The following is a 72,089-nucleotide window of genomic DNA, read 5'->3' as shown; positions in this document are numbered from 1 at the left end:
ATACTGACACCCTCTTCTCTTGGGGACGGTGGGAAACCACAAATGGGAGTTCCCAATTCAATCCAAGGAATATTATTAATGAGCAGTAACCGCACTTCGGATGAACATCTCAGCTTCTGATATTGTCACAACGTAAGGACATCAGTGAGTAAGGGGTCAACCTCTCTCTTCATTGGACAGTTGACACAGCTTGTGGTCCATTCCAGTTATCATGGTCTGTACTTTTACAGGTCTTGTTTTACCCTATGAGATAGTCATCAATTGAAAGTTTATTAAGCATTTTAAATAACATTGTGAGGTAAACCGAACTGCTTCCATTACTTTTAGAACACGTTTCAGGACATTTCTTTCAGAACTGTGGCCTCAGAGTCACCCTGTTTTCTGAAACAAATCTAGTTAAATATTCACTCCACAGAAACACGTCTACTGAAATGTTCTCCCGATCTCTCTTGATTGTCAAATAGACTACAAATGTCAGTCTTTATCCACATTTGCCACCCTGGACCTCCTCACAGACCTATGTACTTCCTCAGCTTGCGTGATGTTATTGAGTTCTACTTCTTAACGTCTTTCAATGCCGCTTCTCAGCCTCCTCCTTGGGCTCCTCTCCTCTGTCACCTGTCACTTCTAGAAGGTTCTATCATTCACCACTCTATGGGCTCCATCGATCCATCCTTTCTCTCCTGGATTTACTCACCTCCCATATTCTGATGCCTTATGTAGCAGATCCAGTAATATTCACCACAAATAATCCTTGCACCTCTATATTTCCCAGGCCCCCGCTGTCGGGTGGGCCCATAAAGCCAAATCTGGCAACGAAATGTGAGCAGATGGGAGGTATGTCATTTCCAGATAGGGGGATAAAAAGGCCCACATACGATTCTTTAGTCTCTCTCTTCTCTTGCCCAGATGACTGAGGAGGACTCGTGTTCTAGATGCCGAAGTTACAGGATGCTGCAGCCTTATCAACCTGGGTCCCCGGATGGCAATATGGGCCCTCAGAGCCCCTGAACAAGACATACTTGATGTGTAGTATGACTGAGAAATAAACTTTTGGTTTTGTCTTAAGATTTGGGGATTGTCCGTCATCACCTGCCATAACCTGACTTCTGAGTGTAGCACCTAAATTAATGTTGACACATAGTAGTTAATAAACTTAACAAACCAAATGGCTGTTTGTAGCCCTGATTGCTTCCCAGAGTTTCGCATTTATCTTTTCTAATCTACTGCTGGACAAACCCAGCTCTCAGAATCGCTCCTCTTCAGCCCTCCAAACCTTCGTGAGCGGGTGGTTCCACATCTCTCCAGCCATTGAGTCAAGACACAGGTGTCAACAGAGCTCTCTGATGTACACCTCCAGCCAGTCGCTAAATGCCTCACCAAACACTTCCTAAATATCACTTTGGTCTCTTTGTAGCTCTATTATGACTTCCCTAGCTATTGGGCTCAAATCCTCTTGCCTGGAGTAGTGACCCGACCTAGTCTCCCTCTAGCCTTCCACCTGACCTCTTCCGCATTGCCTCATGCTTATAATCCTACCTACGTACCTGTAGCTCTACCCACGCTCTGTGGTTTCAGGCCTCCTTCCCCAACTCTGTGGCTGGATCCTCTAAGTCTCAAAGACTCACCGGGACATCAGCTCTGCCAGGAGGCCTTCCCAGCCTTCACTGTCACCCTTCCTCTGTGTCTCCATAGCACCCAGTTTATCTTTTCCTCGCAGTGATAGTGGCTCCGTCGCAGGCCGCAGATGTAAAGATGGACGTACTGTGCCTTACAACAAGGAGAGGCCCCTCGATCTTTCTTTGATTCCCTGAGGACATGTTTCATTTGGAAATTATTTGGTTCTGGATCTCTGTCTAGTTGCCTCCCCCAGGTCCCAGAATGATTTATTCAAGGAATACTCAGTATTCAGATGTTTTTCTTTCCTTTTCTTTTTCTCCCTCCCTCCTTCTATCTGGGGTCAGAACGACCGAGTTCAAACCCAAGCTCCACCATTTACTAGCTATGTGACCCCAGAAAAGCTGCGTAACTTCTCTGAGCATTATTTCTCCCATCCGGAAAATGTGGATAGTCCTGTTTCCCACAGAGCTATTAATCTCACCGGATTGTTTTAAGAATTAAATATATGTACATATAAAATACTTAGAGGGGCACCTGGGCGGCTCAGTCGGTTGGGCATCCGACTTTGGCTCAGGTCATGATCTCACGGCTCATGAGTTCGAGCCCCGCATTCAGGCTCTGTGCTGACGGCTCAGACCCTGGAGCCTGCTTCAGATTCTGTGTCTCCTGCTCTCTGCCCCTCTCTCACTGGCTCTGTCTCTCTAAAAAAAAAAAAAAGAAAAGAAAAGAAAAGAAAAGAAAAGAAAAGAAAAGAAAAGAAAAAAAAGAAAGGAAAAGAAAAGAAAAGAAAAAAGAAAAGAAAAGAAAAGAAAAGAAAAGAAAAGAAAAGAAAAGAAAAGAAAAACACATTAAAATACTCAGAGCAATGCCTGATATGAGGGAAGCACTCAAATAAACATTTGCTGATATTTTTACTTTCTTTGACCTCTCCAATGAATAACTAAATAATAATCAACATATAATAGCAATTCCTAACCCTGGAATCTAAGTTCGGCTTTAACTTAGAGACTTAGCTTCAGCTTAACTTAAGAGTGGTATTTTTGGATTTGGGCCCAAACCCTCCCCCCACTCACTTGCCCAAATCCCTCCGTCTAGGGCGCTGCAACCAGCATTCCATACCAGAGTTTTAGTCATTTGACTTAAGACTTGTTCCCCCTTAAAGCACAAATACCACATAAAGTCTTATCAATCATTTATAATGCCCGCATTGAAGTAGTCCCAGACAACCCCAGCTGGAAATAATAATAACTCATATTTGTATGGCACTTCACAATTTACAAAGCACTCTCACGTATTCTCGTTCTTTTGATCCTCAGAACAGGGCTGTCTGTTGGGAGGAGCAGGGCAGGACCGGCTTTGTCAACCGTTTCGGGGAGGAGAACACTGAGACCCACTGAGCTTAGGAGCCCGGGTTCCCACAGCCGGCGTGACATCGAGCTGAGGCTCATGTTCGAGTTCCGCGGTTTCTGGGTCCAAGTCCCTCCCACTCTACCCTGGTGATGTCACCTCTGAAACCCTCTTGCAGCAAAACAGGACCTAAACGCTCTAAGTGCCTAAGACGGGGCTGTGGAGGCTGGCGCCTATACTTCCACGTTAAGGAGTTTAGAGACCCGGGGATGTCCAGGTGAAATGAAACTTTAGAGATGATTTGTGAAAGAGCCCAGGATTGCAACCAGATTCACCGCGTTCACGCCCAGCTCTGTCACCCGCTGAGTAATCGAGAAAGGCATTCGACTTTTATGTGCTTTAACTTTATCACTTATACAGCACTTAGTTAATGACTGTTAGCCATCATCACAATATGTTCGAGTCACAGCTGGTAAGATTATAAGTTCCTTGTCCTTTAAAGATGGCAGGAAGAAGACTAGGAGATCACCTGGACCCATCTCCATGCTTTTTAGGCAAGGACACTAAGATGCGGTGCACCATAGTAATTTACACAGCTTGGAAAAGCAGAGACTGGAACCCAGACCCCGGAATCCCTAAATGAGTCCTTCCACCATCTGCTGTGAATTGCATCCTCTACTAGGTCTGTGGGAAGATATTTCAGTCTTTCAACAAATATTTATGCCTAGCCCCAAAATAGCCACGGTGGAGGATTACAGACATTTATAATCTATTTGGATTGGCAAGTGGCAAGTAATAACAGCATTTAAATCAGTGTTTAGTTGGTAGAACAATTTGTATGAGGCCATCGGTGGAATGCATGAAGCATGTGGGAAAGGAATGAGCTCCACTAATTACATAATTTAGTGATTAACCAGCATTTTATTCAGCTCCTGATTATGTCAAGACTTTACTAGCATCAGAGATCTGTGGTTTCTACTCTTAAGGACTCCACAGTTTACACGGAATGATAAATGTGTAAATAAGTAATTTATACATGCTATTTTCTTAAAAAAATTTTTTTAAATGTTTATTTTTGAGAGAGAGAGAGACAGAGCGTGAGCAGGAGATGGGCGGAGAGAGAGCGAGACACAGAATCTGAAGCAGGCTCCAGGCTCTGAGCTGTCAGCAGAGAGCCCGACATGGGACTTGAACTCATGAGTTGCAAGATCGTGACCTGAGCCCAAGTTGGACACTCAATGGACTGAGCCACCCCAACACATTCTTTTTGAGAAATCCACAAGAAAGGTATTTACAAGAACTGTGAAAGCATAGATGACTATAGGACCACTAAGGAGATTATTTCTAAGACTGCCTTGAGAAGCATAGGTCCAGGAAGTAACATTGGAACTGGGTTCTCAAGTACAAATAGGAGTTTGTTACTGTAGAGAAGCCAGTTAAGGAAGAAGAAAACAAAGGCTTTGCAAAGGCCTGGACAAAGAGCATGGCTCCTTACCTAGGGAACTGGAAGACTGTTGTATGACTCGAGTTTGGGGTACGAGCCAGACTGTGTCAGGCAGAGTCAGGAGAAGCAGGTGAGGCCAGATCACAGGGCTCTGGACTATTCAGTCTTGGAGGTTGGGTCCTACTGTGTAGAAAATGAGAAACTGGCATGAACTTTGAATGGAAAAATAACCAGGGAAGGTTGGAATGTTTTTCTTTGTTCCTATGGGGTTTTCTGATATTTCTACAATGAACGTGGATTACTATGATCATCAGAGGAAACGTGGTATTTTGAAAGAACGCAGGGACCACTCTGGTATCAGTGTGGTGTGTGTGTGGGGGGGGGCATTCAGAATCAAGAATGGAAACAGGAAGCCAAGTTAGGAAGTTGTTGCCATCCCTCAGACACAAATGGTTGAGAAAATGGACCAGAGTTGGAGATGGAGGGAAGTAAATGTACCAGAGAGAATGAGAAAGGGTGAGACCAGTGGGGAGGGGAAGGAGTGGATGTAAGACCACTGGTGAGGAAGAGGTCCAGCATGATTTGCTGGTTTGAGACTCAAGACAAGTGTCTCACAGCTGCCTTTTGAGATTTCTCTATTTTCGACTGGGCTGAGAATACCCCCAGGACAAAAACTTCTGTGTTCTGGGGTCTCTTCCCATGTCTTATCCAGTGCCCTGCTCTTCCCTGTGCTGATGGACTTGAAGGCTGGGGAGCACTGGGATATTGGTGGGTTCTGGTTAGATATGACTTGTCAGATAAAATAAAGGACACCCAACTAAATTTGAATTTCCCATAAACAACAAGTAATCTTTAAATATTAGTATGTCCTAGCAACATATGGGACATACTTATATTTTAAAATAATCATTGTTTATATGGAATTCAAATTTAACTGGACATCCTGTATTTGTATTTGGTAAATCTGGCAACCCTAGCTCTGGTGTGTGGGGTGTGTGTGGGTATGTACAATACAGTGGGAACAGAGAGTTATAGGGAAGTAATGGGATATACAAGAGATTAAAATGACCGTAAGGAGCCTTCATTCTCACAGACGGGGCAGGAAAGGCACAAGAGAAAAAAATTGGAGAGTCACACTAATGGTGATAATAGAGCAGAGTGACATATAAGCAAGACCTTCCTGGGGCACAGTCGGTTGAGCAGCTGACTCTTGGTTTCAGCTCTGGTCATGATTTCACACTTCGTGGGTTTGAGTCCGCATCAGACTCCACACTGCCAGTATGGAACCTGCTTGGGATTCTCTTTCTCCCTGTCAACCCCTCCCTTGCTTGTTCACTCTCTAAATAAATAAATAAGTAAATAGATTAATGAATGAATGAATGAATTAATTAATTAATTAAAAAAAGCGCAAGACCTTCTTAAGGCTTCTTAATGTCTTCATTCCATCTCTCAAAAGTCACGGTCCAATCATCTGGCTTCCTGTATAAATTGCTCATGGATGGAGAATGTGCTGATCTGAGGACAAGCTGTTTCTGATCCACATAAACAGGAAGTAGAGGGCATTATTGAATGCATGAGCTTTGTGTGTTCAGTCTGGGTTCAAATTCTAGCTACATGGCCTTGGGCAAATCACTTATCCTTTTAATGTGTTTTCTTCACGTGTGAAGTGAAAAGAATAAAACCTACCTCAAGAATCCTTTTAGAATTAAATGGATGTCCATGCAATGCCTAGAAGCTATTAATAAGGAAATACTATCATTATTTCCTCATAATAATAATAGTACCTCACCTTCAGAGACTTCTTCTGTATTTTCACATCCATTTTCTAAAATCATGTCTACACAATAGCTCTGCAACACATAGTATAAGACATGGTGATCCCATAATACAGATTTTATTAAAAAATTAACCAGCGGGCCAAAGTCACAGTGGGGTTCTCAGTTAGTACCTGAACCAGGACCCCTAAACTGATACAATAGTAGGGCTAGAAGGGAAATGGGATCATCCAGTGATTCTCAGCTCAGAGTGCCTGCAAATGTGAGGGCATTTGTAATAGTCCCATGCCTGGGGGCTCTGCTGTTATCTAATGTCCTGGGTGCAGGTGCTAAGCATTGTCCAGGACTGTCCTGGCCCCTGAGCCAGTACCTCCCTGTTGAAAAACACTGGTATTGCCGCCCCCTCAATTTGCACTGAAAAAAAAAAAAAAAAAAACCTGAGGCCCAGTGTAGTTAATGAAGCTTCTTGGTGGCTTTCATATGGAAGATGATGAAAAACTGTTGAGTGAGAGATTAAACAGGGAAATTAAAGAGGGCTCATTAAGGGAACTTGCCGCTTTCAGCGCTCTGCACGGGGCACGTGGTACCTGAGCAGGTCAGCATGGCCCTGGAAAGGCCTCTGGGGGCTAGTCTGTGATGCACAGCTGGCCATGTGGCTCAGAGCAGTTCCCTCGGTAACCCCCAACACTCAGGCCCTCAGTGAGGGGCCTGTGGTCTCCCATCCAGCACCCTGTGGTGCCTCTCACACAGATGTGATGAGGACACAGGAGATTTCCAAATGCCTCTGAACTAAGGCACCCGTCCAAAGCAGTCCGACTTCCCAGACCTGCCTCAGCCCGCGGATCCTTATGGTAAATGTGAGCAGGGGAAGCAGGGGGCGGGGAGCAGGTGCCAGAGCAAGGAGGGCCCCGTTGCTCGAGCTGCACCCGGGGCACAGCTAACAGCTAGAAGTGGCCTTAGAGTGCGTCTAGTCCAAAACCAACATTCTATACTTGACGAAATAATAAAAATGCAACACCTTTTCATGATTTTACTACGTGTGGTACCGCGCGAAGCCGTTTGCACTCACTGCCTCATTTATAACCCCAACCCCGGCGCCGCGAGGCAGGTGTTTGTGTTGCCGCGGACACGCGAGGAAAGCGGCAGTGCCGAATAGAAGTAAACGCGCTCCAGTCCAAGAGAGGCAAGCGGCCGAGGTCCATCAGATTCCACCAGCAGGACCTCTCTGTTGCCTTCTGGAAGAAACGGAACGCGGGAAAGGGCGTGTTACCCAAAAGGGCCCCCGGCCCAGAGGGACTGGCCCCCAAGTCCCGCACTCCAGCTTCAGGGAGTTTTTGGTCACGCACGGATGTCAACACAGGGCGGCGTGGTGCGGAATCCCCCATTCCCCCCTCGCCGGGTGCGATGGGAGGCCGTCCAGAAACCTCCTTTCTAGCTTTCATTCCTCTCGGAAAAGCTGCCATGAGGACGTGATGTGAATAGTAACCCGCCCCGCTGCGGAGCCGGGCGCCTCGCCGCCCCACCCGGATCGGATCCCCACCAGCCCGACTTCAAAGAGGCGGGCAGCGCGTGCGGGAGGGGGGAGGGGCCGCTGCGCCCGCTGCCCCTCGGAGCAGCGAACATTCGCCGAGCCACTCCCCCCCTCCCCCCCCCCAGCCACCCCGCCGGGGGCGCCCCGGCCGCGCCTCCTGCAGGTGGCGGCGCTCCCGGCGCGCCCCGCCCCGCGCTCCGCCCCGCTCGCTGGCGGCTTTCATGTGGATCAAGGCCGCGAAGATGACAAGGCTCCTGACGGAGAGATACACGGAGACTTCCCTGGTGATTTATTGGCTTTCTGCACCTGCCGAGAACCACTAGGCCTATCCGAGGAGGGAAATATATGGGCTTTCCTGACTCCAAGTGGCAGCCGCGGGGCGAGCATGTGATCTCAAGCTGGGCAGGGAACGCGGAGCCGTGCACCGGCCTGTGTGTTGTAAGCGGGCCCAGGTCATAAAAGTGTCAGCACGCGATATATTTCTTGTGGGGGATCCTCTCTGGGCTCTTGCCAGCGCCTTCTCTCCGCGGCTGGCAGCCTGAGCCGGGTGAGGGTGTCCCGGCCGCCTTCCCCGCCCCCACCCCCGGGCCTTGTTTAGCCCCGGGGTCGCAGTCCCTCCGCACTGCCCCCCAGCGCGAAGCTGGCCACCTGGCACTCTGGCTTTTACACCAGTGTGAGGTCTCTCACGATCACATCTGGCGCTGGGGACGTCAGAGCTGGGAGTCAGACCTGCATGGGAATTCTGGCGCTATCCACTCGTTAGATGGCATCTCCAGCAAGTTACCTAATTCCCCTCTATCCGTCTGTTCCCTCTCTGTGATAATAGCGCACACTGAATATGACATATTTAGGAAGTAAAGTGCCAACCCTGCTCTGAAGGATGATGTTAGTGGGAAGCAGCTAGGAAAAGGCCAGTAAGGACCGTGTGGCTGGGCCACAGAAAGTGAGCAGGAAGGGTCTGGAGATTTATTGGGAGCACAGAAAGTGAGCAGGAAGGGGCTGGGAGCCCATGGTAAGGGTTTTTCTGTTCACTAATTGCTCTGTCACCCAATTGGCCATAGTATCGCATTAGTGTATGTGCCAGGGCTTCTGTTCAGGCAGAGATAAAAATCTACCTTTTCTTATGTCTAGAAGTAGAGACTCCCCATCATCTAGAGGATTTAATTTTTCTGGGGGGGGGGGGGGGGAAGTAATATAAAGGTCATTCTTGGTTATGTAAACACAGAGGCCTGTCATCTTCTGACCTTAGGAGATGAGAGAACTTTCTGTTACTAGGGTGAGGTTGCAAGTCTATAAACCTTCTGGTATGCAAAACCTTGAAGAGGAGGTGTATCCAATGGACAGATGTATCCACTGGTGTGTCCAGTGGGTACATTGGCCAATCCAGTGCAATTGGAACATTACAGAATGTTCCAATTTGTAAGGAAAAAAGCATGAGAATCTTCTGGGAGAGAAGATGATAAGGCTACCAACTCCTGCTTCCCAACATTTGAAAATAGGAAGATCTGAGAGGGTAGACTGGGGTGCTCCCCACCAAGGTCATGGATAGAGAGGGACATTTGAGCCACAGAAATAAAATTAACTTAGGGAAAAGGGAAGCCTGGGTTCGTAACCCCAGCTCAGTGTAAGAACCAAAAGTATTGCAGAGGAGGGTCTGGTGATGATAACCCTGACAGGGCGTGGCTGATGCTAGAAGATTTTCCAGAACTGCCTGCTTGGCAGAGTGTTTGGGGGGAAGGTAGCTGAACACAAGACTTGAACCTAAAATTTCTATAACCAGGATGGGCGTTTGGGGCAACACCACCAGGCATATTCCACCAGCCTGACCCAAGTTAACAACTACTTCTCCTTCTCCTTCTCCTTCTCCTTCTCCTTCTCCTTCTCCTTCTCCTTCTCCTTCTTTTAACGTTTATTTATCTTGGAGCAAGGGAGTGCACAAGTGGAGCAGGGGCAGAGAGAGGGGGACAGAGGATCCGAAGCAGGCTCTGCGCTGACAGCAGCAAACCCAATGTGGGGTTCAAAGTCACAAACTACAAGATCATGCCCTGAGTCAGATGCTCAACCGACCGAGCTACCCAGGTGCCCCATCCCAAGTTAGCTTCTAAACAGGCAACTCCGAGTTCAAAAGCACCATCAAGGGCAGCAAGATGAACAGCAGTGGTCCAGTGATGAGGCTCCAGGCCTTATACCTTTAAGCTGCAGGCCCTCAGCCTTCTCATGAAATTCAAGGTGAGGATGTGGCAGATAAGAGGACACTGGATTCGCTGTTCACATGGTAGGTGGGGAGGGGCTTGAAAAATAGGAGATTAACTGCATTTGGACCCCAAGTGGGTGAAAAAGGTTTATGATTGTGATGAATTCCAGTGCTTTTATTACTAATTGTTCTGTCTGCAGATAGAGTAGAGGCTTAATACTGGGCCCATGATACTCAAGAAATATTTGTTGGTTATTCTTTCCTAGAACTCCCTTCTGCTGTGGTATTTGGAAATGGGCTAACTCTAAATGGTATTTTTCACGTCTTTTTTAATGTCTAAGTTGACAATATGCTTTACTCATCTTCCCTCTTTCCTATCTCCTGCCTTGGTCTTGGAAAAAAACATTTTATGGGTAAATATTCTGCTGGATGGCTTCATATAGGCATTCGGGGATGGGGGGGGGGTGACTGAAGCAGGTAAAGCCATAATAATAAAAGCTATAATATGAAGCAGGTGTGTACAAGGTAAGTCCACAGCCCTCCCCACACCACGAAACCAGGGATGGGTCTTCTGTCCCTCCCCACACCCCACCTCACTACACGTTCACCCGCAAGAGGGCCAGCACCGGCCTCCAATGCCCTTCAGGTGCATATTAGAAAAGGGAACCCATCTCCAGAAGGCCCAGTACCTTGTCAGGGAACATAGCCTAGAGATCAGAACACAGGCTGAATTTCAGCCCCCACTGGTTCCCTCTGCTGGGGGTCCTTTCTTCGGGGGTGGGGGGTCAACCGCACAACTGTATGGAAGACTCAGCCCTCAAGCTGCCCTTCTGGGACCTGCCTTCCCCTTGCAGGCCTCCCTTAGGACTCAGATGTAGACACCTGGGGGCCAGAGCTGTAGGATCCCCAGCTCTGCCATGTCTAGCCTGGGTGATTGGGGGCCCATCAGTTCATCTTTCCGGGTTACTTTCCCTTTTATAAAGTGGGCATTAGGTTGCTTCCTTCACAGGGCTTTTGTGAGGGAAATGTGATTCCCACTGAGCCATGATCTGGAGAGTGTAGGCCCACCCTTCATGTTTTTAATGACAACCCCATTTTACAAGATTGAGGATTCAGAGATAATTCTGGACCTTGCATTGGAAGGGGCTTCAAGAGTAAGGGATGACTGGACGACACGGAGTCAGGCCTAGGACTGTGGGACTTCTGCATGTACCCAACAGTGCCCTGGTGTTGCCTCGGATCTTTCTGCCGCAGGCTTCCTTGCTACGTCTGCCCCTTAGCTGGCCTCGACCGAGGCCAGTGGCCTCCACTGAAAGCCTCCAAAGCAAGGCCAGGGGCTTGTTCCTCCCAGATTTCCCAACACTCAACACTCTACATGGGCTTGTCACCAAGCAAGCCCCTCAGTAAAGTCTGCTGTGCTGGGCTGAGCTGCACTGGATCTGTGGCAGTTGCCAATGTTCCTTCGTTCCATTGCAGATCCTGCTGTCAGCTTGGCCGATTTCCCAGAAGATTTATTATGGTGCCTCTTCTTTGACTCCCATGAGTTGTGTGAACAGGGTGACCCTCCTCATGTTTGTCCAGCCCATCCCTCCTGGACCATGATGTGTACATCCAAGAAGACAGTGATCCAGGAGAAGGCGCCAAGGCACACTCAGTTCTGGCAAATTCTTGGACACGCTTAAACTCTCACTTAGCATTCCAACAAGAATGGGGAAAAGATCTGGGATCCGGAAAGGAGTCAAGGGAACGGTTTCATGTGTGATTTGAGGACACAGGCATCTGTGCGGGTGGCCTGGGAGAGTCTTCATGAGCCCCGTTGTGAGGAGTGTCCCAGGGCCACGTCTTCAGCCTTGGCTTTCCAAGGCACCGAGTTCCTCCCCCGCCCGACCCTCCCCAGAAAATCAAGTTTGTAGGGTAGAACGTTCGAGATGCGGGATTTCCGGTGAGGCTGACTTGGGTTAGCCAGACTGAGGGTAATGCTACCCTGTGCAAGAAAGCAAACACCTCTGACCCTCCGTTCTTCCTATAGTCACTTGCCTCCAAAGTCCCAAGAGTACCACAAAAATACCTGGTTTTGCCCAGATGATAATAAGACTGTTTACATAATACTTAACATTCCCCAAAAGACATTTTTAGGTTGTCACACTATCAGAAAGGTTTGCTTTGTTTGTGCCTGTTCCACAGACCTCTCTGCATGGTAAATATTAATAAATCAATACATAAATACTTCTCAAGTCTAAAATAAATAGGTGTAAGTTACCTGGTTTTTCTGTGCTCCATGGGTGGCCATCTAGACTCAACAGGGTCACACTTCTGAACTCAGATCAGGCCCCATGAAGTCGGAGAGCCTGTAGTCTTGATTTCTAAACTACCTTGTTGGGTCAAAGATTTCAAGACATTTATCCGTTTTTGTTTTCTGTCACAGCCCCCTGATATTTTGAACATCTTCCACCAGGGGGCAGGAATCACAAAGACCAAACAAAAGAACTTCCTAAGGAGGAGGCCAGTCTGTGATTTGGGTCTCCGAGAAGAAAATCAGGAAATCTGAGTATACCTCCTATTTGACCACTGATTCTTTACACGGAAATGGCACATTTTGTACACCAGGGCAAACTTTTTCTGTAAAGGACCAGGTCATAAATATTTTAGGATGTACAGTCCGTGTCTCAGCTTCTCCACTCCGTTGGTGCAGCGTAAAGGCAGCCATAGAAAATACTGTAGCAATTGGGTACAGCTCTGTTCCAATACAACTGTTTACCAAAACAGTCAGGAGGTCAGATGCGGCCCCTGCTCTATACCATCTGTGACTCTGAGTACAAAATATGGGCTACTAAAATCTTCCTTAGCTGAGGTTGGCTACCACTAAACGGCCACTCTAGTGCCTGCCCAACCCGAAGGTCATGTCTTAGAAAGAGGCCTAGGAGGTGGAGGGACAAAGAATGAGACCAAGTCGGGCCAAACCCCAGGGTGAGGCTGGGGGTAGGTGGGACCAGTGTGGCTCACTTCCAGCACAATGCCTGGGGCACACACCTGGCACTTTATTTATTTTCTGAATAAACAATGCTTTAATTCTTTAATTACTTCCAGGAATTTGAGTTTGTTATTTCATTGTCCCAGAGTCTTTGGTCTCCCCGTCAGCCACCAGCTTCACCATCGTATCCTGCAATCAACCTTCTTGCCAAAGTCAACGGCGAGAGCGATGATCTGGGGCCATTAACTGATCATTTCAACCAGCAAACACAAACTACTTTGGGGACCAATGTGCCCCAAACACACACTGAATTCCTCATTTCCCTGCGGTGATTCTGTCCTTTTAGCAGCCCTCCCCCCTCCCCTGGGGCCAGCTGCGTTTGGGGAATTAGAGGCCACGTGGTGCTGATGGTTTTGAAGACAGATGGAGGGCCTGCCTGCCCCTGAGCATCTTAGAACATCTTGTTTTTGTTGCCTCCACTGGTCAGTGCTGTTGTAGCTGTATTCGTGGTGCCTGAGCCAGGTTTGGAACTGAGCAGAAAAGGCCCCTGAACAAAAGAAAGAGGCACTTCACCGTCTTCCATGACCCCTTTATCACCTTTGTCTGAAAGGCAAGTCTAGCTCAAGGGCCAGTGGGGCAGACAGACTTCCGGCCCTGCCACATATTTCCAACATTACTTACTGCCATGACTTACCATCTGCAATTTGACATGTTCTACACACATGGGCATGTTGTACACATTAGGACATGTTTCCGGCATTAGGAGACTTTCCCCTGGATCGAGGCTATTTTCCTGGTGCAGGACTGAAGACTGGATTGAGGTATTTCAGACTGACCTCAGCATCCATGGGTCTAGACTAGGTTTGGAATGTTTTCTTCCCTGTAGGGGTCCACCCCTGTTCTAAAGAGCAGCAGGATTGACAATGAGGGCTCAATCCGGCCCGGGACACGCTACAAGGAGAGCTTGCTGTCTCCCCAGCAGATGCTTGCTGACTCCCTGATCAGCGCTGGCCTCAAGCCTGCCCTCCTCCTTCCCCTCCCACATGGGCAGAGGCTGTGGGCTGTAGCTGGCCGCTCACCTGGAACGCCTCCGGCTGCTGAAGGGCTGGATGGAGGCTCCGAGACAACCTGATGGATCATCTCATAAACAGAGCCCGCAGGAAGGAAAAGAAAATTATGCCAGCAGAATGCACTTATGAGAAATAGATATGTGCGGTGCAGGGAGAAATGCTTTGATATTAAAATTTTTGTAACTTAAAAAGGCATGAAAAATGATACCGACCACTAACTAATCAACATTCCTTTGCGAATGCAGCTTCAGTTCCTAACCAAAAACACATCCCTGCTATTGTCTTGTCTGGATCCAGATGCAAACATGATTAATTAAGTTTCGGGCGAGGAGTGGAAGGGGGCTGGTCAGGACGGATGGCTTGCCGAGGATCATTTTTATGCACAGGCCCTGGGAGAACCCCCAAGGCTGGGTGCTTTACCCCATATGGCAAGGGTGCAGTGAGAAAGTTGCGTTCAGCCCTGCAGGGACTCCTTAGAGCCAGAGAAGCTCTATAGTCAGTAAGGATCCATTGCCACTGCCCAGCACAGCGTGACAGAGTAACAAAACTACATGGGGTGTCTTGTGCCCCATGTGCCCCATTTTGAAATGAGAGGTTGAACGTTCCTTAAAGTCTCTACCTTTTCTGGCTTTGGATCTGGTGCCCGAGGTCCCTCACTCATAGCGGGTGTTTATCAGTTGGTCACTGTAGGGCAAAATAGCCTGCTGACGGGGGGGGGGGGGGGGGGGGGGTGCTGGGAAGCGTCCTCGGTGGGGGTTCTGGTGCAGATGGCTGGCCTGAAGAGACCCAAGCTGCATGGTAGAGGCCAGCAGGCTTGCTTTCTGATCACTGCTCTACCAAGCAGAGCCTAGGGATAACGAATGAGACACCTGATTGCCCTGCATCTCTGTACCCCCTTAGAAAAAAGAAACACCGGGCCCAATTTTCCCTGATGTGTCACGAGGCTGAGTGGTGCTCCATGGTCTGAGTATGATGACATGGTGCACAGCTGTGCCTTCTGCAGGAGAGAGCTGTGCCTTCTATAGGTCGATGTGCACTGTAACTGAGTGATTAAGGGGGCAAGATCTAGAAGGAGACCTTCTACATCCAGACAACCTCCTCCAGCATCCTAACCATTAGGCAAATTACAAACCTCCTTTGGACCGTATTGACCTCATCTAGGAAAGTGGGAAGAGTGATCCTAGAACATACCTCCTAGGATGGTCGTGAATATGAAGTGAATTAAAACGTATAAAATGCTTATAACCGTAACTGCCGCATTCAGCAAGCACTAAGTAAGTGTTAATATTGTTATTGAGGGCTCCTGCCCAGCTCTGGGAAGCCATCAAAGGTCCCTTTAGTATGCACTCTGTTGTGTCTTCTCTCGGGGGATAGTAAGTAGTAACTATACTATCGATAGATAGTAGGATCTGCCCTAACGTTCAGTTGCATAGAGCTGGCACACTCATTCATTCATTCATTCATTCATTCATAGCACTGAGTACCCAAGATGCATCAGGCCCTTAGCTAGACTTGAGGAGACTACATTACGTGGAGCGCCCAGCTTGGCTGAGCCCTGGACTGACCAGCAGAGCACACAGTGGGTGCATTCCCTGCATGGTGAGCGGGAGCTGTCCTGTGAATGGGGGGAGAGGGTTATGTTGGCCCCCGAGGTGATGCTGCTGCCAAATGTAACAGCAAAAACTTCTCATCAGACTTTAAAGCCCTACTATGGGGATTTGAGCACGAGCCAAGGCTAGGGTGTAGTGAGTTTTTTACTGGGGGCTTTACTGCCTCCTTCCAAGGCCAACTGATTCCACTAGTATTTACCCCTTCTTTGTTTTTTTAAGGTTTATTTTTGAGAGAGAGAGAGAGAGAGAGAGAGAGAGAGAGAGAGAATGAGCGGGGGAGGGGCGGAGAGAGAGGGAGACAGAATCCAAAGCGGGCTCCAGGCTCCAAGCTGTCAGCACAGAGCCTGACGCGGGGCTTGAACTCACCAACCGCAAGATCATGACCTGAGCCAAAGCCAGATGCTTAACCGACCGAGCCCCTACCCGTTCTTGATGTTAGCTGGGAATGATCAGTTTGTTAGATTACTAGCCACACCCTCTCAAACATTAGAACAATGAATTGCTCATTTCAAGTTCTACAATTCTTCTCGATTACAGGGGAAAGGAAGTGGCTTTCCCCTGTGTGTGATTTTGTCCCTCGGACCATCGATGAAATATGCAGCATTCTCCTACCTGGCTGAGAACTCGCTTTGAAAATATCGTCTCTAATCCATCTTCATGTTTTCCAGCGGGAATTTTTTTATTCCCATTTCCCAGATGGAGTAACTGAGAGCAGAGTCCGGAGAGAGCTTGCTCAGGGACCGGAACCACAGGCACTGGTGGTGGGGCTGAGGATGAATTCTCATTTCCTGCCTCACAATCCCTGGTAACCCGGGAATGACCTTCCTGGGCAATGTTAGAAACACGAACATATGAAATGGAGAAGTTAGACTGCAGTCCCCTGGACCGCATCCAGGACACTAAAATGAGTGTCCTGCTCCTATGAAATGCATTTGGAAAATTATCTGCTGTTCTGAACGTAATTCGAGGTGAAGCAGGTCTTCCGTGGAGGCTCCAAGAGAATCCCAGCCCCCTGGACCGTGACTTTCAGTCAATGTCAACAAAGTTTCAATCACTGCAATGCGCAGGGATGGAAGCTGTATAAAAGAACCAAGATGAGATGAAATTTCACTTGGAGGAACAGCATGGCGATGGCTCCAGAGATAAAATTTCAGCCCCCAACCTGGCGTGAAGCAGCCCGCGTGCATGTCCCACACTCCGGCTGGCATCTCAGGAAGCCCGAGGGCTGTCCAGTCACCTGCGGCAGCTACGGGAGCCTCCCTGCCTCGTTCTGGAGCTGCTCCCACCCCTCCCCAATTTCAAATGGCTCCTCCTTTCAGGCTGCTTCTTCTGCCCTGGGACCTGGCGTTGGTGTGTGTGATGTGGTTTCCCTGCTTTTTGTTCTCAAGGATTTGGGTATGGACTCAACCCCAGGCACATGCATGCTCTCTCTCTGTCTCTGTCTCTCTCTCAGGAATCTGCTTCTTCATTTCCCTCTTTCATGACCATGCCCCAGCACTGAGTCCCTTGCCTGGGTGCCTGAGGCATGTGTGGGGCAAGAGAGGGACAAGGGACTCCCAAGCTCTGGAGTAAGTGCAGCGTCCTGGTAAGATGCTGGGTGACTCCCTCCTGGACTCAAGAGGCTCTGTAGAAGAGGCTCCAGCCCTCTAGCCGACCTCTTATCTCCCTGACTCAAGGTCCCACTAGTCCCTGAACATCCCTGAGCCCCCTGAGTGCTCCCCTGGGGGTGGCTGTGCTCCCACCAAGTCCAGACCTGGGCCTGCACAGGCTCTCAGAGCCTCCCAGCCCCAGGGGGAGCCCTGTTCCCTCTCGCCAACTATATCGCCTGAGGTGTAGATGCGTAACTTTTCTGGGATTGCATTTTGGGGGTGGTAGATCAGCAATCCCTTCTACATGTGGGTGTACTGAGAATCCAACCATGTGCTGAAGCCTTTCCCCATTCTCTTTCACACTCACGCGAAGCCTGTGTGCTGGGCCCATTTCCTACTTGCTGAATGAGAAAACTGGGTGGCTCATGGAGGTTATGGAAAACCGAACTCATGTAACTAAGTGATGGACTAGCAACTGAGAGACTAGGATGAAAATCCAGATAAGCTGCATATCCAGAAGGCGCCGGGGGTGGGGGGGCTCAGTGGGTTGAGTATCTGACTTCAGTTCAGGTCATGATCTCATGGTTCATGAGTTTGAGCCCCGCATCAGGCTCTGGGCTGACAGCTTGGAGCTGGAGCCTGCTTGGGATTCTGGGTCTCCCTCTCTCTGCCCCTCCCCAGCTCATGCTGTGTCTTTCTCTGTCTCTCAATAATAAATAAATGTTAAAAAAAAAAAATAGGAGCTGCATATCATTCATTCAAAAACAAGGATGATGTTGTTGTCATTTTCGAAGAATTTATGATTTACCAGAGAGGATGAGAGAACTGATTGGGTTTCTCCAAAAAAGGAGAAAGAAGAAAGAAAGAAAGAAAGAAAGAAAGAAAGAAAGAAAGAAAGAAAGAAGGAAGGAGAAAAGAAAAAGAAAAAAACCTCTTTATCACATGCATACTAGAAAATGCAGAAGCTTGCACACGTTCTTTCTATAAAAGACTGTATTGGTTGAAGGTGGATGTAAAGTTGTGGTAAGTTTTGATGGATTTTAGTTCCATGGTGGAGGAAATGAAAATGTATATAGATGAGAATAAATGTTTGCTTGCCTTTCTAATGTAGCAGACAGAAAGCTCTATAAACAGGCTTCGCCTAGGGCAGATGGGAGGGAACCAACCGTGGAGAAACAGAGGATTTATAAGGATATTTGTATTAGTCAGTTCAGGTTGCTATAACAAAATACCACAGACGGGGTGGCTTAAACCACAGAAATTTATTTTCTCACAGTTCTAGAGTCTGGAAGTCTGAGATCGACGTGCCAGCCTGGTCAGTTTCTGGTGAGATCTCTCTTCCTGGCTTGTAGATGGCTGCCTTCTCACTGTATCCTCGCAAGAGGGAGAGAGAAAGAGAGAGAGAGATTGATAGATTGTAGATGACCTCATCTACACCTAATTGTCTCCCAAAGGCCCCCATCTCCAAATACTGTAACACTGAGGGTTAGGGCTTCAACATATGAATTTCGGCAGGATGCAATTAGGTCCATAGCAAGTATATAAAATTATTTCGTCAAATATCAGATCACAGCTAAGTTTCTCCAACTTTGCCTAAGGGTCTGCTATTTGTTATTGAAATCTCATTTGATATAGCTTTACACCCCAGAAATGCACAGGACTATTCTCCTTGTGAATTGCCTATTTATGTTGGCTTCATTACCAGCCATTGTTTCAGTGTCTATAATCACTCGAGAAATCTCATCAGGATGTCTGGAAGGACAGTTAACTTTTCTCTTCCCACTTCATTTGCGTGACCTTCAATAGTAAGATAATTTAACTGTGTGGAGGACTGGGGGGAAACGATAGTTGAGATTTTAATGGGCTTTCCAGATACTAAACCACTTTCAGAAACATTACCTAACAATTTTTGTCACAACCTTGAGAGGGAAGTATTAGGGTCCCGTTCTCTTTTGGAATGGGAAACCTTGGCGCAAAGGGATTAAGTGCTCAAGATCACCTAACAATGAAGAGGCAGTGTCTGGACTCCACCCAGGTCATCTCAGGTCAAAACCAATGCTCTTCTCCTAATCCACAGTTGCCTTTTAGAGCCAACAAAACTCTTCAGGACTACTGAACAGCATGCTCCCCATTAGAACAAACATCAACCAGACGCACGGGCAGTGACCGGAAACTGAGTGTGGGACGGCACGTCTAGTACTAATGGACGTGTTCTCCCATGCATATCCTCCTATACATTGTTCATTTGTACCCTCAATAGCTTCCATAATCCAAACACTGCGGGAACAGGGAGCAAGGACACCAGACCCCTTGGCTTCAGAAAGAAGTATCCAGGCATAAGACAGAAAATATATGAAAGAAGCTGTGAGCAGGCAGCACCCATTTCTTCCACTTCTGAGCCAACAGAGGAGCCTCTAGGCTGAGTAGAAAGAGGAGAGCTGATGACAAAATAGGAGGGCAGGTGCAGCATAGAAGTTGTGCATCCTTCCAATCTGTCCACTCCCATAGCCAAATCACAGGTGTGGCTGTGTCTGGTAGGGACACACAAAAAAACCCTTTCTAAATCAGGGATCTGAGAATGGAGAAGACCCGTGTCTTGCTAGCTGCATGAAGTCTAGGGAGACTACAAGCACGATCCATTGTTACGTAGCAATGGTGGAGTAGAAGTGGTGGCCAAGTACAATGGAGACAAATGCTACCCTGAGTTTTTTTGTATCCCCAAAGGGCTGTGGATGGCCATCTGAAAATACCCAAGGCTCCTGTGTGAGACACGAAAGATGGGAGACAGCAAGCCTGTGGAGACTTGGGACCAGAGCAAGAGAACACATGAGAAGTGAGCAGCCCATGTACAGGACCGCTGGAGTTCTGGAAGGATGCAGCTGTATCTCAGAGGATGGCTGGTGTGGGGGACAGTATCTTGGGTGGATACAGGACAGAGCTCATCTGAAGCAGCAGGTCATAAGGGCGCCAGAGCAAACCACTGAGAATACATAGGTTACCCAGCCCACAACACCAAGTTGGCAAGTGTAACAGTGGCCAGTCAGTGTGACAGCCCTCTCCCTACTGGAACAAAGACCAACCAGGGACAAGAAGAAAGAGGGAGAAGGAACTCTTTCTTGACTGTGACTCGCTTATAGCGGATGATAGCTGGGAGATCACTGAATTTAACTGTGTTTACCCCCAAAATAATTACATTAACTTTTCTGTATCTGTTTGAATGAGGACTCAAGATAGGAAGTCAGGCTAGAAACAGGAAAAGTAAAGAAAGGTACTTTTTTGTCCACCCGAGTCTGTGTTTTATGAAATGAACAGGCGTTAGTTACATTAGCTTTTATTTGTGATTATTGAGTATTAATATTATGCCAACTACTTTACACATATCATCTCATTTAATCGTAACAGCTCTGTGATGTTTGGAATTGGAGGGAAGAATTTATCCAGGATAACATTTGTACCTTTGAATTTTAAGCCCTGTGACTGTATTGATACCTATGTAACAATAAATATAATTAAAATAATAAAACTGAAGTTCACGTGTTTTTTTCTGACACAACTTTCCAGTCTCTGTGTCTTTCCTGCACAAAAGTACACTGATGTTCACCAACCATTGAATTCCTTTCCCATCTCTTTGTTATAATTGTCCATAAGTCACTGACCCCTGAGAACCAGACTCCAGCTGGGCAGAGCTGTCCTTTCCCTTTTCAAACAGGGGTGAGCCGGCAGTGTGGGCTGGGATGGCCTCATGCCCTGGTGAGCAAACAAGACCATTAAACTCTGGAGACACGGACCCCATCAAAGGTCTGATGGGCTTGAAATTTTTCCTTGCTGGTTAAAAATGTTGCTCATTAACCTATGTGACCCCAGACTTTGGACAGTGTGGGGCATGGAAGAGGTACCCCGGAAGACCCCGTGTACTGGGGAAGGGAGGGTGGTGCAGGCAGAAGAATATCCTTTCCTATCCTTTTCTCCTCTAGACACATAGCCAGCCAGCACCACCGGGTTCCTGTCAGCTTGCTCATGGCCTTGTAGAAAGAACAGAGTCTTCATTTGAACAAGGAGCAGGAAACAAAACCATTGCCCTATTTGAACGAAGACTTCAGGGCTAGATTTTTCGTCACATATTTGACTGTGGGCTATCCAGGAGATTATCCTAAAACTGATTTTAGGAAGGGGAGGGAACACAATGATACTTCTAATTTCTCTCATCCACAACACTGATCATTTTCCAAATAGGAATCATGACCCCTTCCTCAATATCTGTAACTATCTATAAACTTTGGAAAATTAAGAAGAAAATAAGAAAATGCAGGGAGGAAGAGGAGAATGGCGGATGGATAAGGCAGATCCATGTGTGAGTGGTTTTCTTTTGTACATGAAATTATCTGCATCATCAACTCAGTGTACATTCACGGCCCTATCTCTATTAATTTTCCAGAAGCGGTTGCATATTGTGTTACCGGGGAGCCCAGAATATTATTTTTCAATCCTTCCCCCAATAGCTCACCCACAGGAGTTCCAGGTGCTCACACAGTTGCAAAAAGGTTTGTAATTATTTTCTGGGATGAGAACCTGGCATCCACCACAATCACTGGTGGCTCTTCATGACTTGACAGCTACTTGTCCTCTATGTAAAGATTACAACTCTTTTGAGCTCACATTGCCTTGTTCATCCATCAATCTCCAGATCACAAACATTGGTGCCGGAGCACTGTGTCTGGAGGTGCTCCCAGTATGGACCTTACCAGGATGTGCCCAATTCACCCCCCAACACAGACAGACAGCATCATTGGTCCCAAGTCTCCACCTCTCCCTACATTCATATTCATGTCCTTTGCCATGTATCTTGGGAGTTTTCCTCACTAAAAGGCAGAGTCTATTAAATTTGCCTCTTAAATTTGGATTTGTCCATGTGACTTGCCTTGGCCGATAAATAAAGAGCAAGTGATAGTGTACCAATTCTGAGACTAAGCCATAAGAAACCTCATGCGTTTATGTTTGTGGAACTGAGTTGAGCCATGTCAACCAAGACCAGTCTAGGTTAGCTGAGCTCCAACAAACCAGTATATACTTGAACAAGCCTACTGGGGATCAGCAGAACCACACAGCTGAGCCCAGTATAGATCATTAGCCCCTAATCAACCAGCAGACTCCTGACCTAAATGGTGCTTATTGGTTTTTCCACCAATATTTTGTGGTTGTTAGATAGAATTAGTGTGGTCCTTGTTTACTGACCCACGGATCACTGGCTTTATGTTGAGTTCAGGCAATCAACCTCATTCCTCCTTTCCTCAATATAGTTTCATTTTGAGGGACTTCACAGACCTTCCCCATCCCTAGCTCTGGTTATGGCTAATTGGTCCACCTCTGGTAGATCACTATAACTTTGATCCTTGGGACACAGGGTTGAGATCCTCAGGTCTTGTTTTCTCAGAAGGCCCCTGAGATCCTTTTGCAAATAATTCTAGACCCTTGCCAGAGTTTCCATTTCCAAGGAGATAGGCAGTTTTATGAAGGTTCAAAAGAGGTCCAGTTATATCCTCTCAGAAAATGATAACCTGATCAGCCATCTGTTATGTAACTAACAGAGACATTCCTCAGGATCTGCCTGTACAGAGCCCTGGAAGCTTCTCTGGCTGGAAAAAAGTCTCTTATTATATAAACATAAGCCTTGGAGTGGCATCCAATTACACATATAATTATGAGGTCATGATTTTATGAGCTGGTTTCACATTCAATAAGACTGAAGCATTGTAAGGTTATAGATCTGCCCAATTTCAAACCTGTAAGGAAAGACAGAACCAGGATCAGAACTAAATGTTCAAGTTCTCATTCATGTTTCTGGACATTTAAGCCATGCTGGGGTATCTGAGGGAGCCCAATATAGAGCACCCTCTTTTCTGTCCATGCTCTGTACAGATTAACTGGCAAATGGAGATAAAAATACCCTTTGTTTCTAATAGGGTCCAGGTCTGCAGGATGTGGCAGATCAAATGGATCTGCCAAAACTGGACCCAGTGAGGAAAATAATCCCTCCCCTAGAAGAGCAGAATAAAATGCTTCCTCTGTGTGAACAACTCAGTCCAAGAGGAACATGGGTGGCACTGAGCTGAGCATGTCCAGATATATCAGGCAGTTAAGAGACTCCATCCCCCCTGGGGGAAGTATGAATAATGAACTGAAAGAACCCAGGAGTTACACTAAATGAGCTCCCTTTAACAAACGGAAACACCATGAGCTGAGCAAAAATGTTCCTGTACATCAGATTTATCTGATATCAGTCTAAGTTAGGTTTCATTAGCAGGGCCCATATCTTAGCCCACATCCATAAAGCCAGAATGATACGTCCTCTGTCTCTATGTTAACAAAGACAGTAGTAATATTTCAAACCTAGAACAAACACTGAGGTACTGTAGAGTGGGGTAAGATGGAGTATCTACTGAACCATCCTGAAATCACACCACTATATTCAACCATCAGTTCTGCTTCCGTGTAAAGTAGACCTGGCTAACTGTCTGACACAGGGAAACCTTCTGTGTTTCATCAATTTGTTAGCTAACAAGACACTGTTTTAACTCTAGCAAAGTTGTCACTTTCCGTCCCAACCCCACCTTCAAATGTGGTAATGTTCTTTTTGTTTTTAGGTAGCCAACATACAGCGCAATATTGGTTTCAGGAGTAGAAGACGGGTGATGAGTAGTAGCGTTCTTTTAGGCCCAAACTGGTTCATCTTCTTCTAGAAAAACCATCCGTGAGAAGAATCTGGATCTTAAATAACTTGCCATCTCTGCATATTCACAGTACATTACCTATTCTGGCTGCTTATTAGCTCCTTGCATCCAATTCATAATGCACAATGAATGTTGAAAGAATAAGAATTGAGAGATGGATTCCCCAAACCATGGCAGCAAAGATTACCAATTGCCAAAGGCTTTTATAAAGTAGGTGAAGAGCAGGGATGGTTCTCATCATATCCTGTCTCCACCATCTTGATTCATCTGCAGTGAAAAAGGAGGAGGGTACGGTGTGGAAATGTGTGTGTGTGTGTGTGTGTGTGTGTGTGTGTGTGAGTGAGGGGGGGAGAGAGAGAGAGGGAAAGAGAGAGAGAGAGAAAGAAAGGGATTCAAATTGCATTTTTTGGCTACATCTCGAGTAAGATGATTAAAGAACTTTAGCTCTTTGCAACCATCCCAGCCAAAAGTTTGACTATGCTTTGCTTTACAAATATGGTTCTCATTTGCTTTCAACCTCACTCATTTCTTATTATTTGTCTTTTAGAGAAAAAGCCAGCAAGAAAAATTAACCTTGAGCTTCGTTAATTAAGGCTTGCATTCTTCTAGTGTATTTCAGAAAAACAATCGGTTCCTTTTGTCCCCACTCTCTGGAGAACCTTATAATGTGGTTCTATTCATTTATCAGGGCTCCGTACAGCTCTGGGGCCTGTCCAGGTTTGGTGGTCCCTAAATTCATTTTCATGTGGAGTTGTGGACATTGTATCAGTTTATAAAATTAGTATTTCTCTCTGCAGCGCTCCAGCAAACAACCCCTAGGATAACCTCATAAATCTTCATTGGGAAGAAGCAGAAACAAGGATTTTTATCTGACTGTGTGATTTCCATAATTAAGAAAAAGAAGAAAGGTAAGTATTAGCGTTTTCACTCCCTACCCCTAGCTGGTCCAAATACCAAGCATTCTAGTTCTGATTCCCTGTTTACTTGTTATATGAGGTCCTGGTTCATTGTAAGCTCGGTCTCATTTAAAAAAATTTTTTAACGTTTATTTTTGAGAGAGAGAGTGTGAGTGGAATTGGGGCAGAGAGAGAGGGAGACACAGAATCTGAAGCAGGCTCCAGCCTCTGAGCTGTCAGCACAGAGCCTGATGTGGGGCTTGAACTCACGAACCATGAGATCATGACCTGAGCTGAAGTTGGACGCTTAACCGACTGAGCCACCCAGGCGCCCCACTCAGTCTCATTTTACATGATAAACAAACCCCCCAAAAAGCAGGGAACTTTGGGGGTATCTTCCAGAATGTGGAACCAGACAGAGTCAGGGAGAGAAGCCATATGTCTACATTCTCAAATCTCTTTTCTCTTCACATTAATGCTTTCTGGAAAGAAGGCTGATGTGGTTCAGTCATTTTACCCAAGCCCCTTTGTCATTTACACCAGAATAAAACTTTCAGCCTGGATTCAGACTGAAGATAAAAATGGGTCCTTAAATAAAGTTCTGTCTGTTTAATCAACAGACACTATTCTGCTCAAGACAGTGGTATGAGTATTATGGGGAATCAGAGATGAACTCACTGTGCATACTAAGGGGTCCATAAACAGGACAGATATGGAACAGAGAAAGGAGAAGTCAAAGGGATGAGGGGGAGGGCAGGTGAAACACGCCCCCTTGTGAACTTGAATCTCACTGTTCTTGTTTTAGTTGACTCTGCACACATCATCATAATTCTAAACTGCTTCTCCTCTAGTTCAGAATTCTTCTACACTGCCTCATTGCTTCCTAGGAACAGGGAAGCAAAACCAGCAAGAAAAAAAAATCACAAACCCAATTGGCTGAAAACAAATGAGCCAAGAAAATCAGTTTTGTAAAATCATTAATTTGTTAAAAGATCAATTTACCAAACTAGTAATTACCAAAAAATGTTTTTATTTTCCATTAGCTTCTCAGAGAGTTTATTGCAATTCACATGGTTGACAATAGCTTCAACAGGCTTCGTGGACTTTTCCTAAATTTGGTTTCTCAGAGACTTTTCCACAGCCAAGGCCACTAGGTATCATAGAAGATTTCTACATATAAGAGAGCTTTGTACATGTGTACCCTTGATGAAGGAGTGGTCCCCCACTTTCTGGGTTGTTTGAGTACACAGCTGCAAGAAGGATGCCTAGGAAGCAATGAGGGGTGGCCATGTAGCCAGGTAGCAAAGCCAAACCAGCCAGGATCATGCTTCTAGGGATAGATGTGGTGGCCCTCACCGGCAAGTCCAGGCTAGACATGAAGAATCCTAAATGTCAAGTGAGTGAGTGTGAAATTCCCAGGAGGCTCTGAAGGACGTCTGAGTACTAAAATGACAAGAATGTAGATAACACCTACAACACTACAGGCCACACAAAGGCACCCAGGATGCACCTATTGAATGAACAGCTCACCTTAAGGTACTCCATTTTCCTTTGCTTCAGCTTGAGCAACGAGGCTGTAAACAACCCCCTCTTTAAAACAAAAGCCAATGGCACTGGGGCGCCTGGGTGGCTAAGTCAGTTAAGCCTCTGACTTTGGCTCAGGTCATGATCTCACAGCCCGTGAATTCAAGCCCCACATGGGGCTCTGTGCTGACAGCTCAGAGCCCAGAACCTACTTCAGATTCTGTGTCTCCCTCTCTCTCAGCCCCTCCCCTGCTTTCAGTCTGTCTCTGTCTCTCTCTCTCAAAAATAAACAAACATTTAAAAAAAAAGCCAGTTGCACTGATAATAGTTCTGCTTTGGTTAGGTAGGGGCATAGCTGTATCTTTCTCATTGGAATATGGGACTGTCAATGGTTGTGATATTGTAATTTAATTAACATCATCATTATCATTTGATAAATAGCCACACTGTAGAATGGAGCATGGAAGGTGCTGGGCCCATGACTCAGAGGCCGACAGCTCAAACTATTCCCTACTACTACTATTTAAAACCTAGGGGGAGGGGAGGGTTCAAGATGGCAATGTAGAAGGATCCTGAACTTACCTCATCCCAAGAACACAACAAATCTAGAGGTACATATGCGACAGTTCCCTCAGAAAAGGACCTGAAATATAGCTGAACAGTGTCTCCACAACAAAGGATAAAAGGGCTACAGTGAGACAGGTGGAAGAGGTGGAGACACGGTTTTGCAAGAAACTCCACCCCAGGAATGGCAACCCTCAGTTGGGAGGGATCTCATAACACAGAGTTCATCTCTGAGGAGTGTTTTGTGTCCCACGTGAGGCACCCCAACCCATGGGAGCCACACCAGAGAGATAAGCCACAAAGTGTCTGGCCATGAAAACCAGTGGAGCTTACTTTCAGGAGTATAGGAAACAGGAAATCTGCTCTTAAAGGGCTCATTCACCCCAGAAGCCCAGTGCAAAAGAAAGAGTTTGAAAGGCAACTACACCATATGCAAAGGACACTCATTTGCTCATCTGAAAGCATCTGCAAGACAGACAGTAACCTACTGGGACTTTCTCCAAGGACTTAGGCACTGATGGGTGCCAAATTTGCATTCACCTCTGCCTTTTTGATGCTGGCGCTGGTAGGTACCATTTTCATTCTCCTCACATCCACCCAGCCTGCCAGCTCCAGTGGTAATGCCCAGCCCCCCATGTATCACAGCCACTGCTGGTCCCACCGCAGGGACCAGCTGAGATCCCCTCCCCCATGCTGCCACAACCAGCAAGCACACGCAGCCCACCATAAGTCTGGTGGCCAGGGGGATTGCATTTCTGTGCCGCAGGGGTCTGAAACAATCAGAGAGACAATTTTTGGCAGGCTACCGTGCCCTAAGCACTGCACAAACAGCAGACTGAAATACACCCTCATTCTTCATGTGAAAAAGGCCTATTCCTTGTCTTAGTGCTCAGCTTGAGGGGCAGTTTCAGGTTTGCCTTCAGACTACAGAGGTGCTCCCAGGGAATGTAGCTAGAAAGACACCATATTAGCACCCTCCCCTGGCCTCACAACAGCTCGCCGATACTTCCCAAAAGGAGCTTAGACATATGTGTAAAGCCATGATTTTTGCAACTGTCACCCAGGGGACACCTTCAGATATCCTGGTTTGGAGGTCAGCACAGTGTTTAATTGCCAGCCCACAGGGCATACTTTAAAAGCTTCTGCCTGAGGATCTGGTTTATGATTAACCTGAAACTAGGCACTGTCTGTGATCCTTCCCTTTGGAACACTGATGGATCTTGGCACATCTTCAATAACTGCGACCTTTCAAGGACAAACCAGGTGACTTAGATAATCACAAAAGTTCAAGAAACAAACAAAAGCTAGGAAATGGTTGAATGGTAAGTTTCATCTCCTACACAAGGCCACTCTTTCAAGACTAGAAGAGATAGTTGTTTTGCCTGATATGTGGAAACATAAAGTCAAGCAAAATGAGTAAACAGAAAAATATGTTCCAAGTTAAAACAAGACAAAACCTCAGAAAAAAGACAGAAAATAAGAAACAGAAATAAGTAATCTACCTGATAGAGATCAAAGTAATGGTCATAACGATGCTCACTGAACTCGGGGAAAGAAAGAATGAACATAGAACATCAACAAAGAAATAGAAAACATTAAACAAGTACCAAACAGAAATCACAGAACTGAAAACTGTGCTACAGCAGATTGTTGTTGGATGAAGTAGAAGAATGGATAAGTGACCTGGAAAACAGGGCAGTGGAAATCAGCCAAAACAGGACAGCAAAAATAAAAAAGAATTTTAAAAAGTAAAGATACTTAAGGGACCTGTGGGACAATGTCAAGCAGTATAACATCTGCATTATAAGGGTCCCAAAAGAGAAGAAAGAAAAGGGGTAAGAAACTTATTTGAAGAAATAATGGCTAAGAACTTCCCTAACTTGGGCAAGAAAACAGACATTTTACTCTAGGAAGCACATAAAGTTCCAAATAAGATGAATCCAAAAGATCTACACCAAGACACATTATAATTAAAATGTCAAAAGTTAAAGAGAGGATATTAAAAGCCCCCCCCCCCACACACACACACACAAGACTACCAGTTCATTTTTCAGCAGAAACGTTGCAGGCCAGAAGGTATTGGCTTGATATATTCAAAGGACTGAAAGGAAAAAACTTCCAACTAAGAATATTCTACCTGGTAAGGTCATTCAGAATGATCTCACAGTTTGTGGGATCGAGCCCCATGTTGGGCTCTGGGCTGACAACACAGAGCCTGCTTAGGATTCTTTCCTTCTCTTTCTGCCCCTCCCCCCACTCTCTCTCAAAATAAATAAATAAGCTTTTTAAAAAAACTATTGTATAAGAGTTTTCCAAACAAGAAAAACTAAAGTTATTCATCACTACTACTAAACCAGCTTTAGAAATGTTAAAAGGACTTGTTTAAGCTTAAAATAAAAGGTACTAATAACAAGAAAACATATGAAAGTAAAAATCTCACTGGTAAAGGTGAATATATAATAAAGGTAGTGGATTAACCACTACAAAGTGACTAAGAAGATTAAAAACAAAAGTGATAAAATTAACTATATTTAAAAGATAAACAAAATAAAACAATGTAAAATATGACACCAAAAATAAAACAAGTGGTGAGGAGAGTAAAAAAAAAATTGGAATGCATTCAAACTTAAGGTGCTATCAACTTAAAATGGATACATATATAATATTATATAATGTTATATGTGAACCTCATGGTAACCACAAAACAAAAACCCATAGTAGATACACAAAAGACAATGAGAATGAAATATAAACATAACACTAAAGGAAATCACCAAACCACAAGGGAAGAGAGCAAAAGAAGGGAACAGAGAGGAACTACAATAACAACCAGAAAACAAACAAATGACAATAAGTATATACCTATCAAAAATTACTTTAAAATGTAAATGAACTAAATTCTCCAACCAAAAGACATAAAAGTGGCTAAATGGATAAAAACAAACAAACAGGGGTGCCTGCGTGGCTCGGTTGGTCGGTTGGGCATCTAACTTCAGCTCAGGTCATGATCTTGCTCGTGGGTTTGAGCCCTGTGTCAGGTTCCATGCTGATGGCTTGGAGACTGGAGCCTGCTTCAGATTCTATGTCTCCCTCTCTCTCTGCTCCTCCCCTCCTCACGCTCTGTCTCTCTCTCTCAAAATAAATAAACATTAAAAAAACTTTTTAAAAAACAAACAAACACAACAAAAAACAAGACTGATCTATATGTTGACTGCAAGAGACTCACTTCAGACCCAAGGACACACACAGACTGAAAGTAAAGGGATGAAAAAAGATACTCCATGCAAATGGAAGTGAAAAGAAAGCTACAATTATATCAAACAAAATAAACTTCAAAATAAAGACTGTAAGAATAAATTAAGGACATTATATAATGATAAAACTGTCAACCCAAAAAGTGTATATAACACTTGTAAATATTTATGTACCCAACATAAAAGCACCTAAATATATAAAGTGAATATTAACAGACCTAAAGGAAGAAACTGAGAGCAATACAGTAATAGTAGGGGACCTTAATACCCTCCTTTCATCAATAGATGGATCATACAGAGAGAAAATCAATAATGAAACATCAGCCATCTGACACATTATACCAGATGGACCTGATAGATATATACAGAAAATCTAATCCCAAAGCAGCAGACTACACATTCTTTTCAAGCTCACATAGAACATTCTCCAGGATACATCACGTTGGTCATAAAACACAACTCAATAAATTCAAGAAGATTAAAATCATATCAAGCATCAATTACAGAAAGAAAAACTGGAAAAAATGACAAATATGTGAAGATTAAACAACATGCTATTGAACAACCATTAGGTCAACCAAAAAAATCAAAGGAGAATTTTTTAAAATATTTATTTTATTTTTGACTGAGAGACAGAGACAGAGTGCGAGCAGGGAGGGGCAGAGAGAGGGAGACACAGAATCTGAAACAGGCTCCAAGCTTTGAGCTATTAGCACAGAGACTCATGCGGGGCTCAAACCCATGAACCACAAGATCATGATCTGATCATGATCGTGATCATCTGATCACGCTCAACTGACTAAGCCACCCAGGTACCCCTCAAAGGAGATATTTTTAAAACACTCAGAGACAAATGAAAATGGAATTTTAGCAGTACAAAGTTTATCAGATACATCAAAAGCAGTTTTAAGAGGGAAGTTTATAGCAATGTGAGTCTACCTCAAGAAACAGGAAAAATCTCAAATAAACAATCTAACTCTACACCTAAAGGAACTAAAAAGAGAAGAAAAAATGAAGCCCAAAATTAATAGGAGAAAGAAAATAATAAAGATCAGAGCAGAGATAAATGAAATAGAGACTAAAAGAAAGTCAACGAAACTAAGAGCTGGTTCTCTGAAAAGATAAAGCTTTTCTCTGGAAAGCAAAATTGACCAACTTTTAGCTACACTCACTAAGCAAAAAAGAGAGAGGATTCAAATAAAGAAAATCAGAAATGAAAGAGGAGAAGTTACAATACCAAAGAAATACAAAGGCTACTACAAACAATTATATACCAACAAATTGGACAACTAGAAGAAATGGATACATTCCTAAAAACATACAATCGCCAAGACTGAATCAGAAAGAAATAGAACATTTGAATAGACTGATTACTAGTAAGGAGATTGAAACAGTAATCAAAAACATCCCAAAAAACCAAAGTCAAGGACCAGATGGCTTCACCGGTGAATTCTAACAAACATTCAAAGAAGATTTAATATCTATCTTTCTCAAGCTCTTCCAAAAATTTAAAGAGGAGGGAATGCTTCCAAAACTCAGTTTACAAGGCCAGCATTACCCTGATATCAAAACCAGACAAGGAGAGAAAAAAAAAAAAATTACTGGCCAATATCCCTGATGAATATAGATTGAAAAATCCTCAACAACAACAAAATACCCCCCACAACATTAAAAAGATATGCCATTATCAAGTGACATTTATTCCAGAAAGGTAAGGATGGTTCAACGCCCACAAACTGAGCAACATGATACACCACATTAACAAAATGAAGGATAAAAATCAAATGGTCATCTCAATAGATGCAGAAAATGCATTTGACAAAACTCAACATCCATTCATGATAAAAACTCTCAACAAAGTGCATATAAAGGGAAATGTTCCTTAATATAATAAAGGCCATATATGAGAAACCCACAACTAACATCGTACTCAATGGTGAAAAGCTGAAAGCTTTTCCTCTAAGATCAGGAACAGGACAAGAATGCCCACTCTCACCATTTTTTATTTAACATTTATATTTAAACATATTTAAATATTTAAACATAAATATTTATTTAGTATTGAAGTCCTATCCATAGCAATTAGGCAAGAAAAATAATAAAAGTCATCTGAATCAGAAAAGAAGAAGTAAAACTGTCACTATTTGCAGATGACATGATACTATACATAGAAAATCTTAAAGACTCCATCAAAAAATGATTAGAACTAATCAATGAATTCAGTAAAGTTGCAGGATACAAAATCAATATACAGAAATTCGTTGCATTTCTATACACTAATAATGAACTATCAGAAAGAGAAATTAAGAAAATAATCCAATTTACAATTCCATCAAAAAGAATAAAATACCTTGGAACAAATTTAACCAAAGAGGTAAAAGACCTGTCCGTTGAAAACTATAAAGCATTGATGAAATTGAAGAAGACATAAATAAGTGGAAAGAGCTCCCATGTTCATGGATTAAAAGAATTAACATTACTAAAACGTCTGTCCTACCCAAAGCAATCTACAGATTCAATGCAACTCCAATCAATATCCCAATGGCATTTTTCAAAAAATTAGAAGAAATAACTCTAAAATTTCTATGGAACAACAGAAGACCCCAAATAGCCAAATCAATATTAAGAAAGAACAAAGCTAGAAGTATTATGCTCCCAAATTTCCAACATACTATGAAGCTATAGTAAGCAAAGCACTGGCACTGGCATAGAAACAGACACATAGATCATGGGAACAGAATAGTGATCCCAGAAACAAACTCACACAAATACTGTAAATTAATTTACTGAGCCAAGTACTTGCAATGGGGAAAGAACAATCTCTTCAGTAAATGATGTTGAGAAAACTGGACAGCTACATGCAAAAGAATTAAACCAAACCACTACCTATACACCATGCACAAAAATTAACTCAAAATGGATTAAAGAGTTGAAGGTAAGACCTCAAACTATAAAAATTGTAGAAGAAAACATAAGTAGTAAGCTCCTTGTCATTGGTCTGAGCAATTTTTTTTTTTTGGATTTGACCCCAAAGACAAAAGAAACAAAAGCAAAAAAATTTTAAATTAGACTATATAAAATTTAAAAGCTTCTGCACAGTGAAGGAAAATATCAACAAAACAAAAGGCAGCCTACTGAAAGAAGATATTTGCAAATTATATATCCAATTAGGGGATAATATCCAAAATATATAAATAACTCATATAGCTCAATAACAAAAACAAACAACCTGATTTTAAAATGGGCAGAGGATCTGAAGAGACATGTTTCCAAAGAAGACATACAGATGGCCCACAGGCACATGAAAAGATGTTCAACATCACTAATTATCAGGGAAATGTCAATTGAAACCACAATGAGATATTGCCTCAATTTGTTAAAAGGACTATCATCAAAAAGACAAGAAATAAGTGTTGGAGGGGATGTGGACAAAAGGGAACCCTTAGATACCTTTGGTGGGAATGTAAATTGGTACAGCCACCGTGGAAAACAGTACAGAGATTCCTCAAAAAATTAGGAATAGGAATACCATATGATCTAATTATCTCACCTCTGGGTATTTATCTGAAGAATATGAAAACATTAATTCAAAAAATATATGCACCCCCATGTTCATTGCTGAATTATTTACAATAGCCAAGATATGGAAACAACCTAAGTGTCCCTCAATGGATGAATGGATAAAGAAGTTATGATATATATACAATGGAATACTACTCAGCCATAAAAAAGAAAGAAATCTTGCCGTTTGCAACACTATAGATGGACCTTGAGAATTTTATGCTAAGCAAAATAAGTCAGAAAGACAAATACTGTATGATTTCACTTACATGTGGAATCTAAAAAACAAAACAAATGAACAAACAAAACAAAACAAAGATAAACTCACAGAGAATAGATTGGTGGCTGCCAGAGGGGAAGGGGATTGAGGGGGAGTGAAATTGGTGAAGGGGCTCAATTATATAGTGACGGATGGTAACTACATTTACGGTGATCACTTGGTAGTGTATACATGTATCAAATCATATTTTTGAACACCTGAAACTTATGTTATATACCAACTTTATTTCAATAAAAGTAATTTAAATATAAAACAAAACCTAGGGGGAAAACTATTTGATATCTAAAAGTTACTCAAGGGGGTTATAAAAAACGTCTATAAACATTGTATGTCAATTACACCTCGATAAACAAAAGAAAAAAAACCCAATGTCTATAAGATCTTAATTTCATATTCTTCTCCAATCATGTAACTATTTGTTTATTATAAGCAAGAATGTGCAAATGTTTAGAATGTGTTTAATTCCACTGAATGTGAACACTAGACACAAAATACTAAGATCTTGGTATAAAACTGAGGTCTGCTTCTTCCTAGTTGCATGCTCTTGAGTAAGCTTCTTATCTTTTCCGAGCCTCAGTTTCCTCAGCTGTGAAACCCATAACACCCACTACAGAATGTTGTTCTGGAGATCCAATGACACAATCCATGTGACTTTTGAATGAGGTGCTTCTTCTCTGACCTCACTGATGGATTCCCTCCCACAGTACCCTGTATATTACTTGGAATCGGTATGGTCCGACTGCCTTGCTTACTCTCCTAATAAGAATTATTAAAATAACTGTAATTAAAAGGAACTTACATGGGATATGTATTAAACCAGTAGATTTCAATGGTCTTTGAAAATTCCTCTTGCTGCCCAGTTCTGCATGCCTTGAGTCTCACTCAGGTGCTGAAGGAGTGAACACGCATGCAGCAGCTTCCACTGATGTCTGTCCCAGCTGCTCCCACGGCACCCACCTTCCCACCAGAAGGAGGGCTTCCTTCTTTTTCCTTTCCTGGACTGCCTGCCCCCAGCTCTTTTTGCTGTATGTTTGCCCCTCCACTTATCCCTGAAATCCATCATCCTTACGGAGAGGAGGGGCCTTGATAACCTCAGTTGTCTTTCTTTGGTCACCTCCTTTTGTTCCTTCTCTGGCACTTACATCCTGACTTCTCTCTTTCTGGTGGGGAGGGACTCCTTTCAATCTCTGTGTCTTAGGAAACTCCTGGCCCCAACCAGTTGGCTCATCATATTCTTTACGGCAGATTCTCCTCCCCTCGTTGTCAGCCTATCCATTCCCAATGACATTGTGGCTTCTAGTTCCAGGTCCAACTTCAACCACCTCTCTGAGGGTTGGGTTCTCACTTACATATATTTAAATTACATGCAAATCACACATATGTGAGTTACGTATGTATTGTATAAAATACATACACATAGGCATCTACACATCCAGTATAGCATTTGACACTGTGGAGTCCTGTGATTTTTGCCTTTATCTCATATCTACATGCTCAATACAGTAGCCACCAGTCACAGATGGCTATTTAAATTTCAATTAGTTAATATTGAGTAAAACGTAAAATTCAGTTCTCAGTCACACGAGCTACCCTTCAGGTGCCCACTCGCCACCTGTGGCTGGTGGCTCCTATAGGAGCATCACTAAAGTTCTCTCAGACAGCACTCCTCCATATCATTTGTCCGTGTCCTTCTGGGTCTCCGGGTCATATTATCATCACATCCTTAGGAACCCAGAGGGAGGTATTCTTACTTCTAGAAAGTATTCATCCTTTTTTGATTCCATTCAGCAAAACCCAAGGCCAAGATGGGTCTCAGAACAGACAGAGAGCCTCACCCCAACTTCTGGTTGGGGTCAGGATGCAAAGGACTGCTTTCTAGCCATTAGAAGGAACTGCAGGATCACCGTTTCCCCTTGCCGAGCTCCAGCCCTGGCTTGTGCGTGGCGCTCTTGATACTCTGAGTGAATGGCAGTGACGACATGTTTAATGAAAGGTAAATATTTATGGTCAGTCTCCAGCAGATGTACTCTGTGGGTGGGTGAGGGAGCGGGTGGGTCAGCAAGGCCATCGGCATAGACGCTGGGATCCCGTCGGTGGTTACCCTCTGGATCCCACTTGATGTGTTGCTGTGTGCCTAAGCTTGACCCTGTTGTTCTGGAACCGGAGCAGGTAGGGAACGGGGCAATTGAGATGCTATGAGCAGCCAGCCAGCCAGAGCAACTTTCCTTGTGCTGTTTTGGAAACTCCCAGAGCCTTACGGCACAGCCATCCAGTCTCCTGGGGTGCTGCTGGCATCTAGTGGAAGACCAGGAAGTGGCCGGCATGCAGAAATACTTGGGGCTCACGCAGGGTCCCAACCAGACCTCACCCTGTGCTGTGGGGCTCACATCCGACACCCCTACTCTAACCAGAGCAGTTACCAGAAGCCATAGGCATGGAAAGATATCGCTCTATTTCACCCAGACAATACCCACAGCATTGGTTCTCAACACTGTCAGAACCAATGCCCCCTTTTTGTAATATAGATTTGGTTTTTGCCCCCTTTTCCCATCCCATAATTAACTCCACAGGTAATATACCTACCTGTGCACATTATTATAAAAATCAATATGATGTCCTGACTTTAACGTAATGATTAAAACACGGTAGCATGTGACCTGTAAAACTGTGTTTCGATATGTGTGTATCCATAGGCAAACAAACTAGAACACATCATTGGGTCACATGCGTGCACCTACGTTAAATGATTGTGAATTTAAGAGAAGTAAAAATATCAGAAGCCATTCTCTACGAGAAGGGCAGGAAAATACAAGAGCAAAAATACAGGTGCACACTGGAATAAAACCTTGTATTCAGATAAATAACAGCAGACCAACCTGGTTATTTGCGTGTAATAAGATAAGAGGAAATAACTTTCATGGAAGACAAAAGGAGACGGTAAAATCCCTGCTGGGATCAGTGAAGAATGAAAGTGGGACAGTGTCAGGAGGGGAGACACAAGTGAAGACTGAGAATTCAGCAGAAGCCACCGAAGAACCTAAGAACCGAAGAACTCGGGAAGAACCAGAAGGAAACGGAAAGGTGCTGAGAACCCACGGAAGCTGAGAGGGGAGGGATGAGAACTCCCCACTCACGGAGATGGGAGCCAAGAGCAAGTTTATCTGCTATTTGAGTTGGAAAGAGGGTGGTGGCATGTGACTCGGGTTACATCACACCCCAGGCACTGTGGCTGTCACCTTGCGAGCCTTCTCAGAAGGACATCGTGCCTAATTGGACAGTGAGTTGTCAGCTGAGTGGCTGTGCCGTTTGAGAAAGCTGCCTTTTGGTTGAGGGCACCCGTAGGCGGCTGAATAGGTGCTTTCCATACATCACCTGATTCTTGTAACTACCTTGCCAGGTAGTCACTTGTTGTCTTCACTTTACAGAGATTAAAACCCAAATTTGGGAAGTTAAATAAGGAACACAGTCAAGGTTTGGTAGGACGTGGCCAAGTCAGGGTTTGAATGCAGCTGTATCTTATTTGAACCTCACACCTGTCCTAGCAGGAAGGTGGGTAGAAATAGGAATCACCGTTCCCACTTTGGTTTTGGGGGACCTGACGCCAGAAGTGACATGACGTGCTAAATTCCATGCAGCTGGCGTGCGATGCGTCCCTATCCTGACTGCAGAGTCTGTACCTTCCATTTACCTATCGCCTTGTGATCTTTACCCAACATCTTGTTTTAGGGATGTCAGAAATCAGCCGCAAATTAAAGCGACCCTCCTGGCAGGATATGAGCACGGTAAATTATCCACTGTTTCATAACAGACTAGAAATGTAAATGTCATTTAGGGCATTTCGTTAAGATCCGTGCTCAGTATGGGAACAATTAGCTAACGGACTGCAAATAAATTTCTCTGATTACCCAGGAATGGGATAGTGACTTGTTGCAAAGCCACTCTTGAATCTGAGGGTGATCTGGCTTGAACACCTGTCATCAAATTGCTTGTTGGGTTTGATCCTGCATGGTGGGCTAAGCTGTATTGTCTTCCTCCTTTATTGCCCCTTGGATACCCTTCCTAATTTTGCATGCTGCTTCTAAGGTCCAAGAGAGTGGCAAATCCTTTTCCCAACAAGTATGAAGCATCTCTTGGGGACAGAACACTCTGAAATCTGTTTGTAAGAACCAATGTTACAGTTCTTTGAACGGTTCCAAGTGGTAACTGTGCACTAGCAGAACAAAGCCTATATGAAGCCGAAGAACTAAAAATTTCATACTGTGGGGTTGAGAATGTGAAATGGTATAACCACTTGGAAGAAGTTTCTGTAACAAAGTTAAAAATACGCCTACTCTGTGACTCAGCAACTTTACTTTTGGGCATCTATGGAAGAGAAATAAAAACATGTCACAAAAAGAATTGTATGGGGGGGTGAGGGGGCGCCTGGGTGGCTCAGTCGGTTGAGCGTCTGACTTTGGCTCAGGTCATGATCTCACAGCTCGTGAGTTCGAGCCCCGTGTCGGGCTCTGTGCTGACAGTTCAGAGCCTGGAGCCTGCTTTGGATTCTTGTCTCCCTTTCTCTCTGCCGCCCCCCCCCCCAGTCTCTCTCTGTCTCAAAAATAAACATTAAAAATTTTTAAAAAAGAATGGTATAGGTATGTCCATAGCACTTCCATTCATAATAAACCCCCAAACTGGTCACAAACCAAATGCCCACCTACAGGGTCATGGACAACATATGTGCGGTATGCTAATATAACAGAACAACACTAAGCAACAACACAAAAATAAACTACTCATACAAGCAACAACAGAGGCGAATCTCCAAAACATTTTGTTGAGTGAAAGAAGCTAAACATACATAAATAATCGTTTCAGTGATTCCAATAAATTAAAGTTCTAGAACAGGCAAAACTCTCAACCAAAGTGATAGAAATCAGAGCACAGCTCACTGCTGTGGCTGGGAGGGCATTGACTGGGAAGAAATAGGACATCTTCTGTGGTGACAAAAATATCCAACATCTTGATTGTGTCAGTGGTTTCACCAGTTTTGTCAAAACGCACCCAACTGCACGCTTCAAATGAGTTTGTCTTATTATGTGCAAATTATATTAGAATGTTTAAAAACGAAACCTAAGACTGTTTCGGCAACTGGGAGACCATAGCTGTGTCTACCTCTGCTCCTGCTTTCTCTGGCACTTTTCTCATGCCTCAGGCTTTAAGGGACCAAGAATCACAGTCAATCCTTAGTGGAAATCGTTGGGGTGGGGAACTGGGGCATTGGGGTACAACTACAGCTTAATGTTTAAAACGATAACCAACCCATGATTCTACGAAGCAGATCCAGCTTGTGGACCAAAGAGGTTCAAAGCCCAACAAATGTTTGCTGTCACCCCCCCAGCAGAACAGCCAGGTGGCACATTCACGGAGCCTGAATTCCCCTACTTCACAGAAGGAGCCATGAGCACGCACAGAACACTTTCAGGGAAAGAGCACTTGCAAATTCAGTGTGGCAGGGTGGAAGGAGAAGGGCAGTCTCAGGCAGCCGCTTTCCAGAGGCACCAAAGACTCCTCTTAGCCACAGTGGCGTGGCAGGCCTAATGCGGCTCATTCAGCGTCACCGTGGTGGGCTCCAGTGGGAGTCAGTGGTGTGGTGGTATGTGAGCGAGGGGCTAGGGGGCCGATCAGAACCTTAGGACTTAATAAAGCAACCTCCCAGGAAACTGATTGCATCAACAAAACCTGGTGCTCTCACTTGGAATTTGGCCCCTGGATCTACTGAGGTTATTGCAAGTTCAGGAATGTGAACATCAGTCAGCAGTCCAGGAGCCAAAGATATCCTGACCTTTGCATTAAACTGGCCACACTCCTCCAGTCGGACCCGTGGTAGAGAGGAGGAAGAGGAGGGCGAAGCGGGTAGGAATGGGCACGAATGATGCTGACTGCATTCTTTGCCTGCATCTTTGAGAATTCAGGTTGTAATATCTGTTCCCCAATCCTACAACACATAATCGTCATGTGCCTACCGTGTGCCAGGCTCTGTGCTGGGCATTGGGATTCAAGAATGAATACAACATGGTTTCTGGCCTCAAGGGACTCAAAATCCTGCAAATGCCACCACTATAGTGGGCCAACTGGAGTGCAGTGTGATGAATTTCACACACACGCACACACACACACGCACATGCACGCAGCCAGCTCTGCCTGGAAGCACTGGGGAATGCTTCATGGATAGGTAGGCACATCAATTCAGTCTTTGCTTTTTAATGTTCATTTACTTTTGAGAGAGAGAATGAGAGCGGGAGAGGGGCAGGGAGAGAGAGGGAGACAGAGGATCCAAAGCAGGCTCCAGGCTCTGCGCTGACAGCAGCGAGCCCGATGCAGGGCTGGAACTCACAAACCATGAGATCTTGACCTGAGCTGAAGTCGGAGGCTTAACTGACTGAGCCACCCAGGCGCCCCCACCGATTCAGTCTTAAGGGCAAATGGGAGTAATGGGAATATTCCAGGAAGAAGGAATAGCAGAGGCGTGTAAACAATGTGTTTTCGTGCAAGTAGAGGCAAACGTTAGCCAGTGAGGCATGAACGTTTTCCTGGTACCGCGGCCAGTCTCTAAGAGTCCCTCACTAGTGGGGCCACTGGTCCCCAATCCCACCGGGCTCTGGTTCAGTAGGTCTGAGGCCTCAGCTGACTACCCCTGCCCCCATTTATGTAGGAACAAGACCCCTGGGCTCAACTTCAGGCCCAAGGACTGGGGTTGGGAGCAGAAAATAGATTTGAATGTATGTTAACGGGCCAGATGAGGGGTGCCCGGGTGGCTCAGTCAGTTAAGCATCTGGCTCTCGATTTCAGCTCAGGTCAGGATCTCACAGCCCCACAACGGGCTCTGGGCTGACAGCACGAAGCCTGCTTGGGATTCTCTCTCTCTCTGCTCCCCTCCCCCCCCACTCTCTTTCTCTCTCTCAAAATAAGTAAAAAATGTAAAAAATAAAATAAAATAAAAAATAAAGGGCCAGCTGAAACTCCTGTTTATTCAGATCACTCACTTCCTTGGTCACCCCAGCCAGAACCTCTCTCTTTCTCCTCCGGTCTCTTCTCGGCTGCTGTCTTTGGATTAATTAATAGCCAAATATTTACCAGTGTGAACTCTGAGCCCAGATTGCCTAGCTTTGGATCCTGGTGCTGCTGCTTGTTAGCTATGTGATCTTGGACAACTTATTTTACCTCTATGTGCCTCAGTTTTCTCATCCATAAAATGGGGATAAAGTTGATCCCTACCTCGTGAGTTAATACCTTAGAACACTGTCAGGCATATAGCCAATACTCTGCAAATGTTTTATTACTATTATTGACAATAATACTAACTACCATTTATTGGGCACTTACTAGTACTAAGCACAGTGCCAGGCCCTTTGCACACCGTATCACAGGTCAGCTATGAGGCCCTCTGGTGGTCTCAGCAGGAGGATGTCACAGTACGAGGTGACCGTAGGGAGGATATTGTTGCTTTGAAGAAACTTCCCAGCTCCAACCATCCCTCCCCTGCCACTTAACTCATATGTAAGTTATGGTTGGTCCTTGATCAACATAAACCTTCCCAAGGATGCAAACCCTCTTCAAGATGCCAATGGCTCTCCCATCAGTGCTCTGCTGGTAGAATCCTGCATGATCTCACATGTGGCCCTCGAGCCCTCCACTGAGATTGATGCTCTTAGGCTAAAGCAGTGAAAGCTGGCATGACCGTGTGTCCCTTTGGAAAAGAGGAGGCTCCTTAGCTCAGTGATCAAATTCAAAATGTCCCCCAAACCCTGTTTTAGGTTCAAACTTGAAAATCTACTTTCAACTAGACTCAAACTACAAATCTAGTTATGAGACCTATATGTTGTATCTATTAACAGACCCTGAAAAGCATTAACCCACTTACTTCTTAGTAAAGTGTGGGAGATGTTACGAGGAAACTGACACACAGAGAAATGAAGGAAGGGATCACCGATTTGAGATTGGGTATTATTCTCTGGTGTCTGTGTTCTGACCACTACACTAGTGTCTCCTGGAAGTTAGGGACGTGATTCAAGATTGGAAAACCGCAATGGAAAGTCCGGCTCAGGAGACAATCAGCAGGCCAGGTGTTGGAAGAGCTGACTGTGGGCACGGCCTAGAGGCTGACTGTGGGGGAGTAAAAATTGCTATGGAATTTCCAGATCCCAGGGTATGGGCTCTTTGAAAAGCATTTCTGAGGTAACACTGCCATCTGGTGGTAAGACAATTGATAGCAATTCCTCTCCAAGCAAATCTAGTGTGGAAGAGCCTGTGGGCAAGGTATAGCAAATCAGCAGGGAAGTTATTTTTTTTGCTCTAAAAGAGGTCTAAAAAACCCTAGAAGACAGACAAATCCCACTGCCCTGGTCCGCAGAATTGCCTGCAATTTCCACATGTCACTGAACGGTGGCTGCAGGCTAGAGTCAAATCCCAACTCTGCTCACTATGGATAACAGGGCAAGTTAAATAGCCTCATTTTCTCTTCTGAAAAAATGGGGAAAATAACATCTTTCCGTATGACTGTGGTGAGGATCAAGTGAAATAATGCAGGCGACACGTCAAGCACATTGTAAGCACTGAAATGTTCATTGTTGTTACGGTACTAAGGAGATGTGACAAGGAGATGGGGACTGGCCCAAAGGGAAGGACCTGGACAATTATTAATTGGACTTAATTACTGACCTTCAGTAAACCTCCCCAACCAAGCCTTTCCTTTACAACACAGAGGCTTTTGTAATTCTCCACCTGAAATCACCCGCTCCCTTTTCTGAACCATCTTTGATGAATTGGGAACATACATGGCTTGGGAGCAAATAGGCAACTATTTTATTTTGCAGTCTAATTTTGTAATGAAATCACTTAAATTGGAAGAGACCTTGCAAAGCCCCCAGAGTTCATTTCAAAATTAACCTTGGTCTGGCCTAGTTGCTCATTTACTTCCAAGCTGGAAGATTAACTTGTAGCCTTGAACCTCTTCTGAACTCATAGAGTTATAGGTAGTGACCTACTGCTCCCTACCACATCCAGCAGCAAGCCAGGCTCCCATCAGCTTCCTCTGGACACCACTTTTCCCAAGGACTGGAAGACGCTAATCTCAGGTTTGTTACTGGGTGTCTTCTGTGTGCTTGCAACAGGAGATGGAGACGAAGTCGCAGGAGATCTAGGAGAGAGGTCAGAGACTATGTGAGCATCACAGGTGCTGACTGTGAGTTTCCAAGGTGAATGATCCAGCAAAAAGGGGCTGTGTAGGGACAGGTAAGTAGGGGGACTCCAGGCAACTATCAAAGGAAGGCTTTGCTTCAAAGACACTACAGAGAAGGATATGTTTAGCAAAGTTAAGTCTTAACTCAATGGAATATTTATGGGTGTCCTTAAGAGGGAAAAGTCTCAGCCTTTGGGCATGTCCTTTATAACTTGACCATTGCTTCCTGACCACCAGCAGAGGAAACCAGTGACATGGCTATCACTTCTAAAAGGCAAAGAAGTTAACTTCTCAAACAACTGGACCAGGGTAGTTTCTTTGAAAAATAAGCTTGCATGGAACTAGATACCAATTCCCTCCAATGCAGAGCCTTCTGGGAGTGTGATTGGGTCAGACGGAATCTATAGACCAATCTGGAGGGAACTGCCCAAGAACAGTGATTAAGTCAGCATGGTATTGGTAGAAAGATGGACCAATGGATTAGTGGAACAAATTAGAGAGTCTAGAAATAGAATCAGAGGAGAAATAGCTTTTTGTGATCTTCTACATCCAAACAGGAAGCAAAACTCCCAAAACTTGACTCTTAATCACTAGGTTACTCTGCATTTTATAAGATCCTTTTAGTCATACAAGGTCTCTATTAAGATAGTCATATCCTCATTTTATGGATAGCCAAGAATTGGAGCTTGTCTAAACTAAATGGTAGTAGAACATCATCTGTGAGACGTTGAGAAACATTATTGAGAAAAAAACAGGAATATTCCTAAATCCCCGGATAGTACCCTTCCCCCAGAAAAGGACTCCTGTTACCCTCTATGCCCTAGCAACTAACCGAGAATGAGCTATTGAAGTCTGTCTCCTTCAACTGTAAGCTTCTTGAGAGCAGAGATTGACATCATGTAAGTTTTTCAGTCTCTATCGTTCAGCACAACACCTGGATATATTAGTTAGGCTTGTTGTGCTGTCATAGAGAATAAACCCTGAAATCCTAGTGGGTTAGCACATAAATATTTATGTCTTGCTCATATAAAATCAACTGATCTACTCCTGTCCAAATGGTGCTTCAGAGACCCAAGCTGCCTTTATTTTATAGCTATGTCTTCTGGGGAACAGGGCCTCCACATTGTTGTAGCAGAAGAAGAGAAAGGTGAAGGGGCACACATCGGTTCTTAAATTCCTGGCCCAAGATTTGACACATGTCACTTCCGCCCCAACCCACTGGCCAGAATTAGTCATATAGCCCTGTCTATTTTTTAGCAACTGGGAAGGAAATGTCAGAGAACATATGATGAGTAGTAAACATCTCTGCCTTCCTGGCTGACAGTGTGTACTCAGTGAATCTTGTTGGATGAACTGATAAGTAAACATGACACAGGGTTTCAATGATGCTGTCACAGAACTGAAGCAACTTTCACCTCCAGAGCCTCAGACGAGAATGCACATGTCGTCAACATGGAGAGTAATGCACTTGGATCTACCATTTATTGATGACTACTCTACATAAGGCACTTGTGACGGCACAAGAACTTGACACGGACTGTGATGTTTAGTCCTCATGTGGGCCCTATGGGATAGGCCTTAATATTCTTCTTTCACAAACAACTTTGTCATGGAACCATGGTGAGCAAGTAGCAGAGCTGAGGCTTGAGCCCCCGTGGGCCAAGTTTCAAAGCTTATGAGAGTCTATCTTCTCGACTCCATGGACTCCTTCCGCTATGAATGCCTTTCGGAACATCATGAGCAACTGAAAGCAATGGCCTTCAGAAATCCAGTCCAGAGTCATTGCCCTAGTGAGAGTGCTAGGAGGAAGGCAAAGAGAGACAGGGCCATTCCATAGCTGGTTTTCCCCATTTCCAATGGCCTTGTCCTTTCTCATCTCTCTCCTGCTACCTCCTCCCAGGGACTACCACCATCAGACAGAAATGTGCCTCCAACACCTCAAGTCCATGGTGAAAAGAGTAGAGGTCAAAGCTCATTGTAATCATTTGTGTAGTTTCTGAGATCTGTCTGTTTTGCACCCTCCATCCTGTTTGAGCAAATGAAGAGGTGAGAGCAGTGATCTCCATCTGGGACACGTTTCCCGATAGCCTAGATTGTGTGGGAACTGTGGCCAAGCCCACTTTATGCAGCTCTCCCAACCCTGCAAGACAGAGACCTGAATGTCTCCTAAGGCACCACTAACACTCTACAGCAGCTCCACTATAGCCACGGCAAGTCAAAAGGATTCCTGGTCAGACTTTGTTCTTTTCATTGTGTGAGCATAGGTAATTCACCTGGATCCTCTGGGTTTTAATTTTTTCATCTATAAAATGGAATTGTTGTACATCTACTCTCTGATCATGATCTCACTGGGTTATTGTGAGCATCCAATGGAATAGTATATGTAAGAATAGTAAGTGCGTTTAGATTGCTAAGACTGCTTAACTGCTTAACTCGTTATTGTTTATGACCAGCTAAATAATGAAATTTTCTTTTCTTTTCTTTTCTTTTGCAATTTTCTTACTTGAATTACATCTTGTTGAGGGGAGGGAGCAAAGCTACATATGCCCATGGCATTTAAATGCCAACTCTCTCACTCTATAAACCACACTTGGCTGTAAACATTTGCTTCTCTTCATGATGTTTAAGCTCCAGGCTATGGAAGTCAGAACATTACCACATGAGTGATGTTGGGTAAAGTATTAACTAAGTAATCTCTCTGAGCTTCTGGTCTCTCATCAGTGAAACGGGAATAACATTTGTGTTTGGGAATTATCGTAAGGGGTGAAATACTAACGCACATAAAACAATCTATATAGTGCATGACATCATGAAGCACGTGATAAACGGTTGCAATTTGATCGACATTTTATTATCAAGGAGCCATCATGCTGTCTCCAAGGGTCTTTGTGTAATCAAATGATCCCACTGCTTAACAGAATTAGAAAATCCCCAACCTTTCAAAACACCTTATGAGCACTTGGATCAATGTCTCCCCGTGTGCTCTCAACAGTCTCCAACACCCCATAGAAAGCACACAACTTACAACATGGCTGTGCTCCAAAACTCTACTTGGAAGTCATTTGTTTGGGACTCAACACATATTTTCCCACAGAAAGAATGCTATTAAAATAGTGGTTGGATTCCCAGGTCACTGGAAATACCCACTTGATTTGCAAAGTAGCAGAAAATGGGCATATTTGCAATGCAAATGAGTATAAAGCAATGCTGTTGCATTGCTAGTCATTGGCCAAAACCGAAAACTAACAATATTATGTAATAGATAGTTTCTTTTATTTTTCATAAATGATGGCAATAAGGAAAGCAGGCTTACTTAGAGAAAGAAGAGGGTGTTTTCAAAGGTTATGAAGGCTCTTTATTTGGTCTAATGTGACTTCAAAAATTTTAAACTTTTTAAAAAATTTTTTAAATCTTTATTTTTTGAAAGAGAAAGAGACAGAGATTGAGTGAGGGAGGGGCAGAGAGAGAGGGAGACACAGAATCCAAAGTAGGCTCCGGGCTCTAAGCTGTCAGCACAGAGCCTGACGTGGGGCTTGAACTCACGAACCGCGAGATCATGACCTGAGCCAAAGTTCGATGCTTAACTGACTAAGCCATCCAGGTGCCCCAAACTGTTTTGTTCGTGATCCAAGGGACTATGTAGCACTAATCTTATCAACCATGATGGAGTTATTTTTGGTTTGCAAACAGAAAAGGCAAGGAAATGGGAAAGATCAGGGAAAGGGAAGAAGTGAGAAAGATTCCCTGGGGAAAAAAAAAATCAGCCAGTGGTTTGGATACACTGAGCAAGGAGGAAGAGGTATACATATGGAGTAAGATAGATATTACTAAGTAGCTATGATAGCTATTTAGAAGAACAGCTTCTAAAAAGAGAGGCGTCAAGGCTGAGAGGCAAGAGGGAAGGAAGGCTGTGAGTACCCAGCTACTTGGTGTTAGGAAACAGCCTAATGATGGGCTCATTCCATCCTGTACTTCACTGCTATGAAGTACATGGTGAACTAGAATGTTAACAGCCACATCTAAACCAGGTCTTTGCATGTAAGGGCCAGGGAAGCACAGGATGTGAAAACCCCAAGGACCTCAGCCCAACCTTTAATTTCTGGTGCCTTCAAAGCTGGTAGAGATTAAACGGGAACATATGAAAACCTACAGCTTTCAAATGAGGAACTGAGGCCCAGGGAGAGGAAGTAACTTGCTGGCAATCATATCACTAGTAAGTGTCAGTAACCTCCCCAAAGCAGGCCGCCTCTCAGTCTGCTGCAGCCACTAGTTCCCTGACCTGGCCACTAGTCTGATTTGTGCTACACCTCGAACTTCAGCTCTTTCGGGCCGCTGTGGGCTAACCAAGCCGGGGCAGAAGGAATACAGGAGGAACTGGAACGATCCAGGGTAGATCAATCTCTGGAAGGCTTAGGTCTAGGCTGAGAAGCTAGTTCTCAAATAAGAAGTGAATTCCAGGTACCACTACCAGACTATCCGGAAGGGACTGCAAGGGCACTGAGCGCGGATAGGAGACCTAGGTTGTTTTTCAATTCTGCTCTGGTATGAGCTTGCTCACATTTCTTCCTCCCTCTGAAGTCCCTCTCCGCTCTGATTGTCTTCTAATCCTCACCAGGCAGGATCTGTGGTCCTTGTGGCCTGGGGAGGTGGGCCAGTGAGTCGCTAATGTCACAATAGCTCAGACCCCTTCCAGGTCATGGTGGCCATTTTTTGTTTTGCTCTGTTCCGTTTTTTGCAATAATCATCTCTCCTCTTCAGCCCACCACCCCGCAACCACTCCTATTAGCTTGTTTTCCTTTTCAGTGATTAAACTTCTCCTGGCCTGTAGTCATGCTCCACCATGGGGAGTAGGATGTTTGGGCCACCGTGGCCTGGAAGGGGTCCTGCGTCCTCACTCATACTGTGTGAGGGCTCAGGAGAAAGGCCAGAACTGATCCCAGGCTGACAGAAACAACTAGGCTGGCCCCGTGTCCCCTCACTCCTACACAGATGTAAGTCTTGGTTCCTTAGGCCACTCCAGGGTTAGGGACACTCTGATATCTGACCAGATATTTCTAGAATTCCAACTCCTATACCCTGACCTTTCTGCCCCATTTGGAGGACTCCCTGGGGACTCATGTGCCTCAGTTACTGGCATTGTCCTCACTGTGGCCCCAGCCCTGCGCTCCCCTCCCAGGGCTGCCGTTGCTATGGTGATGGCTGTAGGCTTTGCAGCCACTCTCCTTGAGGCTGTCACTTCATATACAGTGATTAAAGCACTTTCAGCCAACCTTGACTGGTATAATCTCTCAGGCAAGGTCCCCAAAGTGTAGCCTTGATGCTATCTCTACCATTCCAATGAAAAACTTGGCTTAAGTTCTGGCTTGGGGACCAAGCCAGAGGGTCTTGAAGGACACCACCTTTCAGCATCAAGCACTTGCACCTGGAGCTGGGCCCTCAGAGGCAGACTTGGCTTCCCTTATATCTCAATGACCTGCCCTGTGAGTTCCGCCCTGAGATCTCTTAAAGAACACCTAGGGGTTTCTCACACAAATAGAAGCTCCGATATCCCAGATTCCTCAAGTGACATCAACATGTATTATGAATCATTTAAAATCTTCAAAGAAAGACAACTTGTTTATCTAGCCTAATTGCATTAGATCAAATGGCAAATTATCTGCCTTGAAACGCCTACTGGTTATAGTCTATGTCATTCTTTCTTCCTCCATCAGGGAAAGCTGTTTGAACTTCGAGTCATTAGCAACGGGTACCACTGAATGTCCTTGCTTTTATATTTGCGCTTTCTTATCACTCATATGCTAGTTGTACTTCGCCATTTTCTACCAAGAGACAAAAAGCCTGAAGAAATTACATGAACTACAAGGAGCTAAGGTTCTTGGTCAGTGCACCAAAGACTTTTACCCTCTTTATGCTTCCTCTGCTTTCTCTTCCTCTTGGGCAGTTGGGATAGGGGAGAAAAGAAGAAAAGATAATGCAGCAGAGATCAAATAAAATGGGAATACAAGAAAACCATTAGATAACCTGGATCCTCGCTTGAATTCCTGGTGGCTTTAAGTCTGGTATTGATCAAACGGAGATACATAAAAACATGGAGTGCTAAGTCTTTCTTCCAAATTTGGGGAAAGCTTTGAACAATGAAGTTGTCCTTCTGTTCAACTACAGGCCTTATATTGGACCTCTAATAAAAATAATGGGCTCACAAAATGAAGAAATCAGGAGACTATAGATGCTGGAGAGGATGTGGAGAAACAGGAACCCTCTTGCACTGTTGGTGGGAATGCAAATTGGTGCAGCCGCTCTGGAAAGCAGTGTGGAGGTTCCTCAGAAAATTAAAAATAGACCTACCCTATGACCCAGCAATAGCACTGCTAGGAATTTATCCAAGGGATACAGGAGTACTGATGCATAGGGGCACCTGTACCCCAATGTTTATAGCGGCACTCTCAACAATAGCCAAATTATGGAAAGAGCCTAAATGTCCATCAACTGATGAATGGATAAAGAAATTGTGGTTTATATACACAATGGAATACTACGTGGCAATGAGAAAAAATGAAATATGGCCTTTTGTAGCAACATGGATGGAACTGGAGAGTGTGATGCTAAGTGAAATAAGCCATACAGAGAAAGACAGATACCATATGGTTTCACTCTTATGTGGATCCTGAGAAACATAACAGAAACCCATGGGGGAGGGGAAGGAAAAAAAAAAAAAAAAAAAAGAGGTTAGAGTGGGAGAGAGCCAAAGCATAAGAGACTGTTAAAAACTGAGAACAAACTGAGGGTTGATGGGGGGTGGGAGGGAGGGCAGGGTGGGAGGGAGGGCAGGGTGGGTGATGGGTATTGAGGAGGGCACCTTTTGGGATGAGCACTGGGTGTTGTATGGAAACCAATTTGACAGTAAATTTCATATATTAAAAAATAAAAAAAATAAAAAAATTTAAAAAAAATAAAAATTAAAAAAAAAAAAAATAAATAAAAAAAATAAATAAAATAATGGGCTCAGTACTTTACTAAGCTGTAAAAAATTTCACCCTACAAAATTATTGTAAATTCAATAAAACAAGTAATTTATGTGAACCAACTATTTTGCCCGGCACCATGAAAGCAAAAAAGGAGAATGTCTATCCTTAGGGGCTACCGGAAGGCACGACTCCGACCCTTCCCTTGTCATAATTTACTGCCTAATCTTTCAGAATTTATTCCATATCCAAGGCCTCATTCTCTTCAAATGCAAAATGAAGACACTAATACCTTCTCTGTCTACTTCACAAGGAAGTAGAAAGAAAATAGTAGAAAAAGAAACAGCAAACAGAAATGTGATAACAAAGTGTTTGGTATCTATAAAGATGCTGCCTTATTTCTTTCTTTCCAAGCAGCTTCCAGATGCTTTCATCCCCACTATTCCAGGCAAGTAATTCTGAGTGAGTCTAAGCCACTTCTCTTGGATTAGACTCAAGTGTTGTTGGGGTTTTATGCTAGAAAGCTGCAGAAGAGCATTTCTGTGAGTGTGTAATATATAGAATATGGAGAATTTGTTGAGACATCAGGAGTAGAAACCTGGTGGAGAATTCTCATCCAACAAGGCAGAGAAAGGACAGACAGGGGAATGTTAAATTCAAGTAATGAACATTCATGAACAGCAACTCACTGTCACATACTATCCTAATGCCTGGGGATTCAAAGCATGTTGGTGGGGGGAGGGGGTCCCAATCCAGTGATTCGCTAGGAAGACTCATAGGACATAACATGTAGTTGAAGCTATGATTAATTACAGAGAAGGAATGAGAAGCAAAACTAGCAAAGGGAAAAGGCTCATGGGGCAAAATCTAGAGGGAAACAGGTGTAAGCTTGCAAGAGTCTGCTCTCAGTGGCATTACACAGGATGCACTTAATTCCTCCAGCCGTGAGTTGTGACAACATGCGTGAAGCATTGACCACCAGGGAGGCTCATTTTAGAGACTCATTGCCCGAGGCTTTTTGTTGGGGGCTGGTCATATTGACATTCTCTGCCAAACTCACGCCAAAACTCTAAACTCTCAGAGAGAAAGCAGATGTTCAGCATAAACCATGTTGTTTGTACAGTTTGGACACAGTGAGCCATGCCATTCTTATCAGGGAGTACTGGGAACCTTCTTGAAATCCAAGTTCCCAGACTCTAACCAAGGTCTAACTTTGCAAGCAGGCTTTTCGAGGGATAGCATTCTGGAGCCTGTTATGTTAACTCTTTTGTGCACAGAGAGGTTTAAATCAGTGATCACAATACAGATGGATAAATACAATGATTAATTCATTTGGCCAAAGTCACTGAGACTTTGAAGGGTCGGACAGGGATGAGATAAATTAGATGTGGTTCCTGTGCTTTGTCAAACTCAACTCAGCACCTCAACAACACCCTGCCCACCCACTGACAAAGTGTATTGCTTATAAAAAGCTCTATGGCTGTGCTCCAAATTCCTGCTGCTATCCTCCCTATCCGGAACCCACTGCACATCCCAGGGGCTTTGTTTCTGCCTGCCATAACTTCTTTCTGCTTAGCCCCTTGGGTAGATGTTTGGGGCTACTTCTCTGTTTGACTTGACTAGATTCTGGTGTGGCCCTGGATGCCTTCCAGCCAGTTCTGTCCCATCCCTGCCCCCACCAAGATCTCCAACACTCCATATTTCATCTGGCCTCCTTGGCCCCTTGTCCACTAGAGGAACCACTCCATTCATGTTTGAAGCCCTAGCTCCTGGGGGCAATCCCTATCCCTCAGTCAATGATTTAAAAGTCATTCCATTTCTACTCACAGACTTTTTTGGTTAATTTTTACCCCACTGCCAGCTGCCAAGGAGATGCCCAGGACTATGAAGTACAGATTTCTCAGCCTTTCCTACTGGAATCCTCTTATGAAGGAGCCCCACATGCTGTCTCTGACCGCAACCAGGGCCTTTAGCATCTCTGCAGCTAGACTTACCCCTGTCCTTGCCCCTACTAGAGGGATTTATCCTCAAACTCTACCTTCTTTCCTCTTTTAGGGGAGTGAGGGGTTTATCAGAAGCACCGGGTTCCAGGTCTGCTGCAGATTGGGGGTCACATAGGTTGAGTGCAGGTCACATAGTTGTTTTCTTGGTCTCAAAGCGAACATGTTCGGTGACCCAGCCAAGGAGTCAAAAACAGTCAGCTTTCTCCCTGATGTCAAGCAGAGCCCCAAGCAATTAGTTCACCCAGAGATGCCTGGGAACTCCCAGGTGATAGTTATCAGTTCAGCCCCAATTTCCCCAGCCTGATGGATCTCCTCCCCCAAAGGCACAGAGGTAGGAAAGAGCCCTTGGGCAAGTTCAGGAAATGTTCATAGTGACTCAAATGACAAGGAAAAGCCACATAGAGATGAAGTTGGTGAGAGTTAGGAGCTGGTCCAAGAAAGCTGTGAACGGCATCATAGGGGCACTTGATCAGACTCGTGTTTCAGAAAGATCCCAGAAGCTGGAGGGAGACAAGATAGACAGTGAATCTGGAGGCTAGGAGACAAAGATAAGAAGCTTTTGTAATAATCTTACAAGAAATGGCAAGGCCTCAACTGGACCTGAGGTGGCGGATGTAGAGACGAGGGGACAGACGTGAGGGATATTTAGAAAGCCAGACAATCAGCAGCTGGGAATGGGGGTGGTAGAATGGAAGCAGTGGGGTCGGCAACTTTGGCAGTTACCCTCATTGAAAGAAGGAATCCAAGGGAGTTAATGTTGAATCCAAATAGCACCAGGCCATACAGAGCCCCCCACATTCACCCTGTCCTCTATTTCTGACATATTCTGACCGGGTCTTTGTTTGGTTTTGGATTTTCTTCTGAAGGTCCAGAAATGCCTTTGGCATGTTTGACAGACTTTCAGGCTTTTGCCCGGGAGCGTCTGCCCAAGTCAACTTGGGATTTTATTGAAGGCGGAGCAGATGACAGCTTCACGCGGGATGACAACATCGCAGCCTTTAAAAGGTCTGGTCTTCTGTATCCTTTCTATTGTTAAGTTCATGAGCACCAGTTGAGAGGTCCTTGGAACATAGTAGCCCTGCTTTTTGCCTGCAGAGGACACAAAGTACTCAAGATATATTCATTTTGGGCTTTGCCAGAGGCTAATTTTTTTTTTTTTTTTTTTGGTGGGGAGTGGGCAGGTGGTTGGGAAGAGAATGGATGGAGAAAAAACTTATCTTAGTGGCTCTGCAGAACTAGCGTGAGTCACCCTCCCTCTATCCCAGCAACTCTGCCACCTGACAAGATAGGACAAGAGTCCAGGGTCCCCAGTTACCTGGGCCCGGAGGAGAAGCTGGCTGGGTAAGCCTAAATCTCCTGAGTTCCTAAACTTCTGGCTGGAAGGAGAGACTGTACATCGAGAAATATGTCCATGGGACATATGGACACCCAAAGAGTCTTAGGGGTGGAAGGAGGTTGATTTCAAGGGAAAAGAACTGGGCTGGAACAGCAGCAGGCAGAACACGGGGCAGCAACGAGCCCACAGGCCACATTGGGCCCACCACCTAATTTTGGATGGTCCACAAGCTAAGAATTTTTGTTTCCCATCTTTAAATGGTTGAAAAAAATTGAAAGAAGAATGATAATTTGTGACATGTAAAAATTATATGAAATTCAAATTTCGGGGTTTATAAAGTTTTATTAGCACCAACCATTTAAATTACATTTGTCATCAACGTATTGGCTACAGCTGCTTTTGCATCACAACAGCAGAGCTGAATAACTGTGACAGATGCATGGTCCACAAAACCCAAAATACTTACTATCTGGCCCTTTACAGAAAAAGTTTGCTGACCCCTGTAGTAGAGAGGTAAGGAGGAAACTGAAAAATGGGATACAAGGTGAACGCGATGTTCTGTATTTTCATACTTGTTTAGTACTACCTTTAGGCCCCTTCCTTGCTTTATCTCATTTTGCTTCTGTGAGACAATGATGAAATTTGGATTACTACTTCATTTCACGAAGTAACACAAGTTTTTACAACCAGTATTTCTAGCAAACCTTTCTACATTTGTGTATGATATTTTGTGAAAAACAAGCATTTTTGGACCCTGAGGCTAAGTATCTACTGGACTTAAAAGTGTGTTTTATATATTTATGATTTATGAATTTCCCCGCCTTCTTCTAAAGAAGTAGTCAAGTCAAATCTTCAAATGAATTAGCCTCTAGCAAAAAACAAAAACAAACAAAACAAAACAAAACCTCCGCCATGATCATGCTCTGGGATTTGTCCTCCTTCGGTGACCTTTTCTTACTTTATAGAGGCTTGTTTGTAACCCATGAGGGAAGATCCTCGAACTCCTTCCTGCTTATTCTTTTCCTTTCTAATTCTTGCTAGGTATGGTAAATCAACCAAAGCATCCAAGTGTGAGAGTCTGCTCAGACAGACAAAACTCAAAGGCACAGACCTGTGCCAGAGCAAGGTCAGAGGCAATATGAACCATAGGTGCACTGGGGGTTTAGAGAAAGTGGGGTTAAGGTGGGCCAGGGTGTTGGGAAAGGCTTTCTGAAGGAAAGTTGGTCTATGTGGCCTAATGAGCCCACTGACCCCCCACCCCCAGAGGTTTCTTGGGTCCCAGTCTGGTGTATTCCTGCATGGGAATCTGGAGGCCCGGCACCAGGCAGCACCTGCACATAACACCACCAACAGAAAACTCTTTGTTGCTAAGCACAGAATCCGCCTCCGTCCCCGGTACCTGAAAAATGTGGTAAACGTGGACACCCGGACCACAATCCAAGGGGAGGAAATCACTGCCCCCATTTGCATCTCACCCACGGGTTTCCACTGCCTCGTCTGGCCGGATGGAGAAATGAGCACAGCCAGAGGTATGAACCAACCACACCTTGAGGCTCCCTTCCCTGGGGGCCCCGAAGCACGCAAGTGTCCTTCAGAGCAGTAGCAGGATTTCTCTTAGAAGGAGTTCAGGGACAGCAATCTGGCCACAATTAAGGAGTGTGTGGGAAAAAGGATGCTTAACGCTATGTTTGTATAACATTTCACCTAAGAGTGAGAAAACATCCATTTCCATAATAATGGGTGGTTAGAGAGGGGGCTAAGGATAAATGGATGTGGAAATCGAGCAAGCCATCCTTCAAAGGAGGGGTCCAGGCCACCGTAGTCTGTGGGGAAAGGGGTTCTCAGTGTGACTTCAAAGACAGGGCTCTCTCTGGCCTCTCGTGGGTCAGGGCTGGAGCTGAATGGTCTCTGGATTTAGGATGAGGAGGGATTCATGGCATGATGTCCTAACAAAGGCCCTGACAGGTGTTCCTGCCCCAATGTTGTGCTTCCCTTCTCATTGACTGATTTCATCATCTTATATGACAAAAAGGCTTTTATTGGGTGTGTCTTCTTCTTAGGAGCCCCTTATTCTCTTCTCTCATCCCTCTCTGCCAAAGAGAGAGAGAAAGAGAGAGAAGAGAAGGAAGAAGGGAGGTGAGAGGCTAAAAATAGTCTTATGACTCCCTTTATAATCTTTACTATAGGCCAAATCTAGGAAATAATTTATTTGCAGGTTGCCCAGGGCCTCTCTGGGATCTTTTCCTTTGACTCTGTGATAGAGGAAGTAATGAATCCAAGGATTCTAGAGTCGCAAATGACATCTGTCTGGTTAGGAACCCAGTCTGGCCAGGCTGAAATACGAATGTCCCACAGGACAATGACTACTTTCCCAAATGTTCATGCTTGAACATGTGGTGTTGTTTTTAGAGTGGGGCAAAAGAATGGGATATCTCCTGTTGACATTAAGGATTGAAAATATCAAACCTTTTTTATAAAGTTATTTATTTATTTATTTACTCACTCATCTATTTTGAGGGGAAGAGAGGGACAGAGTGAAGGAAAGAGAATCCCAAGCAGGCTTCGAGTCGTTAGCACAAAGTCCAATGTGGGGCTCGAACTCACCAACCGTGAGATCGTGACCTGAGCTGAAATCAAGAGTTGGCCGCTGAACCGACTTGAGCCACCCAGGTGCCCCAAAATATTAAATCTTGATTAGGCCAGATTCTCTGCCCATGGGCTGCTGAATGGTAGTGACATTAACCTGCTGGAGAATCCTACTGAAAACAATGATTAAAGTAGGAAATGAGAAATATGTCGCAGTGTCAACATCACTGTCGCCACCACCCTCGCCAACCTCGTTATCACTAACATATGTACAGCACATCACTTAGTAATTTTAAAAATGCTTCCATATCTAGTATCTTGTTTAATATCCCAACAACTCTGTAGGAGAGGTAGTAGTAGCCCCTCCTCCCCCATTTTACAGACAAAGAAAATGAGACCCAAGGCCACACAACTAAGAAGGGGAGGAGTCGGCATTTTTCTAACTCAGATAGCATGCTTTTCCCAGGACAAAGCTCAGCCTTCTCCACTGGAATTACATTTCCTCACCCTTGGTTCCCTTCTGTTTCCTTAACAAGTTCACAAGCAGCCCATTCTCCCATCTGAAAGCTGTAGCAGGTCCAACATGGTTCTGGGGACTAAGTGACACCTCCAGCTGGAAATAACAACCATGGACAACAGGGTTTGGAAGACGGGTTATACAGCAGGGGACCCAGACAGGATTGGGCCTCCCAGCTTGATCTAAGGCCCCCTCTCCCTCCTGCCCTAGCGGGAAGCAGAATGAAGTCAAGCTTTACCTTCACTGTCAGGACAAGCTGGTCAGAGCGGCACAGACTCGGAGGGCTTCTGAGCCCCTTCCAGAATCCTGCCCTCCCACCTGAGCTGTACTGTTTGCTTTGCAGCGGCCCAAGCAGCCGGGGTCTGCTACATCACCAGCACATTTGCCACCTGTGCCCTGGAGGACATTGCTGCTACTGCCCCCAGGGGCCTCCGGTGGTTCCAACTCTACGTGCATCCAGACCGGCAGCTCAGCAAACAGCTGGTCCAGAGGGTGGAATCCCTGGGTTTCAGAGCTCTGGTCATCACTGTGGATGTGCCCAAACTGGGCAACAGGCGACATGACATCCGAAACCAACTGGACTTAAAGCTGAACTTACTGCTCAAAGACCTTCACTCACCTAAGGAGGTAGGAAAGATACCAGATCCGACGGGCAGGCATTACAGGAGGCAGATTTCCTCTTCTCCTTCCTCCCTTCTCTCTTTCCACGAAAGTTCATGGAATGCCTGCTCTTGCCAGACGCTGCAGATGCCACGTTTCCTGCTGTCCAAGGCTTCCAGGCGAACAGAACGTAACACACAATGTCCTCACTGCTGGCGCTATCCACTTGTCACCAGAAAGAAGTGTTCAGGCCAGGGCTGGGCCCTAAGAAATAGGAAAGCATTGGAAAGGATTTCTTCATGGCATAGGAGAGTAAATTAAATAAGTTCTTCCTACATTTTCTACTTTATGGGACACTTAGAAAATGACAACTTGGGGGACGCCTGGGTGGCTCAGTTAGTTGAGTGTCTGATTTTGGCTCAGGTCATGATCTCAGGGTCCATGAGTTGGAGCCCCGCATAGGACTCTGTGCCGACAGCTCAGAGCCTGGAGCCTGGGGCCTGCTTCGGATTCTGTCTCTCTCTCTCTCTCTCTCTCTCTGTCCCTCTCCCTCTCACACTCCGTCTCTCTCTCTCTCTCTCTCTCTCTCTCAAAAATAAATAAACATTAACAATTAAAAAAAAGAAAATGATAATTTTGGATGACACATTTAAGTTAACTAACCCCCTGAAGAGGCTGCTTGTAGACAGGGTGACTGGCCCATGGAGTGTAGTCAGCCCAGGCCCCACCCTGCTGCCTTAAGAACTGAGGGTCAGAATCTCTCTACACCTGGAACTCATTCCTGGAGCTGCAAAAGCACACTTGTTTGGAATCTCTGAAATAGGTGACTGCAAAGGCCACTTCCCCATTAAAACCCTACAGTCAGGGGGACCTGGGTGGCTCAGTCAATTAAGCATCCGATTTTTGGTTTCAACTCAGATTGTGACCTCATGGTTCATGGGTTCAAGCCCCACATTTGGCTGTGTACTGACAGTGTGGAGCCTGCTTGGGATTCTCTCTCTCTCTCTCTCTCTCTCTTTCTCAAGAATAAATAAATAAACATTTTTTTAAAAATCCTAGTCAGATGCAACGGAGTGCCCCAGAAACAGAAAATCATGGGAACATTGGAATGCCTTGGCTGCATCAGCAATAATGATACCGGCCTTTTCAGCTAGTGAATGGCTGTGATACACAGCCAAGTGAGTTAACAGTTCTACTCATTCACCACAAATTAGCCTTGGATTTTCTGGAATCCTTATATCAGATCCCAGAGACACATTGGGATTGATGGGTATGTTATTCACATGGTAAGCCAAGGTTAAATATGAGGTAGTATCTGACTTAGGATTATTGAAGTATTTCTTAGCGCTTATAACCTTGTGCCTATCTCAAACATAACATGCTACACAGGCCTAGACGTGCCTTTGGTTATCCACCTCATGACTATATTCTAAGTTCCTTTAAAGTAGGGATTATGTCTTATTTGCCTTTGTATCTGCAGATCCCGGCATAGTTATTGAGCAGGGACACAATTAAGGGTTAATGAATAAGCAGTTGAAATAGCAGTTCTTTTGCACAGTTTGTTAGGAAAAGGAGCCGGAAGTGTTGTTGATTCTGTGGCTCCTCTTTTAAGGCTCATGAAAGGTGGCTATCCGACTGTCTCATTTTGGAATGGATCAAATAATCTTAAAGGAGCTCAGGTCTAAGTTCTCTTTTCTTGGGGCGCTTGGGTGGCTCAGTCGGTTGAGCGTCCGACTTCGGCTCAGGTCATGATCTCACGGTCTGTGAGTTCGAGCCCCGCGTCAGGCTCTGTGCTGACAGCTCAGAGCCTGGAGCCTGCTTAGGATTCTGTGTCTCCCTCTTTCTGCCCCTCCCCCATGCTCGCTCACTCTCTCTCCCTCTCTCTCTCAAAAAAAAAATTAAAAAAACCCAAAGCTCTCATTTCTTCCCCACAGAGAACGTCAATGCCTTATTTCCAGATGTCCCCCATTGACTCATCCATCTGCTGGAATGACCTCTCCTGGCTTCAGAGCATAACTCGATTGCCCATTATCCTTAAAGGGATCTTGACAAAAGAGGACGCAGAGTTAGCCGTGAAGCACAACATCCATGGCATCATTGTTTCCAACCATGGTGGAAGGCAGCTAGATGACGTTCTTGCTTCTGTAAGTAGGGTAACTTCAGAGGCGTGTGTGTGTGTGTGTGTGTGTGTGTGTGTGTGCATGCGTGCCCACAGGAAGGTACCCTGTGGAGTTTGGCCTACGCTCTCGTCTCCCTTACTAGGTATCCGCATATACCTGTGAATTGCAAGGACTTTTCATCATTAACAGCCTACTGTGTACCAGGTTCTTTTTCCAAACTTCACATACGACATCTCTAAATCTCACAATGGTCCTACAAGAATAGGATCATTATCACTCTTTTACAGATGGGGATCCTGCAGCTTAGGGATGTTGAGTAACTTATCCAAGATCACACAGTTAATTAGTGGTTAACTGTCAATAGGAGAGACATTCCAAAGGCGCTGAGGTTTCCTTCCTTCTGGAAGAAGTGTTCAGTCAAAGACCGCCTGTATGCATGGAGTATAAGGACATATTTTCTCATGTCACACATCCTGGGAAGGAACACTGCCTCACTTAAACTAATAAATAACCATCTTTCACAGTAAAACTAAAAAATGCCATACGAACCCTCTTCTAAAAATCTGTGACAGTCTGTAATTCCCCCCCTTTCTTTTGAATGTACGCCCATCACGGAGGAAAAGGAGGCAGGCAGAGAAAGAATCTTTAAATGGGAATGAATTGTTGATTTACTTTCATGGACATATATCACTTATATTTTTCAAGAGATTCTTCTATTCCTACTTGATTTATTTTAAGAAAGGGAAGTGGGTTTTTTTTCTCTCTTTCAGGCCTTTTTATTATGTAAATAAAACATGTTCACTGCAGCTAAATTATAAAATATACATATGCAAAAAGAAAAAGATAAAAATCACCCCTAATTTCATCACTCTCATTAGCAACAATATTTTGGTAATGGTTTTCATCTACTTCTTAAGGCAAAGATGACATCTTGGGTTTAAAAAGCTACATACGGTTTTGTAATTTTTCTCTTTTCACTTACCGATGTGTTAAGAGCATCACTTCAGTTCAATATATATGTTTCTCTCAGTTTTAATGGTATAGAGTAGGAATGGGCAATTTATACAACCAACAGCCTATGGTCGAACATCCGACGACTTCCAAGCTTTCACTATTTTAAACAACAGCATCAAACACTGTCCTTAAATCTTTAGCACTCTCTCAGTCTTGAAGATGAATGCCGGGAGATGTAGAAGGTTCATTAGCCAATCCGTACATTTCAAGGCTTGTGAAGCTTGGAGGTTTCAGGTGCCAATCACTTGCCCCTTCTTCCTTTCCAAGGGAGAACCCTCCAGGTTCTCATTGAGAGAGAACAGACACAGAATGGCAAGCCCGCATGGAGAGCAAGGGGCACCGTGTGCCGTGCCTCTCCGTAAGAGCTGATTGAAGGGAATAGTCGGGCCTCCTACTTCTCATCTCAAATCTTGACCTATGACCCTTGGAGAAAGTAGATCTGCAGAGCACATGCTAGCTCTCTCACCCAATTCCTGTAAGAATGCCCACAGGTTTCCTGCCACACACCCAGGAACCGGCAGAACAGGCTGCAAAAGATTATAGCAGGTCCTGGGCAGTCACAATCGTGTCTATAGATAGGAACAGAAAGCAAGAAAGAGCCCATCACCAGCAAGCAGCAAATAGAGTCGAACGTTCACCCTTGAAATAACTCTAATAAAACACGATGCAGTAGGCTCTCTCTCATGAATCATTTAAGCCACTCTTGCTTCCTTGGGGAGGACTGAGTAATACGTGGTGCAAGAGGCTACACTTCTCACTGCACCTTTCACTGCACTTCCTCAAGAGAGAATGCCTGTTCGTAAAGGCAGGAGCCAGAGAGAGAATTTCTCCTTCCCCATCATGCTGATCCACATGTCCTTCTCCCAAGACATCTGACTGAACAACCAAAACCAAGGTCATCGGGGGCCAGTGCCGAGATTAGTGTGAAGCTAGTGAAGTACCCACTTCTGGCTCAAAATTTGAGAGGGTGCCAGAAAATCTTAGTAAGATAAATAATAGTTTAATGCACTATTTAAAAAATTTAAATTAATGCCCAATAATCCATGGTGAATAAAATATCAACATTTTTGTTAATGTTTATTTTTGACAGAGAGAGATAGAGACAGAGACAGAGAGTGAGCAGGGGAGGGGCAAGAGAGAGGGAGACACAGAATCTGAAGCAGGCTCCAGGCTCCGAGCTGTCAGCACAGAGCCCGACATGGGGCTCGAATCCATGCACCATGAGACCATGACCTGAGCCCAAGTCGGACGCTCAACTGACTGAGCCACCCAGGTGTCCCTAAAATATCAACATTTTAAATAAAGATAGGATCTGTCTTTGTATTTGCATAACCTACCTCCACTCATCTCACCGCTGGCCTGGCCCCAGATCCAGTAAATTTTATTTATAAAAACAAGCACACATGCACACACACACACACACACCCGCTGCCCTTCAGCTCACAGGTCAAAGTTTGCCATTTGATTTTTTAAATATTGCATTCAAATGTTATTTATCTGAGTGTTTGGGCACACTTAAGTTTTGTGCCTGAGGCCAGTGCCTCACTGTGAGGGGTATGACTCTTTGAAGTTCCCATTTCTAGAAGGTTCCATATCTAACACTCCTTGTATTTCTTCCTGAGACCTGGGAAAAGGGTAAGCTAGCTGTAGCCAGAAGGCTGTAATGAATGTCCTATCATGACCTATTGAAAGTAACTCTAAAGCAATACTGTATCCGAGGCTCAAATTCACTCCTTTGTTCTCAAATTCTTTCAGCTCCATTGTCCAATACGGCTCATTGGAAGAGTTTGCACAGATACATTTATCTCTTTTTCACAACATCATAGGAATATTCCAAAAAATACCACACTGGGGCTATAAAAATACCCCTTATTTGGACATGCATTCTTGCCAGTTAGCACATGTAAGTCTAAAATGTATTCAGTTCAGGGCACCTGGGTGGCTCAGTCGGTTAAGCGTCCAACTTTGGCTCAGGTCATGATCTCACAGTCCGTGAGTTCGAGCCCCACGTCGGGCTCTGTGCTGACAGCTCGGAGCCTGGAACCTGCTTCGGATTCTGTGTCTCCCTCTCTCTCTCTGCCCCTCCCCTGCTCATGCTCTGTCTCTCTCTGTCTCAAAAATAAATAAAAACATTAAATAAATTTTTTTAAAAATAAAATGTATTCAGTTCTTCTCCACTTGTAAACTAGAGTACAAAGTCCTTTCCTCCCTGATTTCATATTCTGTTCAGTCTAGGCCAAAGGATCGCATAGAGGTAGAATTCCCACTGATTCCTTTGGCAGCAGAAGTCCCCCGGGCGTCAACTTTCTCCTCCTCTCCAGTTGTCCCTTCAAGAGGCACAGAACAGGAGCCCAGAGGCAGTTCCAGAACGCTGTCCTCAAGGACCCTCCTCCCAGACTCTCCCATCACCCCTCCTCTTAGACGTAGAGGCGCTGAGGGGTGCAGCCCGGTCTGGGACACCATGGGTTGGTGAGGCCGGGGACTGAGGAGGCAAGGTGGGAGACAAAGTCTGGGGAGAAGCCAGGCCAAGTGATAAGCTGCTTTAGTTTTGCCTTTCCGTACTTCTACAGTACTGCTGCTTTTCCATCCCCACCCCCCATGTCTCCGATAACCCACACGGGAGCCAGGAACAAGTTGTTCATGTGTGGTGTGCAGGGAACAAGGTATAGCCCAGTTACACAAGACAGCCTGGGGTCCGGACACTTGGGCCAAGGCTGGTCACATTCTCTTTGCCCACGACACCCACTGGCTTAGTGATGGAGAACACTCCTGCCTGTGCTGCCCTAGAAACAGAGAAGGTAGAAGAAAATCAAAAGTCAAAACGTCCTTTAGAAACAAGAACAGGAAAGGGATGCCTGGGTGGCTCAGGCGTTTAAACGTCTGACTTCAACTCAGGTCATGATCTCACGGTTCATGGGTTTGAGCTCTGCGATGGGCTCGCTGCTGTTGGTACAGAGCCTGCTTTGGATCTTCTGTCCCTCTCTCTCTCTGCCCCTCCTCTGCCTCACACATACTCTCTCTCTCAAAATAAATAAACATTTAAAAAAAAAAGAATATTAAACTGAATGCCATAAATGGAAATGTCTCCTTTAGGATGTGAAGAGGAACCAAGAGTTTCTTCCAAGCTACAGACAGCTGAACGAGTCAGAGAGGAGCTGTGCTCTGTCAGGGCAGAAAATGGCAAGAAGGAGAGCCTGTAGGAAGTCCCCGGGGCTTGGGGACACAGCTGCACTGCTCTGGGAGGGGAGGGGAAGCACAGCTGGGGCATGGGAAGGGAAGACACTGGTAGACCTCACCCACACTTGGACTTCCTGTTCCTAAGCCACGGTGAGGGGCCATCTCTGTCCCATGACCCCCAAGAGTGAAAATGGAACTCCCTCCAGCCCTGCATGTCTCTTTTTTCAGATTGACGCCTTGGCAGAAGTGGTGGCTGCTGTGAAAGGGAAAATGGAAGTGTACCTGGATGGTGGGATCCGAACTGGCAACGATGTGCTCAAGGCTCTGGCCCTTGGGGCTAAGTGTGTGTTTCTGGGGAGACCAATCCTGTGGGGTCTTGCCTACAAGGTGAGAGTGGCAAAGTGAGACCCAGCCAGAAGCTACTGGGCTTCTTGTTTGTTTCCACACTTTCCTGTGGTTTGCCCTCCAAGCTTAGCCGTTTCTCAAGGTGCCACAGATTTCTGAGGGCCCGTCCCCCCTTGCCTGGATCCCCACGCCTCCTCTGCCACAGGGTACACATTCTCAGGCGCTCTCACCCCATCTTTTCCTCTTTGCTGCCCCGTATTCCCAGCACAGTTCCAATTCCGCAGACATCCCTGTTCTGCAACCCCCCCAGCTGTGAGCACACCCAGACCTGATACTCAGCCCATGGTCAGAATGTTCCTTCACGCTTCTTTTTGTGTCCCCCCCCCCCGCCCTCATTCTTGGGAGCAGGGTGAAGATGGTGTTAAGGAAGTTTTGAACATTATAAAAAACGAGTTCCACACTTCCATGGCCCTCACAGGTAAGTTTTTACAATTATTTTTGTTGTTGTTATTGTTGTTTACTTATTTATTTTCAATTTATGCCCAAATTAGTTAGCATATAGTGCTACCATAATGATGTCAGGAGTAGATTCCAGTGATTCAACCCCTGTGTAAAACACCCAGTGCTCACCCCCACAAGTGTCCTCCCTAATGCCCCTTACCTATTTACCCCATCCTCCCACCCACATCCCCTCCAACAACCCTCAGTTTGTTCTCTGTATTTAAGAGTCTCTTCTGCTTTGTCCCCCTCCCTGTTTTTATATTATTTTTGCTTCTCTTCTTTATGTTCATCTGTTTTGTATCTTAAATTTCACATATGAGTGAAGTCATATGATATTTGTCTTTCTCTGACTGACTTATTTCACTTAGCATAATACCCTCTAGCTTCATCCACGTTGTTGCAAACAGCAATCATTCTTTTTGATTGCCGAGTAATGCTCCATTGTGTGTGTGTGTGTATATATATATATATATATATATACATATATATATATACCACAATATATATATATATACCACATCTTCTTTATCCGTTCATCCGTCAATGGACATTTGGGCTCTTTCCATACTTTGGCTATTGCTGATAGTGCTGCTATAAACATTGGGGTGCATGTGTCCCTTTGAAACAGCATACCCATATCCTTTGGGTAAATACCTTGTAGTGCAATTTCTGGGTCGTAGGGTAGTTCTATTTTTAGCTTTTTGAGGAACCTCCATACTGTTTTCCAGAGTGGCTGCACCAGTTTGCATTCCCACCAGCATTGCAAAAGAGATCCTCTTTCTCTGCATTTTTGCCAACATCTGTTGTTGCCTGAGTTGTTAATGTTAGCCATTCTGACAGGTGTGAGGTGGTATCTCATTATGGTTTTGATTTGTATTTCTCTGATGGTGAGTGATGTTGACTCTGTTTTTATGTGTCTGTTAGCCATCTGGATGTCTTCTTTGAAGAAGCGTCTATTTGTGTCTTTTGCCCATTTCTTCACTGGATTATTTGTTTTTTGGGTGTTGAGTTGATAAGTTCTTTATAGATTTTGGATACCAACCCTTTATCTGATATGCCTTTTGCAAATATCTTCTCCCATTCCGTTGGTTGCCTTTTAGTTTTGCTGATGGTTTCCTTCGCTGTGCAGAAGCTTTTTATTTTGATGAGGTCCCAATAGTTCATTTTTGCTTTTGTTTTTCTTGCCTCTGGAGACATGTTGAGTAAGAAGTTGCTGCGGCCAAGGTCAAAGAGGTTTTTGCTTTCTTTCTCCTCTAGGAGTTTGATGGCTTCCTGTCTTACGTTTTGGTCCTTCATTCATTGTGAGTTTATTTTTGTGTATGGTGTAAGAAAGTGGTCCAAGTTCATTTTTCCACATGTCGCTGTCCGGTTTTCCCAGGACCACTTGCTGAAGAGACTGTCTTTATTCCATCAGATATTCTTTCCTACTTTGTCAAAGATCAGTTGGCCATAGGTTTGTGGGTCTATTTCTGAGTTCTCTAGTCTGTTCCGTGATCTAAGTGTCTGTTTTTGTGCCCAAACTTTTACAATTCTTTTCCTGATTTGGAGCGGAAGGCATGAGGGCTACGGAACAGGCACCTTCTGGCTTAGCTTTCCCTGGCCCGGTGGCCACCCAAAAGAGAGAGAAAGGAAGAGATGTTCCAAAGATGGAGCACAAATGCAGAACGTGATACCTTTGCTACAAAAGCAGATGCAATTTCAGGTTATGGGAAAGAGGGTCCCATTATACTCTGGCCTGTTCAGGTCACATCAGGCTTGTTGGATGTGTTTCTGTGAATCATCTTTTAAGAAATATTCATGGACTGTGAGGAGTTGAGAAATTATGTCCAGGAGGAGGCATGGAGGAACTGGGGAGATAGATACAACAGGAGGAGAGGAGGGAGGAGAGGGAGAAGTGTCATCCTGTGTGACCACAGCTGGACAAACGTGAACGTCTCGAAGTTACATGTGGGTGGATTTCACTCAAAAACGAAGTTATTGTAAAGCAGCGCTCATAGAAATGTACAAGTTTTTAGCAGAGCCTGGGATCCCAGTGACCTATAAAATAGTAGTTTTTAAACTAAGATGGTGACTGCTGTCTTGAGAAAGATTTGGTTTGGAGTTTTTAGTTTATTTCTTTCTAGTTGGCACAAGATGGCAAGGTGGGTATTGCAGGTAGTTAGTGCTGGGGCACTAGAGGTGCTAAATGTCCTAAAATGCCTGGAACAGTCTCACAGAAGAGAACCACCTACCCAGTGCCAACGGCCAATGGCTCTGTCTTTGATTACCTGTGTCTGCTAAGGAAACAATCAATCAAGAGCTCTGATGTGAAATCAAGACCATTTTCTTTCATTAACTTGTTACCATAAGTGTTACGGAGCATCTGTTGTGTGCCAGGCACAAGGCAAGGCATCCAGGCTCTTCTCAAGTCTGGTTTTGGTCTGATATTTAGACAAGTGTCTTGCCCTCGAGCAAGACAAGTTGTATTAGTAGTGCCCATTGGGGCTGCGGACTCAACCTTTTGGGCTTGAATGATACAAATTAGAAAACTTAGATCAGCATTAACGCCAGCACCAGCCTCCTTTCCGCTGAGCAGATTAATTCAAGAAAAAAAATTCAGCTTTGAACCAGAACCATACTATTCAAAGCCTATGAAGATAAGTCAGTATATGACACGGGGTCCCCAAGATCCCTCCTCATGGGCATGAGCCCATGAGGCACGAGTGTGAATAGATATCATATTGGTGTGTTTTGCCCCTGGGACGGAAGGGGGTGAAAGATGGGAAGACCCATGAGCTTCTACAGATTCTGGGAGGTTGAAATGACTTCCACTGCTCCCCCCAATTTTTTTTCCATCCTTGCCAATGATGCCTGATCTTCTTTTAACAGAAAGAAGCCTGTTGGGGGGGATTCACAATAACAAACCTCTTCTATTCTGCCCAAAGTTTACACTTCACAATCACTGGGCTAGAAATGGTGGCTGGAAAATCTTCTGAAATGGAGTGGAGAGCACCCTTTTTTAAAGGGGGCAAAGAAAGACACCAAACTGTGAGCACGTTTATGGCAGACAGTTTATACTCCCCTCCTTCTAACTGTTCCGCAATGAGAATGTATGGTTTTAAGTGTAGATACAGAAAAATTAGTAATCGCAACCAAATGTGGCACAGGGAAGAAGGAAGAAGAGAAAGAATAAGAAACTGAGGCAGAAGGGCTTCCATTGGCATCCTCTGCATAAGAGTCCCTCCCCCAGAGAAGACCCCCAGACTAGTCCCCAGGGTGAAGGGATCTTGGGCAGGGATTTTGGTAGAACTCACTAAAATGCAAAATCACAGCGTAAACCCCCTTAGATTCTGTCACCCCCTAGCCCTTCCACACACAATGTGCATTAAGACACCTGACACAAAACCGGCACTCAGGAGGGATCAGTTAATATGATTTCTCTCTCCCAATTCCCCTGGAGATGTGCGATATTTTCCCTTATGACCCTGTAACATACAGTCTTGGAAGGAGAACCCTATTTACTGATAGCAAAATAAGTTTAAGAGTCATGCTTTTTTGGGGTGCCTGGGTGGCTCAGTCAGCTAGGCGTCCAACTTCGGCTCAGGCCATGATCTCGCATTTCGTGAGTTTGAGTCCCGCCTGGGGCTCTGTGCTGACAGCTCAGAGCCTGGAGGCTTTTTCAGATTCTGTGTCTCCCTCTCTCTCTCTGCCACTCTCCCCCTTGCTCTCACTCTCTCTCTCTCTCTCAAAAATAAATAACTATAAAAAAATTTTTTTAGGTCATGTTTTTCTCACCGTGAGACCAATTGCTGAAATTATCTTACAGAAAGGTTAGAACCAGGACCGGTCTTGGAAAATGTCCACATATAAATCACACCAACACGAGGCTGCACAGACCTCACTAAGGCCTCGTCCTTCACAAGGGGACGAGGCTGAATTAAAAAGTCTATGAACCTTCTTGAGGTTTATTGTTTGTCATTACCCACTCCAGGTTAAAGTAGCCAGAAACATTTTAGTGTAAATAGCCTCCTAATTTGCAGTAATGAAAAAGCAGGAAAAAGTTATAAATATGCATTCTCTCCCCACCTTTCATGGAGTCTCTGCCAAGTGCAGGGCGGTGCCCTTGGTACTGCATGAGACCCAGAACCCAATCTGAGGAGAGTCGAATAAGTACAGAAGCATTACCAAAGCTTGTGTGTCCAACTGTCTCAAAATGCAATCGCAGCATAACTCTGAGGCAACTATTGAGACATTTTTACATCGTTTGCATATGATTTTTATTACAATACGTACCGGCGATTCTGTTTTGGCATCTCTGTGCTCCTTGAGTAGGTCTGCCTGCTGTGGACACCCACTATCCTCTGCTCTGGGGAAACCCAAAGCTCTTAAGACCACTGTCCATCCTCAGGAGAGCCGCCTCTGGCACCGAGGTCCTGCTTCTGCCGTATGAGTTCAGTTTGTGGCTTATTTATGTATCCCATGCCTGACACTTCTGTCCACTACAATCAACCCAGGCGTGAAACCCAACTTTTTCCTATGTTTCCTTTTTTAGGGGGGAAAAAAGCCTTTCATGGGTGATATTTTGGTGAGTGATACATTATGCTAAAGCTGTGTTTTGAGAGGTGAGGGTACACACATCGCCCATGTGGAAACAACTTAAATTAATCATTGCACATCCCGGCCTTCAAGTCCTTCCGCCTCATCATCACCAGAGATTTCCCTTCTACTCAAGGCCACGACTCCCCGGTCTGTACCAACACGCTACCCTCTCTTCCTCCCCGCTCCTCGTGCTTCTTGTCTGATGTCACTGTCTTCACTCACTTCCTGTGTCTAATCTCAGCTACAGTTCTAATTTTGCATTTTAATGAAGCTCCTCCACTAAAGAAGTACGTTTCATCTTGCAGAGCTTTCCCTTGGAAGGCAACTGCTGTATGAAATAGTCATCCCATCTCTTATTTCTGACTCATACTTTTCCCTGACAGATACTTCCTATATCCATGAGCCTTATCGGCACTCAGATAAAGGTCAAGTGTATCTACGGCCCATATGAATTGATTTTTTAAATACTAAAATGGTGTTTACATATTTTTACTGTGGCATTTTGACATGGCTGTGTTGAAAGAGGACACGGGCACAGGCTCACAAAATAATTCTCAAGGCAATCAGAATAACATTACTCATCCAGTATCTTCATCTACCTTTTTTTTTAAATTTTTTCTTTTTATTTTACAGAGGGAGAGAGAGCATGAGCAGGGGAGAGAGCAAGAATCTTAAGCAGATTCCATGCTCAGTGTGGAGCCCCACACGGGGCTCAATCCCACAACCCTGGGATCACTATCTGAGTCGAAACCAAGAGTCGGATGCTCACCCGACTGAGCCACCCAGGTGCCCCATAGAGAAATAAGCTTTTTAACTGCTTTGTTCTTTTAGGCTGCCAGTCAGTTGCAGAGATCAATCAGGACATGATCCAGTTCTCCAGGCTGTAAAGGAAGAAGGCCAATGAGCAGACTGCTGAGGTTGCCCACAGAGAGAAGACAAACTCACAGCATGGTGTGCAATGCCTTCCTGCCTTTCCCCTATCCTACCCAGAGGCTCATCCCCTGCACCTTCAACCACTCCACCCCTTGTACTTCAGGCCCCAGACCCCTCCTCTTCCTCAAAGGTGACACGCTCTCCTTTACCTCACTGTTTGTTATATGCTCTTGCCTGAACTCCTCCTCTGAAAGAAAAAAACCTTAAAAACATGGGCCAATAATGACTGAAATGGCTAGCAGATTTCTTTTTTTTTTGAGTATCCTATATAACTCCATGAACCAACTATGTAAATTGACACTCTGTACAGAAGAGCTATATGTATAAAATGTTCTCCCACAAAAATCCTACTCCTGTGTGTAGATAATAGGGAAATCATACAGGTAAAAACCTAGGCTTTGGAGCCACACAGGCCTGGATTTAACAGTCAGGACTGGTACTGACCAGCTCTGCAATGGGAAAGTTTTTTCAATCTCTCTACCTAGCCGGCGAGGTCAAGAGAAAGAAATGAGATAACGTATGTCAACCTTACAGTGCAATGCTTAGCACCCAGTAGAAGTTTAGGAAATGGTAGCTTTTATTGTTTGGCAAATTTCTATTCATCTTTCAAAACCTTGCACAAATGTCACCTATCCTTACTATGGGCTACTTTCTAGGTATTTCTTCCTATTGTACTTCGCACATTCTGCTATTACAACACCTATTATAATACGATATGTTTGTTTATTTAGTTAGTTGCATGTCTTTTCCCACAAGTAGATTGTACATGGCTCCAGGCAAGAAGCTGTACACTTGATACTGGGTTTGGCATTTGGCAGAATCTTGATGAATACCTGTAAGATAGATGGATGGATGGATGGATATGTGGGTAGACAGATGGATGGGTGGACAGACTAAAGATAAATGGATGAAAGGAGAGATGAAAAAAATGAATAGATACCCTCTCAGTGTAACCCCTACACCAGTAGTCAGCTAAAATAGCCTCCTAAAGCAGGGGCACCTCACTAAGATCTGACATTGTAGACTTCAAGAAAGTTAGGGATGGAAATCAACGTTGTAAATAAATAGCCCCCAGACTCATTTCTCTGTGGTCTCGCTCCTTTTTTACATTCTGTTCTCTATCCAACAACCAAAGAGATTGTTTTTCAAGTACAAGCAAATCCTCTGTCTCACTTGTTCAAAGCTTTTCTGTGGCTTCCCATTTCATTTAGTGGAAATGCAAACTGATCCCCAGCTCTTCCTTGGGCACTGCATGTCTGGTTCTTGCAGACCCTTCCAGCACTCTACCCTTTGCTCACCATGCCCCAGCCATACTGTCTCCCTCTTATTCCTTAAACAAGCAAAACTCTTCCCTGCCTCTGGACTTTCACACTTACTCTTCCCTCTGCATAAAATATCCTTCCCCATCCTCTTCCCATGGCTGTATCTTTCTTGACATTTAGATCTCAGCTTAAATATCACCCCTCCCCCATGAGGTGAGACTTCCATGACTATCCTATCTAGAGCAAGCTCCATTTGACCCATGCCACCCTGGCTTCCCCTTCTCAGCACTCACTGCAATCTGCCATTAACTTATTCTTTGTTTGTGTGTTTACTGTTCATCTGTAGCAGCACAGGGACTTGGATCCATCTTGCTCACCACGACATTCCCAGAGCCCCAACCACGCCCAAGGCCATAGCAGGCTTTGAGTATATATTTTTTTAAAATAATTCATTCAGAAAGGAGAAGCTGGATCAAACTGCATTGTCACATCTGGAGAACGATGGCACTCCCCAAGGAATACAGTGTGTTAGGACAGAACCAAGCTGAATGGGTCACTACCTAATCCGGAAGACATGGAAAGTTTCCCTTCATTTCTGGGCTGGACACATTTCTGCAGGAACTCATGCCATAGTACAGTCCCACTTTTGCCCAACTTCTCCCACATACCCAAGGGCCCAGTCAAGGGAGCATTAGATGGCAGGAAACACACTGAAAGAGAGAGTGGTCCCATAGCAACCTCCCTGATCATAACTCCTAATGCTATAGCTGTTGCTTAACCCAGATATATGAGACATGTGCCACCTACATATTTAGAAAGGAAATAAACTATGTGTTAATAGACAGTCCTGCACTGGGCTGTATTCAGAATCCAGAGTCAAGGGACATGAACACCCAGACTCCCATATCACCAACCCCTTTGATTCTTCTCAGAATAAAAGATCTTGAAGGCAGATCAATATAATATGCTAAGTATTC

The 72,089-nt window shown here is 44.7% G+C and overlaps 1 protein-coding gene across 3 annotated transcripts; it reads left to right on the top strand.

Moving 5' to 3' along the window:
• The first annotated feature begins 42,946 nt into the window (after positions 1 to 42,946).
• HAO2 (hydroxyacid oxidase 2) lies at positions 42,947 to 70,930 on the top strand. 3 transcript variants are annotated; one of them, XM_019458016.2, is made up of 8 exons: positions 42,947 to 43,074; positions 53,010 to 53,148; positions 54,857 to 55,008; positions 56,926 to 57,209; positions 59,117 to 59,326; positions 63,722 to 63,880; positions 64,247 to 64,316; positions 69,749 to 70,930. In XM_019458016.2, the coding sequence occupies exons 2-8, from the start codon at positions 53,018 to 53,020 to the stop codon at positions 69,802 to 69,804; spliced, it is 1,062 nt and encodes a 353-aa protein (XP_019313561.1). In that variant the 5' UTR covers positions 42,947 to 43,074; positions 53,010 to 53,017; the 3' UTR covers positions 69,805 to 70,930. The 3 variants fall into 3 exon arrangements, with proteins under 3 accessions (XP_019313561.1, XP_019313559.1, XP_053746635.1); XM_019458014.2 differs by having other exon boundaries at positions 54,833 to 55,008; XM_053890660.1 differs by lacking the exon at positions 42,947 to 43,074 and adding an exon at positions 54,521 to 54,605 and having other exon boundaries at positions 53,045 to 53,148.
• The last annotated feature ends 1,159 nt before the right edge of the window (positions 70,931 to 72,089 follow it).

The sequence above is a fragment of the Panthera pardus genome, unplaced genomic scaffold (assembly GCF_024362965.1).
Source record: "Panthera pardus isolate Hobbes unplaced genomic scaffold, ASM2436296v1 HiC_scaffold_11, whole genome shotgun sequence".
NCBI classification, from domain to species: Eukaryota; Metazoa; Chordata; class Mammalia; order Carnivora; family Felidae; genus Panthera; species Panthera pardus.
Note: the sequence above shows the minus strand (reverse complement) of the source record. Positions and strands in the feature narration are given on the sequence as shown.

Bases quoted from the DNA above. Each gene is read 5' to 3' on its own strand.
- HAO2 (XM_019458014.2), top strand. From the start codon at position 53,018: ATGCCTTTGGCATGTTTGACAGACTTTCAGGCTTTTGCCCGGGAGCGT. The intron at 53,149-54,832 runs GTCTGGTCTTCT...CACCACCAACAG, and splicing joins AACATCGCAGCCTTTAAAAG to AAAACTCTTTGTTGCTAAGC. The intron at 63,881-64,246 runs GTGAGAGTGGCA...TCTTGGGAGCAG, and splicing joins TGTGGGGTCTTGCCTACAAG to GGTGAAGATGGTGTTAAGGA.